This window comes from Helianthus annuus, chromosome 1 (assembly GCF_002127325.2).
Source record: "Helianthus annuus cultivar XRQ/B chromosome 1, HanXRQr2.0-SUNRISE, whole genome shotgun sequence".
Lineage (NCBI taxonomy): Eukaryota > Viridiplantae > Streptophyta > Magnoliopsida > Asterales > Asteraceae > Helianthus > Helianthus annuus.
Window position 1 is genome coordinate 99525044 of NC_035433.2, and position 72089 is coordinate 99597132.

At 35.7% G+C, this 72089-nt stretch overlaps 2 protein-coding genes across 9 annotated transcripts; one reads left to right on the forward strand and one right to left on the reverse strand.

Annotated features, from left to right (window-relative positions):
• The first annotated feature begins 23996 nt into the window (after positions 1-23996).
• Positions 23997-35800, forward strand: LOC110866140 (serine carboxypeptidase-like 40). Its single transcript, XM_022115447.2, has 8 exons — positions 23997-24456; positions 27650-27757; positions 27847-28121; positions 34089-34349; positions 34487-34605; positions 35099-35191; positions 35316-35421; positions 35509-35800. Exons 1-8 carry the CDS (start codon positions 24084-24086, stop codon positions 35662-35664), a joined length of 1491 nt encoding a protein of 496 aa, XP_021971139.1. The 5' UTR covers positions 23997-24083; the 3' UTR covers positions 35665-35800.
• Positions 35801-39732: 3932 nt separating this feature from the next.
• LOC110866116 lies at positions 39733-44305 on the reverse strand. Of its 8 annotated transcripts, none has more exons than XR_004892516.1 (9): positions 44034-44305; positions 43472-43862; positions 43240-43367; positions 42172-43055; positions 41109-41240; positions 40763-40995; positions 40578-40640; positions 40396-40481; positions 39733-40162 (listed from the first exon to the last, which is right to left on the reverse strand). XR_004892516.1 is itself a non-coding variant. In XM_035989873.1 (7 exons), exons 2-6 carry the CDS (start codon positions 41652-41654, stop codon positions 40476-40478), a joined length of 408 nt encoding a protein of 135 aa, XP_035845766.1. In that variant the 5' UTR covers positions 41655-41687; positions 41773-42159; the 3' UTR covers positions 39733-40162; positions 40396-40475. The 8 variants fall into 8 exon arrangements, 1 of the variants encoding a protein (XP_035845766.1); XR_002551173.2 differs by having other exon boundaries at positions 42172-42258; positions 42974-43367; XR_004892519.1 differs by having other exon boundaries at positions 42172-42258; positions 42324-43367.
• Between the last annotated feature and the right edge of the window lie 27784 nt (positions 44306-72089).

Consider the following 72089-nt stretch of genomic DNA (forward strand, 5'->3'; position numbering starts at 1 on the left):
AAGTCTCCAGGGAAGCACCAAGCTGACCTCCGGTAAGAACCCCTGCAAAACAAACGAACAAGAAACAGGCGACAAAGCAAAAAAGCAGTACACAACCATGATCCATACGATTAAAGGTTGAGGTGGTCCCCGACACAAAGGACCCCTCCCAGATAGTCAAGCAAAACACATAAGTATCCTAAGGTAAGTAAAAGTTATTACAACCATATCGAAATGTATTAAGTTTTTGGAATTCATTGGGGTTCACCCCCGGAAAGAGACGGTGGAGATGAAGGACCGGTAGAGGAGAACAGGGCTTTAAGTTCATCAATTGAGATCAGGGGATGCTCCAGGATTTTCCCAAGGATGGCCGGGGTTTTACGCCCAAACTCCTCATTTAGCTTGGACAGCCTCTTTTTCGCCTTAGAGTTATAAAGAGGACTCTCCTTTCTGCCCAGGCCTTGAGCAGAATAGGCATAACTATCCTTTAGTCCCGCCTGGTAGCCAACATCCCTATATGCCCTATACACCTCCTCCAAGCCACTTTTGAAGTCCTCCGATTGAGCGACAGCAGCGAGAAAAGCCCCAAAACCCTCGGTAATCAGCCAATGCTTCTCCCCCGCCAATCGTTGGTTGTCATCGGAAGTGATCCCATAATCTGCGTACATGGTATTGAGTTGCTCCTGGGAAACGGAGCCAACTTCCTTCAGATGCTTCAGCTCAGCAGCAAGCCCCTCCTTGTCCTCAACCAAAGATGCTATCTCCCGCTCCCAAGCCCGTTCCTTCCTCTGAAGCATGGCTCCAGCCCCCTAGACAAAGGATCAGTAAGTATATATACAAAAAAAAGGAGGGGGGAGAAGACTATGTACCTTCTCCTCCTGCAATCTCCTCTCGGCATCAACCACCTGACACCTAAGCCCAGCAGCAACTGACTGGGAAGCTTTAAGCTCAGCCTTAAGCCCTTCGTTTGCCCTCCTCAAATCGTCGATCCTCTGCAACATCCCAGCACCCCTAAAAAAGCTTTCACACAGGGACATGCTGTACTGATCTTCAAAGAGGTCATCCCTCAGAGCAAAGTTTACAAATTTGTGTGAGGGAGGAACAGCATGGTTTAGAAAGTCCCTAGCAGCTTCAGGAGTCCCTATCACGGAAGAACTAGTCACCTTCCATTTAGGGACATAAGTAGGGGGATGGCATCGGCAAACAAAGGGGCAAGAGGGGATCGATGTGCAAGACCTTCAAGGAGAGTGGGTTTGCTAGTCCCAGTAGCATGAAAAGGAGAAAGCTCGAAAGCTGAGGAAAAGCGAGCCACCCCCACCTCAGAGGCCTTGTCCCGGACACGGGAAGGAGAGGGACCAGTGGGAATTTCTATAGGCTCCCTGGAACTCCCCTGAGAAGTAAGAAAAAGAACAATCAGAAACGAGGCAGAAAGACAAAGAAAAAATGAGATCAAGGGAAGGGAAAGCTTACCAGCAAAGGAGCACTCACCAAGCTTGAGGACCTCAAATGTTTAGACAGGGAACCCTTGACCCCAGCAGGAGGAAGATCAGAAGCAGCTTTAGATGAAGGGGGAAGTTTCTGACCACTGGCACTCCGAAGCCTCTGACGGATGTTACGGGGTGCAGGAGCTGGCTGAGGACTGGCAGATCTCCTCTTACGAACTAACTGGATTTCCACGTCTTCATCGTCACTTTGACCGGAAGGATGAACAGGAGGAAAGTCAGGAGAACTCTCCTCCTCATCAGAAGGATTCTCCTCGCCACCGCCCAAGGCAGTAGAGCCTCCCGCCTGGACGGATCCCCCCATAACCTGCACCTCTGCATTCAACCTAGGATCAACCTCATTGTCAACCACATACTTCACATCTTTGGAATCACCCTGAAGAAGCCTCCACAAAGGTATCTCTGCACAAAAAAGAAGACACTAATGATGACTACATAATCTTCAAAGACACAAAAAAGAGGATGACCATAAGCAACAAATCAAGAACAAAGAAGTACCCTTCTTGCCGAAAAAAGCCCTCGGACGGACTGGATAAAAGGGGCTCAATCCCCCCATAGCAAGCATCCATTCAGAAAAAGTAAACGCCCTTGTCGGATGCTCACACATCTGTTTCCACTGAACGGTTTCGGCTGCAGACAGGGTAGGAACTACGTCTTCAATTGCAGCATCAAGATCCTTCGGCAGAGGGGACTCCGGAAACATGGCGGCAGAAACAAAGATAAATCTGCTCTTCTAGTCCTTTGGATAAGTGGAAGTGGGCATAAAACTGTAACAGGGCTTCGAGATGTTGTTCTGCCGTTTTGCAAAGGTAAACCAATCTCTATCCGAGATAAGCCTGTAAAACATACAAAACAGAAGAACAGAGGGCTCCCCCGAGATGGCTGCACAGGATAACTCAAAATGGACCACCCTCATAAACCCTAGAGGATGAATCTGAGAAAAATGGACACCGAAATGACGAAGCAAAGAGATTTTGAAAGCAGAAAGCGGATACCGGCACCCACAGGAAGAGAAAGCCAGCGTATAGATGGGTATCCGGTCTACCGTGCACTCAGCCGGCTCACTAGGGCCGGGCAAGGAAGGAGAGAATCGATCTGGGATGTTGTATGCTTCAACGAAGGACTTCAAGTCCTTCGCCGTCAGTATAGACCTTATCGAGGACCGGCCACTGCGACTCATGATCGGAGAAAAAACTGTAACTCAGGGAAATGACCATAAAGAGGAAAAAAGAAGTTGAAGTGTTTGAGTGAGAAATCGGAAGGGACAAACAGGGTATTTAAAGAGATACCACTGACATTCAAGTAACTGTCACATCAATGGTCTCTTCAAAATTCAAAAAAGGGGCACGTGTTACTAGGGGATTAACTCCCGCTATAGGCATCCGGCGATGATATGATTAGTGGGAACGATAGACCGTAACTGACTTAGGGTGGGCCCACCAAAGAAAAAACCACCCCTTTCAAGCGGTTGTGACTCAGCCCCGGATCATGAGCCTCGGGTCTCAGAACCGGGGACTAAAGATGACTTGACGACGGGCCAGTGGGAAAGCCCACTTTACCCGCTTTGGACCATTTCTTTGGAAGCCCAATTACATGAAGGCCCACAAGATAGAGTTATCTTGCCCACTAAGGTTTCTCCTCCTTCGGTAACGGGCGGGAAACAGCTAAGAGGGGCAGAGCTCATTAAATGCTCGATAAGAAAAGGATCCCGTCTGAATCATCGTACTTATCCGGCTGGGCATTAATGAAGGACAATATCCCACCGTTGGGGATCAGACACGTGTCTGATCCTCCCGAGAACCCCCAAAATCCGTCGGATCACATGTGGAAAATCCTCAGAGAAATAAGAGCTAGCTGTTATATAAGGAAAGGCATCAAGAAGCCAAGGCAGGTATCATCTCCGGCATTCTCTCATTTACTACACTCTCATTTACTCACTTCTCCTAAAACTCCGACCAACATTCCCTACATTTAATACATACACGTATTAATTAGATTCACACCAAAGAAGGAACCTTCCGGTGAATATACTCATCGGAAGAAACTCCTCTCATTTCCCGGCAAGTTTACTTACTCTCACGCCGGAGCTTGGTCATGGATCCCCCTCCCGGGGTCCCCCGTGGCGAGGCTAACGGTTTGTTCTTTTGTAGCAAGCGAGGATAGAGGCTCTTGACGTCAACGAAGATCCAACCAATGACAGCCGGAAGTTGGGTATTCGACACTAGGTCTTTATGCTTAGTGATATCTGGGGTATTATCCCGAGATTTCTGCTGTATGGAAGTACTGACCTAGTCCCCGGATAAGACTTTCTGCAAATGCTTGAAAAAGCGCCGCCCTCAGCAAATCGATGAAACAATAAAATTGATAGTCATTGTTGTTGTAAAAAAGATCCTCTAAAGGGGACCCACCAAAAGTCGAGCCGTCATCTCTCTGCTGAACGGAAGTTCTGACCTGAGCTCTCACGGTTTCGCACCTAACCCCTTATAGATATCATCTAGGTATACTCACCTGTAAGACTGAATATTGGGATCTGGATACGGGAGTATATTCTGAGGTGGGAACACGCGAATAAGTTTTAGTCTCTAAGACAATAATCTCGTATCTCGAAATAGTTGAACCTTGTGTGAAAATTTAATTGGACCAGTATACTGACAATCTAAGTGAATCGTTTAAAACTTAAAATGTTTAAAGCATAACGGTGTTGTTGAGTTGTCTCATAAACTGATATGATCCTCTTACACAAATTCGAAAAAATATTGTATGTAAATATTTCTTTACTGCATTTCATTTCGATTATTTCACAAAATTTCAAAAAGATTTTCAGTGTGTTTTAGCATAAAATTTTGAAAAATCCAAAAAGATTTTCGACAACTGATATTGAACAACTGATTTTCAAAATTCCGAGTGCTAAACATGATGAACAGGTTTGGGAGAATTTGATTGAAAAAGTGTTTCAGTAAAAAGAAATTTGTTAAATGATCACTGTTAATATCTTATTGTATATTGATTGTAGAGGAGTCAGTGTTGGTGCATGCAATTTGATAATTTGTTAAATATCTTATTTTTGTGAATCTTATGTTTTGGGTAGAGAATGTGCAGGATTTATTGAGCTGGATAAGAGTCAGGTTTCAATAACTGAGGTCTATGTAAAGCCAGGTTGCCATTCTGATGCTGTAAAAGTCAGACTTTGATCCCAGAATGTTTTGAGGGGAAGTCTGTTAGAGAAAGAATTTGAAGATGCAAGAGATAAGTAGAGATTCTGGATGCCCGAAGACTGATCAAGACTAAAGATGCAAAGACTCGACACTTAAGACTCGTCAACATCTGAGGGGGAGTCTGTTGATGCATACATCTGTCAACTTCGTCTTGTATCGAGTCTTAGTCTTAGAATGTTAGATCAGGGCACGTTGTACGATAAAATAGGGTGGTTTAGTGTTTGCTTGTCCTGATTTCGCTCTTGTGAACTGATTTCGCTCATAATGACAATATGTCATTTGGAGCGAAATCATAAGGTTGTGATTTCGCCCGAAAGGACATAAGGTCATTATGAGCGAAACCCTCTCACCTATATATACCCCATGGACGAAATCAGTTGTAGAGATCTGGTTTCCGGTAACGAACTGCTGCCGAAGTGCTGTTTGACCTGTAATCAGTGTGAAATCAATATACAAGGCAAGATTTAGTAGAACAAGCTGTTTATCGTGTCCGTTTCTTGTTATTCCGCACCTGAAACGGATTAGAACACCTCCGATTGACTCGTTCGGGTCAGCACGCGATCCTACAATAATTCAGCTGGAAACATTGAAGAGGATGAATGTATCTCCGATGGACATTACTTCGAAGTCCACTGTGCTCGTTGGTTTCAGTGGAGAAGCTAGGAATACTGTGGGAGAGATAAAGTTACCAGTATATGTTGAAGGGGTCAACTCGATACAACGTTTCTGTGTGATGGACTCCCTATCCTGCTATAACATCATATTGGGCAGGTCATGGATCTATGACATGGAGGCCGTCCCATCAACTTATCATCAATGCATCAAGATCCCTACCCCTTGGGGGGTCGTCAAGGTTGATAGTGATCAGCAGGAGGCAAAAGAATGTTACTCATCCTCGATGAAATCCTCAACCAAACCTAATGCAGCATAGCAATTAAAGATACAGGCCCAGGATATTGCGGAGGCTTCAGAGCAGGATGTAAAGAAAATTATCCTGGATCGGGATAATCCAGATATCTTGGTGCTCGTATGAACCAATATCCCTCAGGATATTGAGGACCAATTGACTAACTTTTTGAAATGCAGGATGTCAACATTCGCATGGAAGCACGAGGATATGAGAGGTATATCCAAAGACATTATCACTCACAAGCTTGGAATTAACAGGTCGTTCAAGCCTGTACAGCAAAAGAGAAGGAAGTTCGCTCCTGAACGAAATACAATTATCCAAGAGGAAGTTGAGAGATTATTGAAGTCCAAGATGATCAGAGAAGTCAAATTTCCCAAATGGCTAGCAAATGTGGTAGTGGTTCAAAAGAAGAATGGGAAATGGAGAGTTTGTGTAGATTACACAGACTTGAATAAGGCTTGTCCCAAAGACCCATTTCCTCTTCCTCATATTGATGCAATGGTGGATGCTACCGCCGGGTACGAGATGTTAACCTTCATGGATGCATCCTCAGGATTTCAGCAGATTCAAATGGAGCCTTCGGACCAAGAGGATACTGCCTTCATGACTCCAACAGGTATTTATTGTTATACTGCTATGCCTTTCGGTTTGAAAAATGCAGGTGCAACATACCAGAGATTGGTGAACATGATGTTCAAAGATAAGCTGGGGGACACAATGGAGGTATACATCGACGATATGGTGGTAAAATCTAAAAAGGCTGAGGATCACCTCCAGGATATTAAGGGAGCATTTGATATCCTGGATCAATATAACATGAAGCTAAATCCTGCCAAGTGCCATTTCGGAGTGGGGGCAGGAAAGTTTTTAGGATATATGGTGACCAAAAGAGGGATAGAGGCAAGCCCGGAGCAGATTAAAGCCATCTTGGATATCAAAGCACCTTCAAATATGAAGGATGTTCAACGGTTAATAGGGCGAGTTGCAGCATTGAACAGATTTATCTCAAGATCCTCGGAGAAATGCAAAGAATTTTATGATATCCTGAATAAAAACAAGAAATTCGAATGGGGAGAGAAGCATGAAGCAGCCTTGCAGGATTTGAAGCAGTATCTTTCAACCGCACCTCTATTGATGAAGCCTGAGGATGGTGAACCATTATCCCTGTATCTTGCAGTATCAGGGAATGCAGTAAGTGTTGTCCTTGTAAAGGATCACGAAGGTCAGCAGTATCATGTTTATTATGTTAGTAAAAGTTTATTAGATGCTGAAACTAGATATTCTCATTTAGAAAAGTTGATACTAGCATTAGTTATGGCATCAACGAAGCTTATACATTACTTTGAGACACATAGGATTCATGTTAAAACTAATTATGCTGTTAAAAATGTGCTTAGGAAACCAGAGATGTCCGGTAGGATGGCTAAGTGGTCAGTGAAGTTGAGTGCTTATGACTTAGTATATGAACCTAGGAATGCCATAAAATCGCAGGCTCTAGCCGACTTTGTGGCTGATTTCAGTAGTGACATTCAGGATGAGGTAGACCTAGAAGTCCAACAATTAGGAGAATCCTCAGGATCCTGGACATTGTACACTGATGGAGCATCTAATGTTAGAGGAGTAGGACTGGGAATACTACTAAAATCGCCACAGGGGGACATATTACCCAGGTTATTAGTGTGAATTTCCTGCTACCAATAACGAAGCAGAATATGAGGCTTTAATTGCAGGATTAGAACTAGCTAAAAATATGAATATCAAGAATTTGCAAGTATATGTTGACTCCTTGTTAATTACTAATCATTTTAATGGATCCTATGCAGTTAAGGGTGAGAAATTAATCGAATACCTCAATATTCTCAAAAAATTAGCAGGATATTTCGATGTTTTTACACTTGAACAGGTACCAAGGGAAGATAATGCTAAAGCATATGCCTTAGCAAACCTGGGATCATCGGTCAGGATACCAGAAGGAACCCAAATACCAATACTACATATCTTGTATCCTGCACATAATCCTCAGGATAAAGAAGTAATAAGTATCCAGGATCCTATTGCTGAATATCCTGAGGAGGATCCTAAATCCTGGACGGCTCCAATCATAAGATATCTCAAGGAAGGACACATCCGTAAAGATGAAAATTATAAGGCATTTAGGATGAAGGTATCACGATTCACCATTATAAATAATGTCTTGTATAAGAAATCTCTTGCAGGACCGTATCTAAGGTGCTTGGAGGATCCCGAATCTAAAGAAGTACTTGAGGATATACATGATGGGGAATGGACATAGTAGGGAAATTGCCAAAAGATCCAGAAGGAAAAGTCTTTATGCTGGCAATGACTGATTATTTCTCTAAGTGGGTGGAGGCTGAAGCATTTGTTCAAGTCAGAGATCAAGAAGTAGTATCCTTCATAAAGAGGAATATCCTGACCAGGTTTGGAGTACCAGCTGAAATCATTTGTGACAATGGATCTCAGTTTATAAGCAAGAGAACTACTGACTTTTGCAAGAGTTGGGGAATCAAGAAGATCACATCCACCCCGGTATATCCTCAAGCAAATGGACAAGCTGAATCCTCAAACAAGATAATTGTTAACAACTTGAAGAAGAGATTAGGAACCAAGAATGGAAGATGGGCAGAAGAACTACCCTTTGTTTTGTGGGCCGATAGAACAACGGTAAAGAATGCAACTGGCCAGACACCATTTTCCTTCGTATTCGGAGCAGAAGCAGTGATCCCAACAGAGATGGTGATACCTACTGCGAGATCTATCCTCCAGGATCCTGAGCAGAATCCTGAAGCTTTGTGCCAGGATTTGGACACCATAGACGAGACAAGAGATGCAGCAAGACTAAGGATGGCAGCATATCAACAAAGGATATCCAGAGCATACAACAAGAATATAAGGACTAGAAGATTCAAAGTTGGGGATTGGGTGTTAAGAAAGGCTTTTCAAAATACCACTAATCCTGCTGATGGAAAACTGGCTCCAAAATGGGAAGGACCATATGAGGTTGAATCAGAATCAGGAAAAGGAGCATACCGGCTCAGGAGCATGGAAGGGGAAATGCTACCAAGATCCTAGAATGCTATACACTTAAAAATCTATTTCAAGTAAGAATAAAATTTAATTTCTATCTCAGAATGGTATGTGTTCTAGCTCTCTTAAATATATTTGAATTCGTTTATTATCTTGAACCCAATACTGACTTAGGCATCGGAGGGGTGTTAGCCAAGCTAACACCCACCTTAGTTTAAGGTTGTTTTGCAGAATATGTGTCAGGATATAGCTCCAGGATATACGCTCAGGATATTTCGAAAGATTAGAGGATTGGCCCCCTCTCTCACGTTTAAGGGATCCTGATTCCTTCACAGGTTTAAAGGTATTCACCTTTCTAACGAATTGGGTTTAAACACCCCGCCTAGAGCGCAAGTTATCCGGGGATAGTTCAAGGTGGCGGGACCAGTTCATGTAAAAGTGGCTGACAATTTCGTTATTGTTGGCTATACCCTGGATCCTTAAGGTATATGAGGATTGATCACCCTCTCTCGCGAAAGGGTATTTTCATACTCTCTAAGGTTTAAAGGTTTTCACCTTTCTAAGACTTAGAGTTTATACACTCTCGCCTGTAGCGCATGAAAATCAGGGTTTATCCCCAGGATATCAGGGTTTATCCCCAAGATGTAAGGGTTTATCCTCAGGATATCAGGGTTTATCCCCAGGATATAAGGGTTTATCTCCAGGATATAAGGGTTTATCCCCAGGATATAAGGGTTTAACCCTAGGATATTAAGGGTTTATCCTAGGATATCAAGGATTGATTCCTGGATATTCATGGTTTATCAAGTAGAGCTAAAGTATGACTACATTTACATTCCTATGTTGAACGCAGGGGACATGTACCACACAATTTAAAGATGGGCTCGAATTCATAAGTCTGCACTGGGGACATTCCTATGGTGGAAAGTTGGAATTGACTCTTTGGGAATCTCTGGTATGATCTTTCCTTTTTATTTGGATAACTAGAATTTTACAGATTGAATGTCAGTATCCTGAGCATGATATCTTTCAGGATAGATTTACAATGTGTTCCCAAGAACGCTCGAACAAAATTGTTTTCATAAGTAAAGTTCATGTAATGAAAATATAACAACAGAAATAAAGCCAAAAAAGGGTCATATTATTAACATACCAATAAGTTGTGCTCTTGGTTTCACCTCAAACCAAGGACCATCCACCAAGAGCACAAATAGTTCCTAGCCATATTTACTTAACAGTTGAAGGTTTTGTCTCAAACTGAGACCCATCCGCCTCCAACTGTTATATTGTTCAAAAAGCAAAACATACTAACATTGATGACCAAGGGCTTCGACCTGAAACTCAGGATCCCCCCACCTTTGGCCATCATATTGTTTAGATGCAGGAAAATAAAGTGCAGAAAAAGTAAATTGTTTTAGGGTTACAGACCAATGATCAAATTTAAAAAAGTGGGCTCCGACCTTGGCACGTATATCCATCATCGCCCACCTGAATGCCCTCACACAGCGGCATCTTCTCCAACCTTTTCCGACTTCTCAGCACCAGCATCCTGAGCAGCATCCTCACCAGCATCCGTCCCAACATCCGCTCCATCATCCTTCTTGTCTCCAGCCTGGTCCACCACCTCTGCTGACTTAGAGGATTCACCAGCTTCAGCAGGAAGTGGCACAGCCTTGCCTCCAAGCTCCTTCAGCTTTGCCACCCAAGAGTCAACTGGCCAAGATGGGTACACAAGGCTTGTCTCCTTGGCCTCATAAGCCATCTTGATACGAGCTTGTAACAGAGAGACAATGGCAGAAGCCTTGATTCCCTCCCGGAAAGAAACCATGGCCTGTTCATGTTCCATTTGCACGGTAGCCAGCTTGATTTCAGCATCCTGGGTTACCTTTTTCAGCTTGTCCTCATAGTGCCGAGTCTTCACTTCAGCAAGGGCACCTTGGTCGGCAACAGTAGTTTCAAGTTGTTTAATCCTAGCTTCGTAGAGCGCAGCAGTACCACAGGCATCGTTGTAAAGGTGGAGCAGATGCTGGAGGCCCTGCACATCAAATTTCAGGTATGAGTCAATATATGTTAATCAGGACATCCTGTCAGGATGTCCTATCAGGATATATATGCAGGATATATATGTAGGATATAGTCACGGGGTATTACCTTGTTGAGGAAGGATGTCATCGGCTCCAAGGAATCAGAAAAGCTGAGATCCTCATACGAGAACCCCTCAGGACCTGGGGCACTGACTTCAGAGCCCTTCTTCTTTTTTGCGGTAGAAGCACGAGTCCTCGGATTAGCCTTGGGAGCCGGGAGCGGCTTAGAGCTAGTGGCAGCAGGGGTTTCTTTCTTGACCATGACTGGAGTAGGGTAACTATCAAGCTCATCAAGATCAAGGAAGACTGGAACTTTGCTAGAATCTGCATACAGGGAGTAAAAATTTCTCCTAAGTGAATCTAACGAAAATATGTATGCAGGATATCATGCAGGATCCTTACCAGACATGTTTGCACTGGAAAGAGGGCTTGGAGATGATGGAGACGGGTTAAAACTTCTTTCAGCCTCGGGAAGGAGTCTGATAGCGTCAATCCTTTTCTGTGAATCTGCAAGGGGAGGTGCAAGCTTCCTAAAATCAGCTGCATACAAAACAGTAAAAAGAAAGTTGATCAGTTCAGGATATAGAACAGGATAAGAGGCAGGATCATCCTTAAACCCTAAACCTACCCCTTTTCAACCACTTCACCGGATATTCCGTTCCACCAGGGATTAAGTCTCTTTTTACAAAGAAGAACTTGGATTGCCATTTCTCCTCGTTCCTGGTGGCACGAAGTATCAACGGCTCGCTGGAGGTGGATTAAAACAAAAATCTACATGATCCGTGGCATCTAAGCCGGTAAGCTAGGGGGAGGTCATGGACAGAAAGATCAGGAATGTGATTCTTATTGATCTGGTCAAGAACGGACAAGACACGCCAAAGCATCGGCATTGTTTGGCTAAAAGAGATTTTTGTAATGTTGAAAAACTCGGTGATAAAGTCTGGGAAGGGGAACCATAACCCTAAGGTGAAAGGAAAGGCACTAAAGCACAACCATTCGTCGGAGATCATATCCGACCAGATTTCCTGGTCAAACGGCCGGAATACCGTCCCTTCCGGGAAGATACCGGAGGATTTGAGGGCCGACAAATGGGCGCAATCAAAGGTACATATTTCTTTCTCCAGATCCTGGAGAAGATTCTGTTGTATGAATGTGGGGGCGGAGTCGCCGAAACTCGATCTTGTTTGCCTTGTCATATTCTCGCCGGAATGCTGAACAGAAAGAGAGAAGAAAATGGAAAAGGGAGAGAGGTTTTTACCTTTTTTCACTTCGGTAAAGAATAAATGGGATAAGGACGAGAAGTTATAGGGTGGTGATGAGTAAATATAGGTTGAGCAGTTGTAAACGGTCATATCATGGGTCTAATCTCTTAAATTGCCTCGTTCTTCGTAAAAAATATAACCGTTAGTGCCAGGGTACTAAACGGTAACATTTTTTGGGGACAATTATTATGGGTAAAATTCTGAGCCCATATCCTGGGAAATATCTTGAGTTATATCTTGATTGTATGATATCTGCTCATATCCGGGATGCTCATTCAGGATATTGGTAACATCCTGAATGGTATCGTCAGGATTACTAACGGGTTGTGTGCAGGAGTATGCGTCCAGGTGCCCAACGTTCATGAAGACCCTTTCTCCGGGAGACTCGGTCCAAGTCGTTCAAATGAAGACGTTGAAGCCGCATTACTCAGTCTACAACGTTAACAATGGAATATTCGGAAACATCCTATATTTATAGGAATTTTAGTTTGTATTTCGTTACTATAAATAGGTGGGTATATCAGATCGAATAGGACATCACAGCTACACTCACTACACTCTCACACTTGTTCTCTCGCAATTTTTTACTTTCACACAAAGCATTGTAACACTTAGCGATCTGGTCAATATCCTGCACTGTATCCTGAAGTTTGAAGCAATAAGAAGAACTAGGCAGCTGCGATTGTCAGCTCCCGAGGTTACATGCCGGCGATCTAGATTGATCAAGGGCTTTCCTCGTACATCTCGTATCATTTCCTTCACTTTTCGCTCATAGTTTGATCGTAGATACAGCTCAATATCCTGAGCCGTATCCTGAAAACTGTTTGTACAAACAACATAACAAGCATATTTCCAATACACTTTTTAGCACACTACCTCACTCAACTAATTTGATCACTTAATTGCTTCGGTAATTTTTGACCAAAACAGCCCCAAGATCCTCAGTTCTTGTGGGATTCAGTGGAGAAACCAAGAACACATTGGGGGACATTAAACTTCCCATCTACATAGAAGGACTTCATTCTTATCAGAAATTTTGTGTTATAGATTGCTTATCCTGTTGCAATGTTATCCTTGGCAGGCCATGGATACATGACATGAAGGCAGTCCCATCTACATATCATCAATGTGTAAAGCTTCCTAGTCCATGGGGTGTGGTGAAGATTGAGAGTGATCAACAAGAAGCCAAGAATTGTTACACATCATCAATGAAACCAGCCTCAAGACCCAGGGAGCAATAGCAATTAAAGCATCCTCCAAGAGATGTCCTGGAGGTAAGAGAACAAGATGTGAAAGATATCCTTATGGATCCTGAGGATCCTGAATCCAAGATCTTCATAGGATCAGGGATCCTCAACAACATTGAACAGGATCTAGTATCCTTCCTAAGGAAGAGAAAAACTACCTTTGCCTGGAAGCATGAAGACATGACAGGTATCTCTAAAGATATAATTACTCATAAACTTGGTATTGACAGGTTATTCAAACCCATACATCAAAAGAGGAGGAAATTTGCACCTGAGAGGAATGGTATTATCCAGGAGGAGGTAGATAAGCTGCTCAGAGCAGGTATGATAAGAGAGGTCAAGTATCCAAGGTGGTTAGCCAATGTGGTTGTTGTTCAAAAGAAAAATGGAAAGTGGAGGCTATGTGTCGATTTTACCGATTTAAACAAGGCATGTCCCAAGGATCCTTTCCCATTACCCCACATTGACTCAATGGTGGATGCTACCATGGGTCATGAGTTGTTGACTTTTATGGATGCTTCATCTGGATTTCAGCAAATTCAGATGGGACCATCTGATCAAGAGGATACAGCCTTTATGATCCCAACTGGTATATATTGTTATATTGCTATGCCATTTGGACTAAGAAATGCAGGTGCTACTTATCAAAGGCTAGTCAATATGATGTTCAAGGAAGAAATTGGACACACTATGGAAGTCTATATAGATGACATGGTGGTTAAGTCCAAGAAAGCTGAGGATCATCTTAGAGATTTGGAGGAAGCATTCGATATCCTTGATAAATTCAACATGAAATTGAATCCTTCAAAGTGTCACTTTGGTGTTAAAACAGGCAAGTTCCTAGGCTACATGGTAACAAAAAGAGGCATTGAGGCAAGTCCAGAGCAAATCAAGGAAATTGTGAATATAAAATCTCCTGCCAATGCAAAGGATGTGCAAAGATTGACAGGGAGGATCGCAGCCTTGAACAGGTTCATATCTAAGTCATCAGAAAAGTGCAAGGAATTCGATGACATTCTGATAAAGAACAAAAAATTTGAGTGGACTGAAAAGCACGAAAATGCTCTCAAAGCCCTTAAGGATTACCTATCCTCAGCTCCTGCCTTGATGAAACCAGAAAAAGGGGATATGTTATCCTTGTATTTGGCAGTCTCTTCCAAAGCAGTAAGTGCGGTCCTTGTTAAGGATCATGAAGGTACACAACATCCTGTCTATTATGTAAGTAAGAGTTTGCTTAATGCTGAATCCAGGTATTCACATTTAGAAAAACTTATCCACGCTCTGATTATGGCATCTACTAAATTAAGACATTATTTTGAAACTCATGCCATTATTGTTAGAACTAACTTTCCAATTAAGAATGTTCTCAGGAAACCTGAAATGTCAGGAAGGATGGCCAAATGGGCAGTGAAGCTCAGTGCTTATGATATAAGATATGAGCCAAGAACTGCCATTAAATCCCAAGCCTTAGCCGACTTTGTGGCAGATTTCAGTAGTGACTTGCAAAGGGAAGCTGAGTTAGAAGTCCAACTGCTTAAAGAGACTAAGGATCCTTGGATACTCTTCACAGATGGAGCCTCTAACGTCAAGGGAACTGGACTTGGAATACTACTAAAATCGCCACAGGGGGACGTAATACCCCACTCAATAGCTTGTGAGTTTCAAACTACTAACAATGAAGCTGAATATGAGGCCTTGATAGCTGGTTTGCAAATTGCCAAGCACATGAGGATCAGGTATCTTGAGGTACATGTAGATTCATTTTTAATCACTAATCACTTTAAAGGATCCTATGCTGTTAAAGGTGAAAAGCTAATCAAATATTTAGAGATAGTCAAAGAATTGGCACTCTCTTTTGTTTCCTTTAGTTTGGCACAGGTACCCAGAGAAGAAAATGCAGAAGCTGATGCATTGGCCAACCTTGGATCATCCTTAAAGATTCCAGAGGATATTAAGATTCCCATTATTCATATCCTAACTCCTGCTATTGAGGATCATGTAGCTATGGAGATAGGAGAGGATTCCGCAATCATGCCTAGTGATGATTCACAATCTCATTCAGGATCATGGATCCTTCCAGTAATGAGATATATACAACATGGAGAGATCCCTACAGGAGAAAATCCTAGAGCTTTCAAAGTCAAGGTATCTCAATTTACAATGTTAAATAACATGTTATATAAACGCTCTCTTGCAGGACCATATCTAAGATGCATTGAGGATCCTAAGTTCAAGAAGTCCTAAAAGATTTTCATGAAGAAGATTGTGGAAACCATACCAGGGGCAGAGCACTGTTCTCAATGATCCTTAGGACAGGATACTATTGGCCTACAATGAAGAAGGTTGCTGTGAATTATGCCAAGAGATGTGATGCTTGTCAGAGACATAGCAATATCCTTCATCAACCAGCAGAGCTCCTACATCCTATATCCTCTTCTTGGCCCTTTATGAGGTGGGGAATGGATACAGTTGGTAAACTTCCCAAGGCACCTGGTGGAAAAGTGTTCATGCTTGCTATGACTGATTACTTTTCCCAGTGGATAGTAGCTGAAGCTTTTGCTCAAGTCAGAGAAAAAGAAGTGATATCCTTTATTAAAAGAAACATTATTACTAGATTTGGTATTCCTTCTGAAATTGTTTGTGATAATGGATCCCAATTTATTGGGAGTAGAACTACTAAATTTTGTGACAGCTGGGGGATTAAGATGAAAACATCAACACCAGTCCACCCACAAGCTAATGGTCAAGTAGAATCATCCAACAAGATCATCATCAACAATTTGAAGAAGAAACTTGGGTCCAAGAAAGGAAAATGGGCAGAAGAGCTACCTTATGTGCTATGGGCTGATAGGACAACTCCCAAGAATGCTACTGGACAAACCCCATTCTCTTTAGTGTTTGGGGCAGAATCAGTGATCCCTACAGAGATGGTGGTTCCTACTGCAAGAACAAGCATCCGTGATCCTGAAGGAAATGCTGAAAACTTGGTTCAAGACTTGGATACCATAGAAGAACTCAGGGATTTGGCAAGGATAAGAATGGCTAGTTATAAACAAAGGATGGCTGGAGCTTATAACAAAAATGTCAGGATCAGGAAGTTTCAAGTTGGTGATATGGTGTTGAGGAAAGCATTCCAAAATACCACCAATCCTGCTGATGGCAAGTTAGCACCAAAGTGGGAAGGTCCCTATCTTGTTGAAGCTGAGGCAGGAAAGGGGGCATATCGATTATTAACAATGGAAGGTGATTTGCTACCAAGAGCTTGGAATGCTGTCCACTTAAACAGATACTTCATGTAATAAGGATCCAGGATCCTCAACTATTTCTGTGTCCGATGTCCATGAAGGATCCTCAGAGGATAGATGATCCTCACTCTGGTAATGATCTAACCTCAATTTATCCACTTCTTTAATTAACTTATTTACAAGGAGAAGGATCCTGGATCCTTTATCCTTCTTTCACTTAATTCTGAGTTTTGCAGAAGATTGAAATATCCTTAGCAAAGGATCAAGTATCCACAGAAGTCTCCTAAGTTTTATTGGGCTTATCCCCAGAATTGTTGGGCTTGTCCCCAGTCTTTTGGGCTTGTCCCCAGTTTTTTGGGCTTGTCATCAGTTTTTTCGGCTTATCCCCAGCTTTTGGGCTTGTCCCCAGTTTCGCCCGTAGCGCACAATGATCCTGGTGCAGTTCAAGGCAATGGGACCAGTACCCGCTTTAGGGGCTGACAATTTCATTGTACTTGTTGTATTTAGGATCCTATGTATAATGGTAGACGTACCATACATCCGTTCCTATGGTTTCTAACGTTTTCACGTTAGCTAAGGTTTTGGCATTTTCATGTCACTAAGTTTGGATAGTCGCCAGTGAGGGCCATACTCCAGTTTACATAAGATCCTTTGGGCTTGTCCCCAGTTTTTATTGGGCTTGTCCCCAGAATCGTTGGGCTTGTCCCCAATCACTAACTTTTCTCTTATAATGGCTTAGTCCCAAGTTATGTTCCATTTCAAGTTTCTGAAGCTAAACAACTAAGGATCCTTGATCCTAACCTTTTACTAAAGGTTTGTCTTTTGGTTATCCTGATTGTAGTATTAAAGGTTTAGGATCCTAACTTGGATTCTCAGGTATGATCCTTATTTACCTTCGCTTTATTCTTAATTTATTTGAGTTACCCTTATTCTTTGACAACAGGATATATGATCCTTAATATACATCACTTTTTGAATTTTTCGATTAAAGGATATTTGATCCTTGATCATATCCTAAGCTTTTTTAACAAAATCTAATATACCTTTGTCATAAACTTGCAAATTCAAAAGAAATAAACAATAACAACTAAAAAGACATAACATATACAACATGAGATAGCCAAAAGATTAAGGTTTTATTTATTTATCAAAAGTTAAACCCTTTAAAGATTGTCAAAATTACCTACCCCAAGCATCTACCAGCAATCCGTGGCCCGTCCACTGGGGTAGGTAAAGGGTATCCATGATGATAAGTTCTAAATAAGCGCAGGTAAGGAAAGACGGCAGGATCACAATGGCTTCATCCCCCAAACAGAGGATCCCTCCACCATTTGTAATCCGACCTATTGTTCGAAGGATTCGTGATCCTTAATCCTAAAGCTACTGTTTAAGTACAGACCAACCATTGTTCAAAAAACATCAACACCAAAAAACATTAAACCATAAAAAAGGGCTCCGGCCGCGTCTAGATAAATCCATCATCGCCCATTGTTCCAGCCTACACCTTCGCTGCATCATCATCACCACCAGCTGCTCCTTCCGCTTGATCCTTCAGCCCACTGCCACCAGCCTCTATTGCCAGAACCTCTTCAATCTCCTCTTCATCATCCAACTCAGCTAGCTTGGCCTTCCAACCTTCCTGGTCCCAGGAGGTCCTGTCGAAGTTAGGATCCACAGCTTCCTTAGCCATTTGGAGTTTGATCTTGAGCATAGCAATGGTAGCAGAGAGCTTGGCACCCTCCATCACTTCAGCCTTCTCCTGATCAGATGTAATGTGGGCCAGGACCAGCTCCCTCTTCACCAAGTTAACTTCATTCTCCAGGGAGGCAATCTTCTGATCCTTCGCCAGGTACATCTTCTGGAAGTCCAGCTGCTTCTGCTCGGCCTCATCAGCATAAGAATCCAAGAGCATCTGGATCTCAGCGAATTTCTACAAAAAGAATGACACAACTTAGGATTCGTTATCCTCAATATGGGCAGAACAGACTTAAGGATCCGGGATCCTTACCTCAGAAACATACTCATCAAATTGGTGTCAGATGAGAGGCAGGCCTTCAAGAGTGTCGACAGTCTTTCTCTTCTTTCCACCCTTGCCCTTGGTGCTGACGGCCTTAGGAGCTGGGATGCTAGGGCTAGTAGCAAGTTGTTTCGTGCCGGACCGGGAGGAAGCAAAAGCATCAAGATCACTGACACTGAAGCGAGAGGCTGATTTCGAGGACTTTCCAGCACCTGCAAATGGCAAACAACAGATAAGTATCCTTAATCTATATCTATTTAATCATACATAAATGTAAATACTTACTTGACATGGTGACCGAACCAGAGGATACTTCTTGTGAATCCTTTGTTTTGGCCTGGAACGTTCTAACTGCAGGATCAAGGCTCCAAAAGGCAGCGATTCTTTCTTTTGTTGCAGGGGACTCAATGAGATGAGAAACTGAGATAGCTGCATAATAAAGACAGATAAGGATCAGTTATCCTCAACAGAGACAGAGTTACTCCTCGCAGAAGAATCAAAAGGTTTGAAAACAGCATCCGCCGGGAAACAATGGTGGATCCAATCAATTTCAGGATCGGTAAAGCGACAGAGTTCTGATGAAGGATTCTTGATAATGCCTTGGCTTTTTAAGGGGATGTCCTTCTTTGGATCCTTGGTCGGTGAGGATCGAAGAACCATCTTTGCCATGGATGTTCAGAGAATGAAAATCAGAACAAGTATATGAAGAGAAAAGGAGGAAGAGAGATACCTGATCAGTCTCCGAATGAGGATTTAAAGGGAAGTAACACACGAATTTAAATGCCTCTTGATCCTTATCTCTAAGTTCGAATTTATAATGATGATTTTTGCAGTTTGTCACTTCACTGACGTATGATGTGCAACGGCTAGTCCCGTTCTAACGGCTATATTTACGTTATTCAGTTCGTTGCAGATAAGGCACAAAAATATGACTCATTAAGTTGTATTTTATTCCTCATATTTTGGGGGCAATTGTTAGGGATGGATTTTCTAAACCTAAGGATCACGGATCCTCAAGTGCAGGCAGGATCACTGATCCTCAGTTCTTTTTGAATCAAGGATCCTCTGAAGACGTTGCAGGTTTAAGGATCCAGGATCCTCAATGTTATCCTAACACCAATGGTTGTTTCCATTATATTTGAACTTGATTTGCAGGAGTACACGAGTAGAACTTGGTCTTGCCGATATTCTTAGGGAATATGCTCTCAATATTCTGCACGTGCATAGCTTAATGACCGTTATGGAAGTCGTGGGTAGCTAGCACAATTTGCGGGGTGTTTGTTATTTAGTTTATTTCTATTTTTAAAGGGGATAACAAGTCTTGACAGTAAGAACAATTAGCAACACACACACTCGAAAGCTCTCTGCAACATTTTGGCGATTATACACATATTACACACTAGTGATCCTTGTAAGAAGCTTGTTATCATCCCGATTTGTAACCTTTATTTGTTTAATTGAGTTGGTGATCGGTAGTTTCCATCACCCGAGGTTTTTTATGCCGGAGATCATCTCTTGATCAAGGGCTTTTTCCACGTATAAATCCTTGTGTCTCTTGTTCATTTCATTTACAAGTTGTTCATACAATCACAATATAATTCAAGCATCACACCTCACAAAATAAGATTTGGTTGCATTATCCTAGTCTGATTTTTGACCAAAACAAACCTTTTGATCCATTTGTCTTAATCTTGACGAAGACGCCCTCAATGCATGTTTTATACACTACAAGAAAATAAAGCTAATGCAACCCGGGTAAAATGTCACACAGGGCTTTAAAAAGGTTGCGTTAGGCCTAATGTAATCTTTTATTGGGGGCTGCATTAGAAGCAGTTGCATTAGACCTAATGCAACCTTTTTAAGGTCTAATGCGACATTTTTTTAAAGTGTTGTATTTATTATTTAAATGCAACCTTTTTAGTATGTAACTTTTTTACATTCTGATGCAACTTTTTTTACTTTAAAATGTAACTTTTTTATACTCAAATGCAACTTTTATTATAGCTTAGTTCCAAAAATACAACCTTTGCCATACTAAAATACAACTTTTTATATACTCAAATGCAACTTTTATTATAGTTTAGCTAAAAAAAACAACCTTTTCCCAAACCTAATGCAACCATTATTATCTTTTTTAATAGAAAATGCAACATTTTTTATATAGCAAATGCAACATTTTTATGAATTTTAGTTACAACAAATGCAAGCCTATTTACACCCAAATGCAACTTTGTAACATTAATTCAATTACTATTTATTAATATGCATTTAATCGCAATTTTGTCAGAATAATAACATAGATATCATTGATAGTCAAATGGTGTACTTTAACATGCTTGTTCAAACTCGAATAACAACATACTCAATATAAAGTTTCAATTAAAATAATAAAAAGAAATCAAAACATTCTATCAGCTCAGTTCAATCTCCAACTAGTACAAAGACTCAAGAATTCTAACTTTTGAAAAAAATGTCTATGATAAGAAATCAAGAGAAGAATTTTTAAAACAATCATATTGATTTGTAGCAAATATGACATTATATAATAAAAACTAAATTTAGTTTTGCAATGAATGGTAAATATTAATTGATACCACTCACATACATAATGGACATGTCTTTCTTAACCAAAAATTTCACTCCTTTGATGAGGAACTTTCCTGAGTTGATTATGCTAAGCCTGTGAGGAACTTTCCCAAGTTGATACCTGTTCAGCACGGCTGTGCCAATATCAAAAGGTATCCGCATTGATCAAATGAAAGAAATTTTGATCTTCTAACTACAAAACATTTAAGTAAAATAACTTGAGTTGATGTAATAGAGTAGGGTAATGCAATAGTTGCTTCACATTAAGGTGTTGGAGGATCATGCAACATAACGTCATGGCAGAAAGTACTCTTTACTAAAAGATGTAACTAAAATATAAAAATGACAAAGGAAAACATTTATCTGTATGGTGTTATCTATGTTCTTCATAAGTGCAATTTCAATCAATATAAGTGGTTCACCTGAGACAAAAATGTGCTGCTAATCATGTTATTATTCAAAGACGCATAGAACTTTCAGGTTTCAGAGCATTACTCCTAGAAAACATATTGTGTGCTAAAGAGGGTTTGATGTAACAAATTCAATACAAATATGCCCTCTTAAAAAGGACACGCTTCTTTTTTATATAATTGGTCACTCATTTGCTTCTTGAATCTCAGTATGAACATTGGAAGTCAAGTGCATGAAGACTGACCAGGTATAGATGGATGAATGTATCCAAAACAACGGCAACCTAGTCCAACTCGTGCCCATGCTCATCAGTTTCATCACCTGATAGTTAATCATTTTACATCCAAACAATATGAACCAAAATTCATAATTGTAATAAAAGAAGACTCACCGATAGGAATCTCAAGACCAACATACTACTTCAACACATCCCAAATTTTGGTCCTCTTAAGATTATACGTTTGAGTAAGAATTAGTGATAAATTATGACATTTTCTTGAGAAAGACATAAATAGCCCTGCATCACCAAACCCATCAGTACCATCATCAAACATGAATAGTAAGGAAAAAAAACCAGAGTGTATCTTTTCACCCATGATAAAATCATTTAATGTAGTATCCAATGCTTCCTTTTTGTTCATTGGTATAACTGAAAATGCATTGATTCTCGTATTTGTTCAATAAATATCTCTGGAAGTATTTTAAAAAAGATTATAATTGCACAAAAAAGCAAAAAGAAACTCCATTTTCTTGATAAACTTGTATGTAATGATCAACCATATAAGATCTTTTAGTCTTGATCAAGGCTTTTCCGTTAGTTAACTTTTGTCTACCAAAAAGCAAAAATATACAGATTAATGTCAAATACTAGAAGAATAAAGACGTTTTCAGTTTATTTTTATGAAATGACAACAAGTCTTTTATCCTAAAACAGTAGGGATATGATACTTGTTATTATCCGTAAAAAAAAGGCTTTAGTGTTTACCGTATTCGTCTTTAAACAAAAACTAACATCACTAAACCATAGTCAATTTGCTAGAAAATAAAGATATTAAGTAGCAAAAACATCGCAATAATCTCACTATCCCAAATGTCTAATTACACTTTATTTTTTTAATAAGAGAAGACATGAATCAAAACTAGGAAAAGACCTGGATGAAGACATAGCATTTGTGAGCCGCGGTTGCAGGCAGGCTGGTGGTGACGAACTTCGGGACAACATGGCTCCCCCTCCCGTGGGTCACCGTAACCAGTGATATGTGTAAGAACAATTTATTAGCAACAACTAGAAAGGTGTATATAAGAACAATTTATTAGCAAAAACTAAAAGAAAATGCCAATTTTTATCATCTATAGCAAAGGTGTATCTTCCTTTATATTGATGCAAACAAACCTAATGGAGCAATCATGTTACCCTAATCATTTATATTGATGCAAACAAACCTAATAGCGCAATCATGTTACCCTAATCATAGTTCAAATGAAAATAAGATAATACCTTGAGTGTGACCATCATGAAATTTAATAGTACAATTTCACATCAAAATAGTTCAAACGAAAATAAATAAGATAATACCTTGAGTGTGACCATCATGAAATTTAATAGTACAATTTCACATGAAAATAATTTCCCTTGAGTAATACCATTACCTACTAACTCGATCGAGTAATTAACATCACATTTCAACAGTTTAATATCACCCTTCCTAAGTCATTTATCTCAAATATTGGGTATACCCATGGGTTTTGGATAAATCCACTAAGTTAAAAAATTACCCGTAAAGTATAACCGACCCAAAATCCGTCGGATATCTACCGGATAACTACTAATCAATTATATTTATCATTATCACAATAAAATATACTAAGTAACTACAATCCATATAAGTAAAATGCCAAAATGTATATAAAAAACCCTCAAATGCATAGATGACAAACATAGTGTATGCCAATAGTTGATATATCATGTATATACATATTAAAAAAATAAAAGAAATTATATCAAGTAATAGTATACACTCTAGTAAAGGGATACACTTTATCGGGTAATCGGGTTAGGTAAACAGGTATATCATCACATACCAAACCCCACAAAAATTGAAAACTAATCCCAAAACTGGTCTCTTACCTGACCCTAAACCCGTCCCAAATGTGTCAAGTTTCAGGTTTACTCATATGATTCAGGTTAGATTGTCATCCCTTTTCAAGTTGGAGTATTGGTTTAATCGTTACGGGTCTTCGGGTTAGCATTAATTCAAGTTGTGGTGGCTACAATTTCGAGTCGGGTTTCAGATAAAGATAAAAAAGAGAGCCCTAACATTTGACGCTTTTAATTTTTATATTTGTAATAAAAAAACAACCGTTATTTTTCACAAGTTTTAAGTTAACATTCCATGAAAATAGATATAATTGAATAAATTTGTAGGTTTGTTAAGCAACGGACCCATCTCAATTATTTAAAAACAATCATAGTTCACAACTAAACGTCAACCACACCCTTACCATATAAACTCTACACAATCAAGATCCACACCCTTAAACACCGTTACTCACTTCCTCTCTCGTTCTAGAGAGACAAAAATGAAAAATAAAACTATGTTAGCTATTTTCATCTCACTCTTCCTTTCAACCTTTGTTTATCAAACCCACGCCAACAAACAAGTCCATGCATTGGTTCGACTCTACAACGCGAAACTATCAAAAGCCTCTGTCGTAGATATAAGCCATTTCGAGACACCTAAAGGTTTACACAAAGCAAAAGTCATTCTTCCTCAAACAGGACGAAAAGAGAATGACAAAATTGACAAACTTCCCGGCCAACCATATGTCAAGTTTGACCAGTATGGTGGCTATGTCACCGTAAATGAATCCGCAGGGCGGGCTTTTTATTATTACTTTGTTGAAGCTGAGAAATCTAAGGAGTCGTTGCCACTTCTTCTTTGGCTAAATGGAGGTAATATATTTTTTTTATTTTCTCTACCTTTTTAACGACTCATTGAGGCTTTTCAAAAACTTGGTTGATTTTAACATGAAATTGAATAATATATAGTGGCTAGAAATCATACATACTTTTATTATATAATTTTTAGTAATTTTCTATCAGTATAGCTGTAATAAATAGATATTATATCTTTTCATTATGAAATAGATAAAAAAGGTAAAACATATATACTACTCATGTGCACGTATTACTCGTTGAGTTCTTAGCATATGTATGTAAATAAACAATGATGGGAATTTCATATTTCATATATGGATTAGCTGGTTAATTTTATTATATTAAAGAAAATTATAAAAAGAAACTGTTAAATAAAATCTACTAGTTAGCTGGTTAATTTTATTATACTAAAATGATAATTATATATAAGAGATGCCCTAATATGATGACAAGTGTCCCTAAAGTGGTTTGTTTTATTATATAGTAAAGATTTGAAGCTTTCCAAGAAGTGTTGTAAAATTAAAATCGTTTTCGAAATCAAATATTTTTATTTACAAAGTATATTTACAAGAAATTTTTATCACGTTGAGTAAAAAGCTTACAATAACAAAAACATTAATATTACTTTAAAGTTTTTAATGTCTTATAATACACTTTGAGGATTTTTTTTTTCTTTTTCTTTTTTCAAAAATTGAGTAATTCTTGTGATTGTGCTTGCGTTTAGATTTTTCTTTATACACATCTCACGTCATCATGCATTTCCCATCAATTAGCATGCACAGAAAAAATAAAGGTTTCTATCATTTAAACATCTACATTTGATTTTCTATTTTACTCTTTATCACAAATTTTATATATATATATATATATATATATAATTGGAAAATGAGATTAAAATTTTTTTTTTTTTTAACTTCGAAGTGCTTTTCTTGCGTCTTCTTGAGTTTCTCTTTTTTCGTATTTTTATTATTTCAATATTACAAATAAATTATTATTAAAGTAAATTATTTTTGAATTTCTATGTTTTAGTGGTGTTAACCACTTATGTCCAAACCAAAAAGTTTAACGCCCTAAGTTGTTAACTGCTCATTTTATAACGTTTCGAGTCCAACTTTTTAACAATTGTACTTTTACTTTTGGACTAAAGTGATTAAAACCAGTAAAACACATGGACTCAAAACGTTATAAAATGAGTGGTTAGGGTTCAAAACGTTAAACATTTTTATTTTGGACTCAAGTGGTTAAAACCACTAAAACATAAGGATTTAAAAAGTAATTTACTCAATTATTATATTTACTTTTAACCTTAAACATATTTTTTTTAGTTTTAACTTTTTTTTATTTCCTATTTTTAATATTACTGATGCTATTTGAACAACATTGATACAAGTACCGTATAACATCGGTATAGTTTTTTTAGTATTAACGTTATCATGTGCCTATTATTATGTACGATTCGATAAAAGTTCTACTCGAACATGTCATATATGGTTAATTATTTTATCATCACGGACCGAACATGTGCCAACCAACGGTATTCAAACGGGCCATATATAGTTGATTTTATTTATCATTAAAAACCGAACATATATCGACTAAACAACATCGGTATTCGAACAGGTCATATATAGTTGATTTTTTTATCATCACAAGCCTAACATTTACCGACAAAACAACATCAGTAACGGTACTATATTCATTTTTATAGACTTCTTGACGCGACGGTATAAAATTCATTGAACACAGAGTAATATTCACGATAAAGTATTTTTTGGTATCGTGAGCTATATCGAGTGTTTGTACGATGCCGGTATCGTAACGGACCGATACCAACAACACTGGTACCGGTGCAGGTATTCGTTTTTATGGGTCTTCAATCGATGTCAAAAACGTGTCGATTGGCAATGGTTGCTATGTCGAGTGCCGGTCAGACCGATAATGATCAAAGGCCCGTAGCCAAGCGCGCAGGAATCCCACTAGTATATATAATAAAGAATATATTTGATATGTTACTATTCATCTCTAAAGTAGATGTTGTGAGTGTATAAAAAAAAAAAATAAGTGTTTATGAATAAGATGAAGATAAAAATGAAGAATGAGATGTAAAAACTTTTTAGAAGATGAATAAAATTTTGATAAAAATATGCTTTTTAGTTTATTTATAGAGAAAAATATAAAAGTGCTCATGCAAATGCTCTTACTATATTATTTTCTACTATGTTATAAACCCGTGTATCAGATGAGGTTTGGTATTAAAAATAATATAATAAAAAATATTTATAATAAATAATTACATATTATATTAATAACTAAAAATTACAAAGTAATGTTACATTTCTAATTTACGCACCTCTCTGAAAACAACATTGGATGTGAAATGAAAATGGTCTTATTTGTTCTCATCCATTACAATGAGGCTGAATAACGATACAATATGAAAGGAAAAGTATATGTTTTAAATTGAATTATTCTTTAAGATGATGTAAACGTATTATTAAATTAACAGGAAACTTATTAAAGGATAATTATATATAAGGTTTTTAAATCATAAATTTAAAATTATAGATAACAACGAAAATTTGTTTAAAGATAATTTAGGTATGAGTTAGAATTTTAAATTATATTAATTTTCATAAAATACGATTTTCAATATTTGACTTAACAAAATTTCGGTATTCGTTAACATAAATCATGAAAGAATTATTTCTACAATATGTATGTATTAGGTATTAAAAAATATATATGAAAATAGTATAAAATAAAAGTTATGATGTTGATAAGAAAATGACACGTAATGTTAATTGGAAGTATAAGAGAAGATTTAGTTATTTATAAGGGTTTAAGTTTTTTTTTTTCTTTTTTCTAAATTAATACTCTTGGCCTAGAATAATGTTACATAAAAAAACATATTGTTTAGATTTTTTTTATAACGGGTAAGATATAATAATTCGTTACTAAAGGTGAATAAAAATACTTATTAATATTTATTTTATCTTTTATTTTTGTGATTAATATTTTTGGAACTTAGTTAGTTAAAAGGCCTTTGATTCATACATGAAAATGAGAATGGGTAAACACATGATTAAAGAAAACAAACATATTTAGAATTTTTGATGTTCAAAAAAATATGTATATAATATACAAAATTAAATATATATGGTTATGTTTTTCACCATTCAGTACATAATCATTCATGATGTGTAATTAGGGCCAGGTTGCTCATCGCTTGGTTATGGAGCAATGCAGGAGCTCGGACCATTTCGAATCAACAGTGATGGGAAAACTCTTTATGTAAACAAATTTTCTTGGAATCGCGGTAATAAGGCTATCTTAATTATTATTTTTTTTTTTTTGTAAGCTTTTCCTTGTAAATTCTTACATTGAGTTGCTTTTGGGAAATTTCAGCTGCAAATGTATTATTTGTTGAGTCGCCTGCTGGAGTAGGGTTTTCATACTCTAACAAATCCTCAGACTATCAAAATATGGGTGACAAATCAACAGCAACAGATAATTATATGTTCTTGTTAAATTGGCTTGAACGATTTCCAGAATATAAAGAGAGGGATTTTTATATAGCTGGAGAGAGCTATGCAGGACATTATGTGCCACAGCTTGCGCAAACCATTATTTACTACAACTTGAAACATAATAAAACGCTTATCAATCTCAAAGGGATCCTTGTAAGTGTTCTTCCACATCACCCTCATGTTTTATAACATTATGAGATTTTTATGTAAAATCGGTGGTAGACAAGAGTGTTGAAATCGTGACATTTCACTTGCTATATGGTGCCAAACAACAAATGTGGCAGGGTAGGACCACCAACCATGTTATGTGGTCATATGTTTTTATAATTAAACTGTTAAAAGAGTATTTTGAAAGGCAGAAAAAAACACTTCCATATGGAAGAGAGCTAAATGGCATCATTTCATATTTATTCGACCCCATTTTTTGGGATAGTATTTTTTTGTCAATCCTTTAAAACCTATTCAAAAAGAATTTTAAGGTCCAATAAATAATCTTATCCCTTTTGTCAAGTTAGTTCACTTTTTTTATATAAAATATTACCATACCGGTAGCAAGTTGTTGTCAATGGTCTTGAATTGTAGGAAATAAAAGTTGGTACCTGCCATAAAATACTTCAATATTAGTATATGAACATGTTCTCTTGGATAAAGAAACTCTTGCGTATTAGTATTAACATGTTACTAAAATCTAGTTTTTGATAATAAGTAAATACAAGTCCTACTAATATCATAAGTAAAAAATAAGTTTATGGTAATGCCCCTGGCCTTAGATTACAGGAATCATACAAAGTTAATCTTTCCTATAAATGAAACCATGAAGTTCAACTTAGGAGGATCAAAGGTTTTGTGAAAAGGTATGCTAACTAGTGAATGTATTGGTATTCTATCCTACCTTGTTTAGGAACACACTAAGAAGGTGATACATGATGGCTATGTGCTTGGTCTTAGAGTGATGAATTAGGTTCTTGATGTTTTTTTTGGGTAAAAGGGTATACCACTACTCTAGTTCATTGGAGTGACATGCCACTACCAATGTAAACAAGCACAAAGCAAAACCACAAATCATAGCCGAAAAAACAACTAATCAGCTAACATCTAAATATAAACATGAAACAAAACAGCTAATTAGTCATCCATCATCACATCTGCTGATGCAATCTTCCAAGATTCTTCTAACCCGATCATTCTTCTTGAACTTGAACGAGTGTAGCTTCAATCTTATCGTTTCCACAATAAATGTAATAAGCAAGTATCCCTTCTTGAACTTGGAGATGGCACTTGTGTTTTCCCCTATGATGCGAGTCTTCTAACACTCTACTCCATAGTCTTTTAACTGGTTGTGAATCCAGAGAACTTTTGCACAATAAATGTAATAAGCAAGTATCCCTTCAAGAACATAACACCTTCTTTTAATTCAGCTTCAAAGTTAAGAGACATTTGTTTGCCTTTTAATATCTCATGAGACAAGTATCTCTTCAAGAAAATAACACCTTATTGTGTATACTTTATGTTGAGTTCACATCCGCTATAACACTATCTTAAAAGTAATTTAATCAAAAGAGGGGTTCTTGGAAACAATGGCCTAAATTAACTATTCTATTTCGATGTCTAAGGACACTCTTGACAACAAATGATTGTAACATTTTGGGGTTTGCTTGAAAAATAACACACTAGTAAGTTATAAAATATTATATTAGATGTGCTAGCAGAGAAGTAAATTAAAGAACCTACCATACCCCTATAAAGCTGCTAGTCCAATATTTATAGAAAAACGCTCTTAGGTGTATTTGTAGATTCACATCAATTAAATCCATAGGTTCACATCAATTAAATCCAATCTTTCTAAGAAGACCATTGATATGTTTAGCTTGGGTAATATAAATACCTTCTTTAGTATGTTTAATGTAAAGACCTAAGAAAACGCTCAACTCACCCATTAGTTTATCGCAAAATTTTAATGCATCAGATCTTGAAATTCATGAAAAAGTTTATGTTAGTAAACCCAAAACTAATATCAACAAGATAGATTTAAATTAGCGGGATATCTCCCCTTTATAGGCTTTAGAAAAAGCGTCTTATATATAGTTCCCCTAGAAACTTAGATAATGTGTCTTACAAGGATATATGATCTTACTTAACTCCATAACGGACTTTTTCAAGCTTGTACATATAATCAAGATGTGAGTGCTCAAAGCCTAGTAGTCGAAAAACATACACCTCTTCCTACAACTTACCATTAAGGAATGTAACTTATGTTTGAATGACTCTAAAGCCTTTGCATGCTACAAATCATAGGAAAATATAATGGCATCTAATAGGCATGACGTGTAAAGCTCTCATTAGAATCTATCCCTTTTTCTTGGCAACACCTTTAAGCAACAAGTATTGCCTTATTTCTAACTACAAGCCTGTTCTTGGCAATACAAGGAGGCAAGCCACACAAGTTCCTTTCTATTATGAACTATTCTTTCATGGTAATGATCCAATTGTTTTCTTTCATTACTTCAGGTACCTTCTTAGGCTCCACGTGATAATTAAAACAATAACGCAAACAAAAGTTAGCATCACCTTTAATTTTTTGAACTCTAACACTACAATCAACAATTACATTTCTTTGTTCATGATTTTTTATATATAAAGTGTTGAGTAGTGGTAGTAGATGAAATTGAAGAATAAGGATGACGGGTTTGAGGGTGTTATAGGCTCTTCAACATATGCATTAAACATGTTAGATGTGTCTTTGTTGTTGATGTATTAGTATGAACCTTTTTTTATGTTGATGGTCTTTCACCTGAGGATTGAAGATGTGAACTTGAGTTAAAGCCTCTTCAATGTGCGCATCAAACATGTTAGGAAGTGTATCTACTGCTAATGTACTAGTAAGAACCTCTAGCAATGTTTAGTTAAGCCTTCAACAATAACTTCTCTTTCTACACATCATTCAATGTTAGAAACATATTCTGCCATTTTAATGGCATATATGAAGTGTCATTGTTTATAGTAGGATACTCAACATCATGTTACTTGTGGCTTTTAGTACATGCAACACCATTATATCAAATCTATTAGTTGGAATGAGTATAATATCAAGATTAAAAAGAGAGTTTGGAATTAAGATAGGTGTTATCCCTAGGCATATTGATGCTCTAGACATATGTCAAGTTTTAAATCAATTTGTTTCTCTTGCTAAATACCCTATAATCTTAATATGGAGGTGGGGGTATAGCAAAATCCACTCAATAGTTTTTTCAGAAAACTTAGAGAGGTACCTCTTGGTATTAAGAATGAAGCAAGGATATTTAAAAGGCTCAAGGAATCCAATTTAGGGATTCTAACCATGCAATACCTAATAAGGTCTTATGTTATTTCCTTGGAAAATAAGTGCTATGATATGGATAAAGCATGATATGATAATAACCACTACCTAGAAGGTCATAAGGATCTTAGCATCAACAAACATGGTTCTTGCAACATAGATGGAAGTTATATTACCTTTCTATGCAACTCCATGATGTTGATGAGTTTTAGGGGGACTATGTTTCCTAAAGGTTCCTTTAACCACATAAGAAAAGAATCTGATTTTGATATATGTGTCTTAATCACTGCTAATAACCTTTAGCTTGTGGTCATTTTGCCTCTTTATGCTGTTAATAAATATCATCAAGGTCTATGCATTATCATCATATAGAGCTAGAAAGAAGGCCCATGAAAACCTAAAAATCATCAACAACAAAGACAATACTTTTTCCTAAGTAAACTCACTTCACTAATGTGTCCAAATAGGTCAATGTGTAAAATTTGTAAAAGATGAGTACTGGATTTCCCCTCCTTAGCCTTTCATGACTCATGTTGTTTTTTACTCAACTTGCAAGGAGTACATAAATTCATTCCATCTTTTCCAATATATAAATTGTCTTGTGGTTAACAGGAGTTAATCTCTTTTGCCATAAATATGCCTCATTAATGGGTTCCTAGTAATAGAAATAACTGACTTCGCTATGAATTTTAATCTCTCATGTCCTATACATACATGTTGCCCTTTCTATTAACTAGAGCAAGCTCTCATCACTATAACATATCACTGTGTTTCTTTGTGAAAAGAACTTGAAGTAGTTATTACATATCTAAGAGATACTTAAAAATATATTTAAACTTTGGAAGAAAACTTAAAAATATATTTAAATTTTGGAGAAAACTTAGAAATATATATAAGCTTTAGAACAAAGCGTAGGTCATGAAAACAAATGTCAACACCAGATAAGTTCCATGTACCAATTATTTGCCCTTGTGTGCTATCTATAAAGAATACATGAGCCCCTCTACAAGGCTAACGCCCTTGAGAAGTGTTTTTTGTTATGTCATGTGCCTAAAGCATCCATTGTCTAAGTGCCAGAGGTTGTCATGATTGGGCACCTCCTTACATGTACAAGTAACACACTAGTTAGTTGGAAACACCCAAGTCTGACATGTCTAGTTTATCAGTATGAAAAAAGATTTGTTGATGGTTTGTTAGTTGGAATGAGTTTTCCAGCTAATAGCATATCTTCAATCATGTTTTTCTTTCTTTGCCTTTTTTAGGCCATATAGCGCCATTTTGTGTCTTTTGAGTGTTGACATGTACCTTTGGTTTCTATTGTTTCTATTGATTGTGTATCATTAGGAACTTTTATTCCAACTAACCCATTAAGCCTGATAAGAGTAACATTTGCCTTTGGTGGATTACTACATTGAACCTTTGTTGTTTCAATATTAGTTTGGTTGGTTTAGGTAAAAACAAGCAACCGACATACCGTTTGTTCTCCCACATACATAACACTTCTAGGCTCTCTTGTGCCCTACAAATGTTAGGTTTTCCTAACATATATCGACTAAATCTCTATTGGATTATTAGATTCAATTACGTTGAACACCCTTTTTCTACGTTGATGATATTATCATAGTAGGAATTCCATAGAAATTGTTTTAGATTTGATTACATTGTTGCATTGCTAATTTGCATTGAAAGACGTGGTTTCTCTGAGTTATATATTGGACATTCAAACAATGCTTACTAGTTATATCTTGCAACACATTAGCCTTAGCGAGTGTAAGCATTAGCATTCTGTGTTATCTCTTGGACATCAACTGTCACCATATCCTTATGTACAATTGATGATCCTTTAACATATCTCAATAGTGTCAGTTCTCTTCGCTATCTTGTCATCTATGTTGTCATAAGATTTATTACTTTCTAATGCAATATCTGACACTTGGTTGTAGTCAAGCATATTCTGTAATATCTTCTGGAAACTATTGCTCATATCTTGACTATGCTATGATCTTCTAGTCTTTTTCCACAAGCTTCTGTCAATGCTTATAGGGTAGAATTCGGATGATCGACGATATACACACGATACTATCTGTTACTTGGACCCAACTTATTTGTTGTAGTTTTGAGAAACAACAAACGTTTGTTGGGCCAGTTATCGAGGTTGGGTATCATGCCTTAGCGTATAAGGCTGCAAAATATCTTTTGGTATTGTTTGTGTTTCACGAGTTGCGCTCATCTCTGTCTAGTCCACCTACTTTATAGTGTAATACTATTGGCATCTTGTATTTACTAGCTCGTCAGGTTATTCATTAGCATATTAAACACCTTTCAAATTGATTTGCACTTAGTTCGAGATATGGTTTGCATTGTCATGTACTCATAAGAGTTCGATGTGTGGCAACAGTTGTATAGTTGTTTAAATATATATATTCTGAAGAAGTATCTTACACTTGTTGTGACACACTTCAGGCTAAGTTTTATGTTTTTTCCCAACGTTTGATTTGCAAGAAAATGTTAAAATACATATGTTAGGATTAGTCGATGGAGTTAGTTATTCAAAGTAGTTACCCAAAATTTGTTTTCAATTAAGTATATTAATACATTAGTTTAATAAACTAGCTATTTCATCTGTATTTAGCTTATGATGTACCTTGTTTGTCTATGAAAAGATAGAAATGCAAAAATACATATTATATCTATATCTCACATTATAATAATATAACCTCTACATATATATTATAAGACACTACCAAAGGCACCTATGAGTTACACAATTTATGTTGCTTGTATTATTATGTGTATATTTGCAGATTGGGAACGCAGTAATCAATGATGAGACAGATTTGATAGGAATGTTCGATTACCTTGGTTCGCACGCTATAATATCAGATGAAACTGCTTTTGCAATCCAGAAATATTGTAACTTTTCACCAAACGCAGTCACGCAATCGGATATGTGCATTGATGCTGCAAAAGATGTTGGATACAACACTGAAGCTGTCGACATCTACAACATCTATGCCCCTTTATGCTTTGATGGCAATCTTACTACAAATCCTAAGAAGACATCGGTACGGACACTAGTTATCTATTATTGCAAACAAGTGGTACCATTGTTTTTTATTACATTTTTATTAGCCAAGGAGACATCAATATGGATTTTAGTATTTATTAATGCAATATTTCTTATTATGGTCGGTGGATATAGTGGCAGAATTTTGATCCTTGTAGCGATTATTACACGTCTGCGTATATGAATCGTCAAGATGTTCAAGAGGCCCTCCATGCCAATGTAACAAAGCTCGATCATGATTGGGAAGCATGCAGGTTTGTGTATAAACTAGAGTCATGACCAGTGTATCTAGATCCAACTAGATAGCGAACCAGCCATCTCACCTGTCCACTAGTCAGAATGGTCTGTTCATTCGAACCGGATAAAAAATCACATCCCGTCACATATAATAGTAAAATTATATATAAATTAAATCAAATTAAGATACTTTATATGTTTGTGTAAATTTGTAATTCAAATAAAGTACGAAGACTGGAATAACTAAAAATATGGAGGTTAAAGTATTAAATAAATCAGAAAACGTAAAAATAGAAAATCAAAATTCGGTCCAACAACTTGGTTTGGTTCACTGGTCTAACTAGTAACTAGTTGGTTCAAATGGGGACAGTTCCAACAGGATAACTGGACTGGCAAGGTGTCTGGATCCTAGTCTGGTACAGTCATGACAACACTAAGAGTCACTTAAAGTGAAAAAAGTTCACTAAATGATTGATCTTAACTATAAAGATTGTTGTCCAAATCATGTAGTGGAATCCTTACAGCTTGGACAGATAGCCCTTTAACAGTTATTCCACTCCTTGAGGAATTCATGAAGCTTAAGCTGCGCATTTGGGTATTTAGGTAAACATAATTTGACAATAACTTCTCTCTTTCGTCTTCATTTTCATGAGCAAATGTGTTAGGAGTCTTGCACCCAAAATTCTCTTAGCGACTAATTGTAATTCTTTCATTTCTTGTGTTGTAGTGGAGATACTGATGCAAGAGTACCAATCACGTCAACCAAGTTATCCATTAGTTCCATGAAGCTTCCTATAAAAACTAAATGGCATCCATGGTTTCATGAAAAAGAGGTAACATACTAATATTAATGTTGTAAACTATAATTACCACAAATTGATGAATTACAAATGTATTTAAAATTGAATAAACAATCACAGGCGGCTGGATTTGCACAAGTTTATACGGGAGATATAACATTAGTGACTGTTCGAGAGGCAGGTCACCAGGTTCCAAGTTACCAACCAAAGAGGGCTCTGGCACTGGTCAGGCATTTTATATCAGGGAAGCCGCTAGTGGATCCTTCAAGACGTTGATATGATAGTCTATTGATATAATTCATTTTGTTGAAATTTCCACACACCACAAACATATAATATGTTCATAATTGTGATGATGTCTACGTATTGAGATTACCCTTTCTTATTGTTGGTTAATGTTTATCAATTTAGCCAAATTCCACATCTGTTAAAGACAATAAAAATATTTGTTTAAAAAAATACCATACCCAAAATATCACTAACTTATTTTGAATACAATGATTATTGATAAGAAAAGAATTACACAGTTAAGTAGAGTTGTACTAGAATAGGTGACTTCCTATAGTCTCCACTCAGGCAAACAAAACAATATGTGAGCTCCTTGTGAACAAAGCAAACATTATTGATCATACGAGAAACTAGATGTTACAAACATCTAATGTATTAGTAGGGTCAGCCCCGGGGAGGTGCAAGGTGGGTGGTGGCCTGGAGCCAAGTTCCACAATTTTTAATTTTTTATATGATATATATATAAGGCCGCTAAAATGAAAACCACCTACGGTTAACATAACCACGAGAACCACTCTCCACCAATCAGATAATGACAACCAAAAGTGTAATATAGTCATTTAATCAAAATCATCAAATCATCTCTCTCTTCTCTTTAAATTCTTTTTTTAAAGTATTTTCAATTTCTCCTTTTTCAATTTCTCTCTCTTCACATTTCTCTCTACTCTTTTTGTTATTTTGTAAAAAAAAATTGTAAAAAAGTTTTTGTAAAAAAGAAGTTTAAAACCATAAAAAAAGTTATCGTAAAAAATGTAAAAAAGTTTAAGAAAAGTGTGTAAAAAAAGTTTTTGTAAAAAAAAGGTAAAAACCTTAAAAAAGTTTTCGTTTAAATTTTTATCTTTAATAAAAAAAATTGTAAAAAAATTTTGGTAAAAAAGTTTTTGTAAAAAAAAGTTTAAAACCGTAAAAAAAAGTTTTCGTAAAAAAAAGTAAAAAGTTTAAAAAACGTGTGTGTAAAAAAAAGTTTTTGTAAAAAAAAGTTTAAAACTGTAAAAAAAAATTCGTATAAATTTTTGTTATGAGTTAAAAAGTTTTTGTAAAAAAAATTGTAAAAAAGTTTTTTTTTTAAAAAAAATTTAAAACCGTAAAAAAAGTTTAAAAAACGCGCGTGTAAAAAAAGTTTTCGTAAAAAAAACTTTAAAACCGTAAAAAAAGTTTTAAAACGTGTGTGTAAAAAAACGACGCATAAATACGGGGCGAAAAAAACAGCGCGTAAAAAAACAGCACGTAAAAAACGGGGTGTAAAAAACGGCGCGTAAAAACGTGGCGTAGAAAACGCCTCGTAAAAAAACCGGGTGATAAAACGACGCGTAAATACGTGGCGTGAATATGGGGGTGTAAAACGGCGTGTAAAAACAGGCGTAAAAACGGCGCGTTAAAAAGGCACGTAAAACCGGGCGTAAAAACGGCGAGTAAAATCCGGCGCGTAAAAACGGCGCGTAAAAACGGGGTGTAAAAAATGGCACGTAAAAAACGGGGCATAAAAAACAGCTCGTAAGAAAAACGGCTCGTAAAAATGTTTTTTGTAAAAAATCCTGACAAAAATTGTTTTTTGTAAAAAAAAATCAGATTTTAAAATGTTTTTAATTAAAAAATCTGATTTTAATAAAAAGCAATAAGATAAAAAAAGTAATAAAAAAATATATATAATAAGACAAAACAAGCAAATTTACTGAACTGTCCTTTTGACATTAAAATATTAAAAACATTAGAAATTAGAAAGAATTTAATATTGTTTTTATAACTTTTAATCTCATCCATCCAACTCCAAAGATCAATGGTTGGAAAGTGGTTCTCGTGGTTCTCTTAAGTGGGGGTGGTTTTCATTCTAGCGGCCCCGTATATATATATATATATATATATATATATATATATATATATATATATATATATATATATATATATATATATAGAGAGAGAGAGAGAGAGAGAGAGAGAGAGAGAGAGAGCCGCTAGAATGGAAACCACCTCGAGTTGTAAGAACCGCGAGAACTACACCCCACGGAGCGCCGTTCGCCATGATTTTTTTTTTACAAGTAGATGTGTATATTATAAACACAGCCGTAAAAAATCATGGCGAACGGCGCTCCGTGGGGTGTAGTTTTTTACACCACAAGTTTGGTGAAAAAAAAAGAAAAAAGAAAAAAAAATTAAAAAACACCAAACTTGTGGTGTAAAAAACTACACCTCACGGAGCGCCGTTCGCCATGATTTTTTACGGCTGTGTTTATAATACACACATCTACTTGTAAAAAAAAATCATGGCGAACGGCGCTCCGTGGGGTGTAGTTCTCGCGGTTCTTACAACTCGGGGTGGTTCTCATTCTAGCAGCCCCCCCTATATATATATATATAGGGGATGGTTCAAATGAAAACCACTTTTATTGTGAAAACTCGAAAACTAACTAAAAAAAGCCTAAAAAACACACAAAATTTTTTTTTTTTTTTAATTTTTTTTTATAAAAATCACTAGTTTTTATATATAAAAAAAAACTTTTTTTCAAAAAAAAAAAAAAAAAATTTGTGTAGTGCACATGTGTAATAATACACATGTGTAGTACACATACATATGTGCAGTATTACACATGTGCACTACATAAAAATTTTTTTTTTTTGAAATTTTTTTTTATATTAAAAAACCTGCGAAATTTTGATTGCAAAAAAAAAAAATTAAAAAAAAGAAAATTTTGTATGTTTTTTTGGCTTTTTTTAATTAGTTTTCGAGTTTTCACAATAACTAATGGTTTTCATTTGAACCTTCCCCTATATATATATATATATATACTAGTCGTTTACCCGCGCGATGCGGCGGGAAACATATCACTTAGGTTGGTGAGTTTAGGGCTATATACGAGGCGGTTCGGTTTTGAGCCATAACCAAAACCAAATTCGCGATGCAACGGAAAACACAACACTTGTTAGTAATTCTAAGGGTGTGAATGAGCAGGTTATGTTCAGTTATGTCATAACTAAAATCTAAATTTTCGGTTAAGATACTTCAAAACCGGTCATGGGGATTTAATGACGTTTGTGCACCCACTTATTAATCACATTCACATTTACACATCATCAATAACTATATATAAATGCAAACATTTGACTCAAATATGCATGGAGGTGATTGTCAATCGAAAAATGACATTGAAACCATTCATTCATAACTATAAATAAATGCAAAAGGTCTTCATCTTCTTGACCACAAAAACTGCACCTTAAGGACTCCATATTCACATTTCTTCTATGCATTCCGAAATAGCTTTTGGGCTACATTCGACTCATAAATGAAAGGCCTTATTTCCGATCTAGCTTAAAAAGTCACATACAATTAAAATATTATAGTGGGATTCCTCTGTTCTACACGGCGGGAATTAGATCAATATTAGTTTGGCTCGTTACAGTACTGACACTTTTATTATAGCAAAAGACCAAACCCCAAAAAATAAAGTTATTATCTGCCCAAATACTATACTTTGATTACAAATTTTTTTAACAGACATTATATCGGAATGTGAAGGAAAAATATTAACACAATTGTATTTTGCCTTTAAAAAAAAAAGCTAACAAACAAGTAGTAGAGAATGTGAAATATTGATCGTCACTTATTTTAAATATTGAAACTTCTGGTTAACACCTATTATCAAAAAATTGCTTTGTCAAATGGGTTTATGGGAAGTGCTTCGATTATAATGTATCAAAGTGTGGCTATGTAGGGAAGCTAACAGAAAGAATTCAAGTGGATTATCATATACTAAACAACTTTCATGAATCAAGAGTACACCAAAGTGATACCAAGTCAAGAATATATTTTCAATTTGCAATATAACGCATCTATTTGACTTGAACTTAAGAATCACCTATACCCGAAATCAAAATCATTAAGCTAGATGTTCATTAAGTCGATGGATATCAATATAGATGTGTCCATGCGATTCAACCAGCAAGTTCCCAAAACAGTTGTCCTCTATGCCAGCGTTTTTATAACTGGCCATTTCGTTGAACATACCACCCTAACGGTCCATTAGGCAAACCAACTTCAAAAACTGCTGAACGTCAAAATAATTTAAAAATTATAAATTTTATATACAACTAACAAAAAAAACTACGAAAGTGATTTATCCTTTCCTATTTGCAATGCTAACAAAAATGAGCTTAGAATAAGCAAAACATAGAGGCCATAAATGAATTAGTAGATGAGATTTTACTATTTTAGAAAAGAAAATACATTAAAATAAATTAAAAAGGCTTTGAAAATCTAGTCCAACCATCAATCCGGTTCGCCAGTTCAACTACCAGCACAGAACCCGCCGGCCCAAATGAAGGCGGTTCAAGATAGCTTGACTGGGCCGCTTGTGTAGCTAGTTTCCGCTCCGACTGGCCAATATGGTTTGGTACTGTGAACACTTGCAGAAAATGGATGTCATATGCGCATGTATCAAGAAAGCCATTTCTATAACTAAAATGTTGATGAGCCTCCATTAATGCCAAACTGCGAAAAGGTTTTGAAGACAAAATAAGTCAAAGTCAAGCATAGTACTTTCTATACGGAGTTTTTTTTTACAGCTCCTATAAAAATATTTCGCATTTGTTTTTTATTTATAAATGGTATCTATTATACAACTTGATGCCAATATAAACTCCTTTAAAAGTGAAATACAGTTTATTTGAAAGTACATTGTTTGACTTTCAGAAGTCAACTTATGTTTTTGGAACTGAACGAACCGTGTTACTTGTATGTTGCCTTGTACGTGGGGCCTACTGGCGACAATCCACTGATAATATAGCATGAAATTGAGTTTCTCCTATACCTTCTCAATAAAGAAAGTAAAATTAGAAATAAGAAAACAATAAAGATATGATAAAAACATAAAATACAGATCCACGAGTGTAGATTTTGATATTACCAAGAGGTTTATTACTGTCCACCGCAAAGACCAAGGCAACAGCAGCAAAAATACCACCTTCAGCTTCATTGGTACATCGGAACCGAGATAAAGTATCACCAACAATGGAGGAAAATACATAATATTAATTATATAAGTCAGCATAATGAAGTAACAAACTGAAGTGTTTCTGAAGCAACACTAACCTATTTTTTTCCATAACAGCTATCATGCATGCATAGATGTCCTGTAAACAAACTTAATGTGCATTACAAATGCAACAAAAATATGATATTGTTGGTAATATATGCACAAAAGAACATGAGAAAAGACTTGCAGCAAACATTATTATGGCAGCAGGGGAGTTACGCCCTGAAACAGAAGTTGAGAACTCCCTGATGTCTGTTACAAATTCGTCAATCATGACAGTTTCTTGCTCCTGATGCATGAATACACAAAGTTATAAAGAATAAAGCTTAAAAAACAACTAAAGCAATGCAAAGGGATCTTCTAAGATATAAAACAACTTGAATGTGAATATTAACAACTTACTGCTGTTGATGCATCTCGACCTAGCAGTGCAAGTTGCAAACCCATGGCTGGTTGATTGGCCATAAAACGGGCTGCTGAAGGGTTCCTGTTGGCTGCAATTGCTCGTCGGCTGCGCTCGCTGCGCCGCTGCGGCTGCACTCACATGATAGAAAAATACCACTATTAGAAGTCAAACCTAGTACCTTCAAATTCAAATTCAAATTCAAATTCAAAACAATTTATGTTGCATTTTCAACGCGGTTTCTATTGTCAAAGAACTTCTTGTATGTTATTAATAGGGTTATTAATCTCTATCCTGATTCTAACAAGCCAGCGTCAAATTTTAGATCTTGTGGGTCAACTAAAGGAGCTCCATCAGCATGACCGAACACTTTGTGAGGCGACCTGTTAATGCCAATATGTGTCGCCCACCAGCCGCAACTGTGGTTATCCTAACCCATGGATTCATGAAAGCTACCAAACATGGCAAAGTTGTGAGAGATTCATCACCTGACGATGAGCTTTCACCTGCATGTCTAGACACACGTCGCCTTTTCGTACTTTCATGCGTAGCGACTACATCCGTAGATCTTGATCCCTCTGAGTAAGGGCTCACTTAATATCATAGTTAGTGAACTCAACAGTTACCATATTCCTATGCCAATGCTGCAATGATTAATATTACCTTGATCAAGTAAGTCTGTTTCTAGATCTTGATCTGTGTATGGGTCTCCAACAACTGTTCCAAACGGCACACACTCTTTCCATCCCCATGTTCCAAACGGCACACACTCTTGAATAAATCCCTTTGGGAAATTTGTACGCGTAACTAATAGACTTTGAAAGGCTTTGAAAACTCATTCTCCATTTAAATTAATTGTGTTTAACCTATTTAAATGGTTTGAGATAAAAAGACGACCCACAGTGACCCATTCATAGATAAAATGGTTGAACTTAAGACCCCCACAAGAGGTAAAAAATGAAATTTGCAGTTTAAAAAAATGTTATGGCCGACTTTTATATCGTCATTTAATGACCAGGTAGCGATAACTAAGACCCACATGGACCATTTTCACATATATACCTGTATTAGAGCAATGTCTAAGAGCACGGCTAACTTTCACAAAATTTCTCCAAGGATACCTTTGAAAGCCGCCCGGGTACATAAGCACTGTCGGAAAGAACAAAACACAATATCATTAATTTGAAATGAATACATAATTGACGAAAAGTTACCTGGTGTTCATCACCAACTTCCTGTTTTATGACCAGTTTTCTATCGGATGAAATTAACATTCCAACAAAGGAACATACAGTCTGTAAACATGGCTCAGTGCCGCTAAGGCTACAAACAGAGTTGCCACGCCAAGTAGCAAGCCACCATCATCGCCGGATAACGCTTCAAATCCCAAATAAATCAACAAACATACAGTCTATACTTTTCACCACGAACATAAAAAAGCCTATCTTTTCATTACTACTGGCAACAACACAACCACCAACATCACAGCCAAAACAACAGCAAGAAAGATGGGTCGGAACACAGATTTGTAAGAAGTGGGTACGAAAAATACATAAAACTTCATTAACACAAATGATAATGTTTGAGGGTACATTTATCCATCTATGAAACGGTGGGTACCAAAGACTAAAAGCCAAGTTGACCCGTTTCTTTTCAAGCTATTTCTATAACATACTTTTATGGTCCCGGGATTGCTCAAAATGTAAGTATTAGTGCAGTGATGAGTTAGCAAAAATAATAATAAATGGATAAATGTACCCTGTATAAGGTCAAACCAACTTACACTACCAATCATTAACCAAATCTTACCACCGATAACACAACTATAACACAACAGATTTCTAACTAATCGGTTACTGGTTACCTGATGAAGTTGTCATGAAAGATACGGAGGGGCGGCTTCTTGTCCGTCATCAGCGGCAATGGCTGGTTCCTCCATACTTCAACTAACAAAAAAACGTTAATTAACTCAACCTAATTCATAACAATCAAACTATACAAAAAAAAATAACAAATAACCCTTTTAATGGGAGTTTAATTATGGGTATTATCATGACAGAACCGGTTTCAGAATGAAAAGTATGGAACCAAACAACTTGAGATTACACAGAGCAAAATCTAAAATTAGACCAGCTATAGAGGTCTTAGGGTGGCCGATCTACACAAAGATGTCACAAGCAAGATGAGAACAGGTCACCGGAGCTAGCCAGAACTTTGCCAAAACCCTGTATGAACTCAGGTTTCTATGTGATGTCGTTCTACAATATCCACAAACATATTGAATAAGATGGTTAATTCATGAATACAAACTAAAAAGTAAAACAAAAAACCAAGCAACTGAAACAAAGATGAAGTTATTTACCATTTGGAGTGACGCAACATTACCAATTAACACAGCCTTCCTCTTGTAAAAGCTCAAAGGCACCTCATTTCCACGAATATCCTGTAAACTTAATTCCAAATAGAGTCAACATTTGACTTTCTAGAATCCACATACAGTAATTTCAAATTCTCAGATTCAACACCAGTTTTGTAACGTAAACAAAATCCAATCCCATTATTACATGAAGTTTGTTATAGTAAAAACTAATAATCAACAAGAATTTATAAAAAAAAAAAAATACTAAGAACTCATAAAGGCTAGCCAGATGGTTCACAGATTAAGCTCGTTTCATGTTGGAGCTCCAGCAAACCGCGTATCGCCACCATGTCTGCAGCCATCAACAACCACTATCTGGTAGCCAAACATCCATCTGTCATCAAAATATAGCCTAATAAATAACCCAAAACCCTAATTTTTCGAATCAAAGAGCAGCAGGATACCCACACACAGAGCACAGGCTCTTCTCCAAATGTCATGTAGCAGGATACAACACATAAGTAAGAAATTTTTTGAATCAGTGTGAGAAATCGAGAGGACTTACGGTGGTGGTTGTTGCGAGCGGTGGTGGTGGTTGTGAACGACGGTAGTGGCTGCAATTGGGGTCTCCGACTCTCCGGTGAAAGGCTAGATCTGAATGGATAATGCATTGACATTTCTTTATCGATCTGGTGTTAATGAGAAAGGCTAGATCTTCTTGGAGAAAAACCCTAAATCCAGATCTGGATTCGCCCAGAGAGCAGATCTGGATTCGCCAGAGAGGAGCAGGGAAGCGGGTGAATTTGAAATGTTTTGAAATGAACAACTCTAATGTATCCCCTTTTTTTTTTTTAGTAGAAGGGTATAAGTGGAAAGTGAAGTTTTCTAGTGCTTAAAACATTTGTACATCATGTTTTAGGGATGTTTTAAGGAAATTTCAATGACCTTAAGAAGTCCTTTGGATATGTATATTATATATATATATATATATATATATATATATATATATATATATATATAGGGTAGGTAGGGTTCTAGAGTGAACAACCTCCTAAGAGTGAACTGTGTGAACTTATATGGACCGTTGATCTTCATCATCTTAAGATTTTAATAGAATGGCAAGATCGTAATTATTGGTTTAATTTTATATATTTAATTAAATGTAAAAGGGTATTATTGTACATTTAAAATTAACAAATATGGAAGGTTGTAACCGAATAGCTTAATTATCTACCATTATCTCCTCCATTTATTATGGGTTTTTGTTTTGTTTTGAAATAATGGAACTCAAATTTAATTTCTATTCGTATGTTTTTTTTTGTTTTTAGACTTTTATACACCTCAGTTTACTTAATATAGTTTATTAATAATAAATTTTATACAATAGGTACACAATACACAGGTGCACAGTTATGATAACCAATATGATACACACATTATGCAACTCAGTACACATGAGTACTAGTGTATAAATATTCAAGTACACATGTGTACAGATATAGTAAACAGGTAAGTATACAAGTGTTCATGTAATATACAGTATATAAAACACATATTAATAAACTAAGTAAACTTCTGTAGGGATTTATGTAATATACAGTACACATGTTCGCAGGAATAAAACTACAATAACCAAATCAACTACCAGCGAGGATATAGTTGCGATCGATCTTCAGACGAAAAATTGACATCATGTACAATGAAATTGGAACTTGATTTCCTGGGTTTAAGGAACTGATGTACGATGAAAGAAATGAGAGAAAAAAATTATACACGTTCGTATAAAAGAAATAAGGAAAAAAAATTAAAACTTTGATTGATACCTGCAATATCCCACAAATCAAATCGCCTTTTAAAGGAACTTGAATTGTTGAAGAAGGAGGAAATATTAGAATAAAAAAGGGAGGTCTGATCTTCTCGATTTAGAGAGAGAATGTTGTAATTTCGTTTATGAATCATTAATTTGAATTCCTAAAATGCAGGAATTAGGTAGAATATTATGGTAACTGAGTAGGATAAATCTTAATTATAATTGATTTAAAATTAAATAAGAATTAAATCTAATTAGTTAATGACAATCCTATCCTTTTAAAATCAAGGGCCAAGATGAGTTCACACAGTTCTCAAATGAGGGAGGTGTTCACTCTTGATCCTAACCCTATATATATATATATATATATATATATATATATATATATATATATATATATATATATATATAGGATGGTTCAAATGAAAACCACTTTTATTGTGAAAACTCGAAAACTAACTAAATAAAGCCTAAAAAACACACCAAAAAGTTTTTTTTTTCAATTTTTTTATAAAAAATCGCAGGTTTTTGTATATAAAAAAAACTTTTTTTTAAAAAAAAATTGTATTACACATGTGTAATGCTACACATGTATATGTGTACTACACGTGTAGTATTACACATGTGCACTACAAAAAAGATTTTTTTTTTTGATTTTTTTTATATACTAAAAGTAGCGAAAATTATTATGCAAAAAAAAAAAAATTTTTTGTATGTTTTTTTGGCTTTTTTAATTAGTTTTCGAGTTTTCACAATAACTAGTGGTTTTCATTTGAACCTTCTCTCTCTCTCTCTCTCTCTATATATATATATATATATATATATATATAGGGAGCTGCTAGAATGAAAACCACCCCGAGTTGTAAGAACCGCGAGAACCACACCATCCGGGTCGCCGTTTACCATGATTTTTTTTACAACTAGATGTGTATATTATAAACACATCCGTAAAAAAAATTTAAACGCCCCCCCCCCCCCCGAGGGGGTAGTTTTTTACACCACAAGTTTGGTGAAAAAAAAAAAGAAAACAAAAAAAATAAAAACACCAAACTTGTGGTGTAAAAAACTACCCCCTCAGGGGGGGGGGCGTTTAAATTTTTTTTTTATGGATGTGTTTATAATATACACATCTAGTTGTAAAAAAAAATCATGGTAAACGGCGACCCGGATGGTGTGGTTCTCGCGGTTCTTACAACTTGGGGTGGTTTTCATTCTAGCAGCCCCCTATATATATATTGTGACAACCCGTGATTTACGGCTCCTAATTACGTGATTAATAGGCGATTTACGCGACATTAAATAGTGTTTACGACGCTAATTAACTAAATTAAGCCTTTGGAGTGCCTGGGAACGCCTCATCGACTTTATAGTGCTCGTGTGACGATCTGCGAAGAAACTACTGGAAATCTAACGGTAATAAACTGAAACCGTGCGAATTACTAACGACACCGACAAATATGGATGTTACACGAAAATTTTTAAGCGTATGAAGTTTGGGTTGCAATATCAGGTCTCGCAGGAATTACGGGCCACCTACACATGAGATGGGCTTGTGGGCCCTGGACCAAAGCCTAAAACCCGCAAGCCTAAACCTACACATAATATACTAGATCTATTGCTTAAAGATCAATACAAAATCTTGCTAAATCTCTAAAAATCTATGCAAAATCTTAACCAAATCTTAACAAAATATTTACAAGATTTTTTTTTTGATCTAAAGTTGGATCACAAGATCCACACAAGATCTTACAAAAGATCTCAAACATCCTCTATAAAACTCCCTTATGCTTCATTTTTGAAAACATCAGACTAACTACACACACAATCACTCTATGCTCTCTTCTCCTCCATTTCTTGTCTAAACACTTAGACATCCCCAACCGATTACCCATTTCTCTTCACTAAAACCCTAACTAATCACACACAAACAGACAACCGTATGCTCTATTCCCTCCCAACACTTCCCTGCATCTTATCATGTATACACACACCTGCAATCTCTCGGTTCCCCTGTCATACAACAACCGGAGTCACTTCGGTGACACCTTCAGTCGCTACATCTCCGACAACACCCCCCCCCCTCGGTTCAGTAAGCAAAAGGAGAGAGCTGTCGTGTGTGGTGGAGACGAGAGGGAGGAAGGGAGAGAAAGCAGACGGAGAGAGGGAGGCGGCGCTAATCAGGCGGCGGCCGGCGTCAAGCCGGCGACGATAACCGGCGGTGGCGGTCTCGGTTTCATTCTCCGACCAGTCCCGGTAAGAACACCTTCACGTTCTTTTTTTCCGATTTACTGCTTTGGTAAACTTGCTTATTAACAAGATCTCCCTCACGATCCTTACCTCTTGACGGTGATATGCGGCGGCAGTGGCGGGTGTTCACAGTGGTCCGGGGATGGTGGCGACGATTATGCTCTGGTAGAAATGTTGGAGAGGATGATGTTCTGGTTTGGGTTTTTATGGGAGTCTCAGGCTAAATCCAGCAGATTCAGTTCTTAAAAGTTTTTATGGGATTGATTAATTGTTGAATTAATATTTGTTATATTGATTGAATATTGATTGAATTTTGGTAAAAATAACGGCAACTTGGTTGTCCGGGGCATCCAAAAACAGAGGAAACTCTGCCCGTTTTTCGAGAAAACCCGTAAAATAAAACGAGTTTTATTTTAAAAACGTGCTTTTCTTGTAAAACGACAACTATTGTTATAAAGCGACTTTTACAAATATAAAGTTTCCTTCGACAACGACTTACAACTTACGAGAACAACGATATGAAAATTATTTTGACAACAAAAATAAATATAGTTATTATTATATTTATTTCAAACAAACTCGAATCTTTTTATAAATAAATATAGTATATATATTTATTTAAGCATCCCGTAACCCGAAGTCGTTTCATCAAAATAAATATAGTTTATATTTATTCCAAATATCAAACGACACGACAGTTGTTTTGCTAAATAAATATAGTTTATATACTTATTTGAAGTTATATACGACACGAGTCCTTTTATAAACTAAATATAGTTTGTATATTTGTTTCAAACTTGAAACAACGCGATGATACTTTCGCAAAATAAATATAACTTTTTGTATTTATTATATACGCCTAGACGGCACATACATATATTTTTGGCAAATATACACAAGATGTGATATATATAATACAAATCATTATATATTATTTGCATACGACCTCTCAAAAACGAGCTAACGAGTATAACTCCTTCGCTTCTTTTAAGTTGACAAATTACCGTCAAATCGTTCGATCAACGATTCGGTAGAGCTCGGTAACACGTAGATTTGTTACCACATTATTTAGAAACTTATTAGATATTCCGTGTTAGGAATATTGTAGAATGCACGCTAGCAAGTCGAGTCTTGGAAACGACACCATCGAAGTCGTAATTAGCTAACTTGCACAGGAATATTCAGGCGAGTTCATAACCCCCACTTTTTACTACTGTTTTACATTCTTTTTGTAAATGTTTTCGGGGTGGAAAGACATGCACAATTTTCAGAAACATACAAAGTTTTGAACAAACGCAAAACTCGTATTTCTAAATCATATCACGAATGGATTTCGAGGAACTCAAATGATTTACGAAAGGTTTATACTAAACATACCGGTTTTTTTTTACAAAACAAATGCTTATTTTCGAAATATGAATGATTTTTCATAACTAAGGAGTCAGTCAGGGTGGCTGGGAAGGTTCAGTCAGGGTGGCTGGGAAAGTTCAGTCAGGGTGGCTGGGAAAGCTCAGTCAGGGTGGCTGGGGAGGCTCAGCCAGGGTGGCTGAGGTGGAATATATGTTACAGTAATTACGAAAAATTTTTACATGGTATGGTTAACGTAAGGAGGTGTTATACGATCATGTGAGTGGATAGGAACAACATGGGGCCATTAGTCCTCATGGAGGGACCGAGGGACAGGAGCGGTAGATCTATCTGGGTGTAGCGAGCCCAGCCCCCGGCCAAACTAGAAACGGACCGTGGGGTGACTTTGTCCACATACTTTGCCGTGGCGAAATCTGCTAGGTTTGAGTCTCCCTATTTGCACTTCACATATGTCAGTGGCCTTGCAAACCATTGGTGATCACAAGTCCTCTTACACTGCTACATACCAGGGATTTTATACTTACGGAAACTTCTTGTTCATACAAATTAACTACCATGTTTTATACAAATACAAAGAATTATGGGGGTATGGAGTCAAAGTCAGGGTGGGCATTGACGGTTATGCGAACATTACAAAGACAAGGCTTTACAAATACATGGTTTTATGAACATAACGTGTTACAAACACAACGTTTCCATATAACTTGGCAAGAAAATGATTTTTAAATTCATTTTCTCAATACTATTTCAAAAACCGGTTACCAAAGATTTATTTCAAACCTTTCACAACTCAAAAGATTTATTTCAGATCTTTTGCAAACAAACTATGAACTCGCTCAACTTTATGTTGACTTTTTCGCATGTTCTTTCTCAGGTTGCATTTCTAAGACAAAGCACGGTTGGAATAGGAGGACCATGAAGAGTCGAGTACTTAGTGGGCGTTCAGTTTCTAGAAAGACTTAGCTTATTTGCTTCCGCTGTGCAATGAAGATACCAGTCCAGTCACGCCAATGCTCTGATAATTTCGGGGTGTGACATATATATATATATATATATATATATATATATATATATATATATAGGGAGCCGCTAAAATAGAAACCATCCCCAGTTGTAAGAACCGTGAGAACTACTCTCAACCAATCAGAATAAAGGGTATTTTGGTCATTTACTTCAAATGTCCAATCTCTCTCTCTCTCTCTTCGTTAAAAGTCATCTGACTTTCTTGTCATCTTTCATATATCATCACTTTCCTCTCTCTCTCTCTCTCTCTTCATTTCAAATTTTGAAGATATAATAGGATCTCTCTGTTCATCTCTCTCTCATATCTCCAAAAACCAGAGATGAACTCGCCGGAGAAAACCATCACTGCCGCCCTCCTTCAAAACCTAATTGCCAGAGAAAACACCGCCGGCCCCATTCGCTGCCCCCTTTCTTATCCCATATTCAATGAAGAGAAAGATTCGGATCCGTTGATGCTTTGGATACAATAAAGACCCGGATTCGATGAAGACCCATATTCAATGAAGAGAAAGATTGTAGGTTCATCTCTTCTTTTTTCAGATGCCACTAAACCTCATTTCTAAGAATCATTTTGCGGCTAAATGAAATTTATAAATGGGGAATGAGAGCTCCTTCTTTTAAAAATCATTTATTGTAGAACATTACATGTAACTGTTGTTATTTTTCTCATTTTTTTTTCATTTTTTTCTTTCCGACGAATGGTGGTTGTGTGTATGAGAGAGGTGGGTTGGGGGCGTCGGTGGGTTCAAGTGATGGGTGGTTGGTGTGTGTGAGTGGTGCCCTAGGTGGTGGTGGTGGGGCGTCGGTGGGTTCAAGTGAGGGGTGGTTGGTCTGTACAGCATGTTTGTTTGATTTTGTTTGCTGGGTTTTCCTTGGATTTGGGTATTCTATATGAAATGGGTGTTGGATGTTTTATTAGAGATGTTTTTGTGTGTGCTTCTGTTGGCCGGCTTCGATGTCGATTGTTTTTACAGGTGACAGATTTTGCAAGAGGTGCCGATGGTGCCCGGTGCGGCCCCGTGGTGCCCGCTGGTGCCGGTGGTGCCCTGTTGTGCCGACCGAAAAGTTGTCGGATCAGGCAGTGAGTTTTTTTTGTCGAGATAGTGCGAAACTTTTTTTCCGACAATTGATATTGACGATGGCGTTCTTGGCAGTGATGAAAAAAACGTAGATTTTGATGACAATGGCGCCGCAAGGATGGTGGAGGGTAGATTTTTGAACCTGCAACCCACTTTGCAGCCTCTGATTATCGGAAAAATCTGAGCCAAACCCCGTTTTTTTCGAGAATCCATACATTGTTTTTTATTTATGTTGTTGATTTTTTATTTTTTTCCCAGTCGATGATGATAATAATCTATCTGAGACACCTACCGAGTTGCAATTTCTGGGTGCGATCGTTTTTGTGTAAAAAAGTTTTTGAAAAAAAAGCTAAAACTGTAAACTTTTTAACGTAAAACATAAATTTTTAACGTAAAACGTAAAGTTTTTAACGTAAAAGTTAAAACCGTAAACTTTTTAACGTAAAATGTAAACTTTTTAACGTAAAACGTAAAGTTTTTAACGTAAAACGTAAAAACTTTAACGTAAAACATAAAAACATAAAACGTAAAAACATAAAACGTAAAAAGTTTAACGTAAAACGTAAAAAGTAAAAAGTTTAACGTAAAACGTAAAATTTTTAACATAAAACGTAAAAATTTTAACGCAAAACGTAAAGATTTTAACGTAAAACGTAAAAAATTTTACGTAAACCGTAAAACGTAAAAAGCTTAACGTAAAACATAAAACGTAAAAAGTTTAAAAAATCTGTATAAAAACTGAATTTAAAAAGCTTTTAATAAAAAAATTTGTTTAAAAAATAAAAACTAATACAATAATACAAAAAAGTAATAAAAAATAATAAATACAAAAAGACAAAAATAGTAATTTTACTAAACTACCATTTTCCATTAAAATATTAAAGACATAATAAGACAAAAATTATTTAATATTATTTCTAATTACTTTTAATCTTGTTCATCCATCTTGTTGATCTAATGGCTAGAAAGTGGTTCTCTCGGTTCTTACAACTGTAGGTGGTTTTCATTTTAGTAGTCCCCTATATATATATATATAGGAGAAGGATCCGTTAGGAACACCCTTTATTGCGAGAACCGCGAGAAACAATGTGAACACAACCAAAAATACTTAAAAAAATCTAAAAAAACCCAAAAAAAAATTACTATTTATTTTTTGAAAAAATCGCTGTATTTCGTCAATAATAATAAAAATTAAAAATAAAGCTTCAAATAATAATAAAAATTAAAAAAAAACTTCGATTAACAGTTATCCATGCACATGTGCATATGTATCATTTCTTTGACAAATTCCGTAAATTACAAATATCAGACAATTACACTTTCATTTACACTACCATTTACAATACACTACTTTTTACATTAACAATAATTGAAATGCAAATGCGCATCTATATGTATGAACTTGTTATAACATTAACAACACTAGAAATGCACATGTGCATCTATATATATATGAACATGTTATAACTTGTTTTAGTACACCACTTTGAATACACATTCCCTTTCATCTATCACCATCCATAATACGCTACCATTACCTCCTACCATCCGTAATACAATACCATTGCTTTTTACTATCCATAATACAATACTATTACCAATATTTCACTATATTATATGTACATCAACACCCTTTATACCATCCAAACAACATATTACATCATAAAGTGACAAATATAATCAAACCATCAGCCACTAGATATAACTAACCAAAACACATGTATATGGGCCTACTCCATCATTTAAAATCACAAACTTTTTGTACCAAAACACCTTATTTCATGTGGATACATATAGATGCACATGTGCATTTCTAATATTGGTAATGTAAAATGTAGTGTATTACATATGGTAGTGTAAATGAAAGTGTATTTTTCTACTACTAGTAATATATTACAGAATTTGTCCAAGAAATGATACATATGCACATGTGCATCCATAACTATTACTCGAAAAAAAAAAGTTTTTTAGGTAACGATTATCGGAAAAATCTGAGCCAAACCCCTTTTTTTCGAGAATCCACACATTGTTTTTGATTTTTGTTGTTGATTTTATATTTTTTTCCCAGTCGATGATGATAATAATCTATCTGAGACACCTACCGAGTTGCAATTTCTGGGTGCGATCGTTTTTGTGTAAAAAAGTTTTTGAAAAAAAAACTAAAACTGTAAACTTTTTAACGTAAAACATAAATTTTTAACGTAAAACGTAAAGTTTTTAACGTAAAAGTTAAAACCGTAAACTTTTTAACGTAAAATGTAAACTTTTTAACGTAAAACGTAAAGTTTTTAACGTAAAACGTAAAAACTTTAACGTAAAACATAAAAACATAAAACGTAAAAACATAAAACGTAAAAAGTTTAACGTAAAACGTAAAACGTAAAAAGTAAAAAGTTTAACGTAAAACGTAAAATTTTTAACATAAAACGTAAAAATTTTAACGCAAAACGTAAAGATTTTAACGTAAAACGTAAAAAATTTTACGTAAACCGTAAAACGTCAACGTAAAACGTAAAACGTAAAAAGTTTAAAAAATCTGTATAAAAACTGAATTTAAAAAGCTTTTAATAAAAAAAATTGTTTAAAAAATAAAAACTAATACAATAATACAAAAAAAGTAATAAAAAATAATAAATACAAAAAGAGTAATTTTACTAAACTACCATTTTCCATTAAAATATTAAAGACATAATAAGAGAAAAATTTTTTAATATTATTTTTAATTACTTTTAATCTTGTTCATCCATCTTGTTGATCTAATGGCTAGAAAGTGGTTCTCTCGGTTCTTAAAACTGTAGGTCGTTTTCATTTTAGCGGTCCCCTATATATATATATATATATATATATATATATATATATATATATATATATATATATATATATATATATATATATATATATATATATATAGGAGAAGGATCCGTTAGGAACCACCCTTTATTGCGAGAACCGCGAGAACCAATGTGAACACAACCAAAAATACTTAAAAAAAATCTAAAAAAACCCAAAAAAAAAATTTACTATTTTTTTTTGAAAAAATCGCTGTATTTCGTCAATAATAATAAAAATTAAAAATAAAACTTCAAATAATAATAAAAATTAAAAAAAAACTTCGATTAACAGTTATCCATGCACATGTGCATATGTATCATTTCTTTGACAAATTTCGTAAATTACAAATATCAGACAATTACACTTTCATTTACACTACCATTTATAATACACTACTTTTTACATTAACAATAATTGAAATGCAAATGTGCATCTATATGTATGAACTTGTTATAACATTAACAACACTAGAAATGCACATGTGCATCTATATATATGAACATGTTATAACTTGTTTTAGTACACCACTTTGAATACACATTCCCTTTCATCTATCATACCATCCATAATACGCTACCATTACCTCCTACCATCCGTAATACAATACCATTGCTTTTTACCATCCATAATACAATACTATTACCAATATTTCACTATATTATATGTACATCAACACCCTTTATACCATCCAAACAGCATATTACATCATAAAGTGACAAATATAATCAAACCATCAGCCACTAGATATAACTAACCAAAACACATGTATATGGGCCTACTCCATCATTTAAAATCACAAACTTTTTGTACCAAAACACCTTATTTCATGTTGATACATATAGATGCACATGTGCATTTCTAATATTGGTAATGTAAAAAGTAGTGTATTACATATGGTAGTGTAAATGAAAGTGTATTTTTCTACTACTAGTAATATATTACAGAATTTGTCCAAGAAATGATACATATGCACATGTGCATCCATAACTATTACTCGAAAAAAAAAGTTTTTTTAGGTAACGAAATATAGCGATTTTTATTAGAAAAATATTGGAAAAAATTGTGGGTTTTTTTGGCTTGTTTTAGGTATTTCTTTGTGTTCACATTGGTTCTCACGGTTCTCATAATAAGGGTGGTTCTCAAATGAACCTTACCCTATATATATATATAGGGGAGGGTTATCTTGAGAACGCTAAATATTGCGAGAATCGTGAGAACGAATGAGAAAACCAATCAAAACCAGATTTTTTAATACAAAATCCATTGTAATAAAAATAAAACATCAAAAAAGAATTTACAACATCAAGTAATTCATTTCTCCTCTCAAAATCACTCGTACTAGATTTTTTACACATGTGTAAACATAACAAATTTACACATGTGTAAATGGCAAACTTACACATTTGTAAATTTTCTTTATTTACGAATTCACGAAAATTTAAACGTGTAAATTTAATTTCTAACATTGTATTCGAATAATAATGATAAGTGTAAAAAGAAATTTTGAATTTGAATTTTTTTTACCAAGTTCTCGTGATTTTTCCATTCGTTCTCACAAAGCCGGATTTTTTTAATATAAAATCCACTGTAATAAAAATAAAACATCAAAAAAGAATTTACAACATCAAGTAATTCATTTCTCCTCTCAAAAGCACTCGTACTAGACTTTTTACACATGTGTAAACATAACAAATTTACACATGTGTAAATGGCAAACTTACACATATGTAAATTTTCTTTATTTACGAATTCACGAAAATTTAAACGTGTAAATTTAATTTCTAACATTGTATTCGAATAATAATGATAAGTGTAAAAAGAAATTTTGAATTTGAATTTTTTTTTACCAAGTTCTCGTGATTTTTTCATTCGTTCTCACGGTTCTCGCGATATTTAGCGTTCTCATTTAAACCCTCCCCTATATATATATATATATATATATATATATATATGCGAGAACCGTGAGAACGAATGAAAAAACCACGAGAACTTGGTGTATATATATATATATAGAGAGAGAGAGAGAGAGTCTTAGGATCCTATAAAAAGGACATTTTTCGTGATAAGTGTGAGAAGGCATAAGAATTGACATGTAGACATCATGTTTTAGACTTGGGCATGATGTTTTGGTTTGTTTTGGCAATAAAAACCCAAAACATAACAATTTAAAACACAATGTAATGAATTCTAGACTTAAAACACCATGCCAAGAACTTTAAGTAGTGTGTTTTAAGTGTTAAGAAGTATATTTTAGTTGTGTTTTAAATTTCACCCCATAATACGTTGCATTGTGTTTTAAATTGTTATGTTTGGTGTTTTTCTTGCCAAAACCTCATGCCTAAGTCCAAAATATGATGCCTACGTTACAATTCATATACCTTCTGACACTTCTCATGAAAAATGTATTTTTTACAGGAACCTTATCCTATATATACATATAGGAGAGGCTTCAAATGAAAACCACTAGTTAACGCGAAAACTCGAAAACTAACTAAAAAAAGCCTAAAAACCATACCAATTTTTTTTTCATACCAATTTTCGCTATTTTAGGTATATAAAAAAACTTTTTTCAAAAAAAAAATTGTAGTCCACGTGTGTAATAGTACACATGTGTATTACATTTTTTTTATATATACAAAAACTAGTGATTTTTTATAAAAAAAAATTGTAAAAAAATATGGTGTGTTTTTTAGGCTTTTTTAGTTAGTTTTCGAGTTTTCACGTTAAAAGTAGTTTTCATAGAGCCGTGGTGACACTCACTGATCCTAAGATAAGGAACATAGGGGAAAGAGGTATAGACTGCATTTTCATTGGGTATGCGGAGCATTCATTTGCTCACAGGTTCTATGTTATAGAACCAAATGACTACGTGTCAGTGCATACGATAATTGAGGCAAGAACTGCAGAGTATGATGAGAATAGATTCTCTTCAATACCTAGGCCTAGAGACATGCTTCCAAGCTCTAGTAACTCTCACGTGGCTGATCAAGTGATTGATACTCTTCCAGAACCTAGGAGGAGTGGTAGAGCAAGAAAAGCTAAATCATTTGGTGATGATTTTCAGCTATATTTGGTCGAAGGATCTAGAGATGAAATTAAAATTCAATATCAATATTGCTTCAATATTGAGGAAGATCCTAAAACCTATAGTGAAGCTATGGCATCTCGGGACACGTAGCTTTCTGGAAAGAAGTTATAAATGATGAGATGGACTCTATTATGCAGAATAACACTTGGAAACTGTCTGATCTACCCCTTGGGTGTAAACCACTTGGTTGTAAATGGATCTTCAAGAAGAAGATGAAAGTAGATGGTTCAATTGATAAGTTTAAAGCCCGATTGGTTATCCAAGGCTTTAGACAAAAGGAAGGAATTGACTACTTTATACATATGCTCCTGTAGCAAGAATATCCACAATTAGATTGTGGTTGCCTTAGCTGCAATACACAATCTTGTAATTCACCAAATGGATATGAAAACCGCTTTCCTGAATGGTGATTTAGATTAGGAGATATATATGAAACAACCAAAGGGTTTTGTTATGCCTGGCCATAAGCATAAGGTGTGTAAGCTAGTTAAGTCATTATATGGCTTAAAACAAGCACCAAAACAGTGGCATCAAAAGTTCGATGATGTGGTTTTGTCTAATGGTTTTGTATTTGTGACAACTGGCTAAAATAAGGGTAATTCCGTACAACTTAAACACTTGATTTAACGCTTAATTACGTTCATTACGATTTAATTATTGCATGATTAGGTCGTACAAAGTCTAGCAATCATAGGACATGGTTATATATGTCAAACAACAATTATACAATCGCTACGTCGTGAGAAAACTACAAACTATGTCCTAATATGTTGGCAAAATGCTGAAAACACTATTCACCTGAATACATTATTCATGCCAGCAAGTTTCGAAGACTGTCGGAACGAGCGACGAAGGGCATGAACGCACTTGGTAGATGAAATACAAATAAAAATCCCTAATTAGGGACGCCAAATGTAAAAACACTTTAACTTTCCGAAAAATACATGTCGTTAAAAATTCGTCCGAATCGCGCCAAAACTGTAACAAAAATAAATTGTCCGCAACACTAAAATACATCATTTTAGTGTCCGTAGAACTTGCAAATAATATTCTACACCTTAAAGCTTGGAGATATCAATGGGTTATCCGAAACACAAGCTACCGGTACAACGTCGCTACTTGCACAACTTGTCCGTTTATTTTATTCGACGGACTAGTAAATGATATTTTTTTATCCCCCTAACACCTAAACGAATCATCTAGCGAACTAGTTAGCGATATTTTGGCGTTGTAAATGCCTTAAATAAACGCCACAGCATCGATGGTAAAATAAAACCATCGCTCCCGGTATGATATAACACTTTTTATATAACACCCAATATCGAACCGACGAGCAAACTAGTGGCATTTTGTAGGTCCCTTGTGAACAGGATCTGATCGACTGGAACGTAGATGAATCGGATATGATCAATGCGCGGAATTCATTGAATCAAACAACAGATGTACGAAGACAAATTCTACTCTGAAATGTTGTCTGATCTTTCATTAATTGAATATGAAAGTACAAGAGCTCCTTAGAAAGTTCAGACTGACATGAGTTTGCCAGAGAGTCAAAATAGCAAAAGTTACATATGAGCTGCTCGGGCAGCTATTTATAGATAGAGTCAGGATAGAGTGAGTGCTGGCCGATCGGCTGGGCTAGCCGATCGGCTGACATTGCTGACCGATCGAACAGCCTGTCCGATCGGCTGGGCTAGCCGATCGGCTGGCATAGTCAACAAAAGTCAGCACTTAACAAAAACGCGCCATATCCTGACTTGCCATACAAACTATACATACAAACATAAACTACAAACATACAAAAACATGACTACATGCTGACGGAAGCTACAGACGTTATTGTACTAACAGACTCCCCCTCGGATGTAGCTGTAGTTCCTTCCAGCATAGTCTTCAATTCTTCCTGTTCCTCCTTCGCTCTTTCGCCTTTTGCCTCCTCTTTTCTTCTCTTTCTTCTAACATCTTTCGTCTCTTGTGTCTACCTTCAGTCATCCACCATTTCCTGTACTCTGGGTCACCATCACGCTTTCGATCCCATTTTGGAATCTTGTTTTCTTCAGATTCAATTGGCGTCTGATCTGTTGGTGGAACAAACCCCATTTTTCGTCTACCCAACTCAGCAGCTCTCTTTGCTATCTCTTTAGATCTTTGACTGCGCTTGTATCTTTTCAAGAACTCATCAATTTCAATATCTCTCCATTTAGACTTCCAATATCTACCTGAATTGATGTCTTGAGTGAAGCATACATCCACAATCCCTTGATATTGCATTGCTTGAGCCTTGTCTCTCTTCTCATAAACAATCTTGTTTAGGAACAAGCAATCAATGTCTTTCTTTGAGCAGTTAATTAGCCACATCGGATCCAATATACTGATTCTTCTGGATTTTCCGGTGGACTTATCATAAAGAGAGATAACTGCCTCAGCTGTTGTTTCATTGTAAAACCATCCTTGAAATAGATCATGAAAATCTTGCTCAATGGCTCTGAGAGGCATGTTCTTCAGACACTTGGGCAGCTTTACATCCAGAGTTATGTCTTTCTCTCCATTTTCAGAGTATGTGACAATCTGCTTTGGATACTGTGGCTTCCAATCAGGATAGCCATTCTTTGCTTGCAATTTGATGTAGTTCCACAGATCTTGATCATGTTGACGAACTTCAGGACCATAGTAGAACTGCTTGATGTTCTTTGTCTTTACCAACTCATCCACATCCCACCACGGTAGAGAACTAATATCATATAAGAACTCGAAGTATTGAACTCCTTCTTCTCTCCTGATGGCATACACTTTGAGATCTTCAAGGTATCCCCACGATAAAATATCTCCCCATGATAAGTTTTTGTTATGAGTGAAGTATTGGAGAGCTCTGAGAGTTTTTCTTTCTTTGGGCATATTTTTGAACCATTTCTTTCTTTCTTCTGCAAGAATCTCTCTCGGAATAGTTTCAGGAACATCTTCTGTGGAGATCTTTTCAACAATCTTTCTTTTGATTTCATCTTCATTTCTGTCTTTAAACATCTCAGCCAATGAAGGAAATGTTTCATCAACCCCAGCATAATGAAAATCAATTTCATCTTCAGATGAATCTAAAGCGTCTTCAACAATCACATCATCATAATGATCTGCTTCAAATGCATATCTAGGCTCGAAGTCTTTTACTGGTGAGTGAGGAATCTCGTCCTCAATATCAAACTTAAACTTTCCTTCTTCTAACCCCAACTCTTCTAGCATTTCAGCTCTAGTTCTTCTAACTTCAACCTCACCTTCTTGTTGAACATTCAAGTAAATAACAGTTGGGTTTGAGAGGAATACCTGATCAACATGTTGTTTTCCAGATGATGATGCTTCATTTTGTACGTCATCCTCTTGTTCATTGATCTCATCATTCAATAGCTCTTCAATTCTTTCTTGAACAATTGGATCTTTGATTAGCAAACCGGAAGCACCTTGATCATTATCATCATCGCCTTTATCATCTTCAGGCTTGTCATTCATTTGATCATCAACATTATCTTCATCTTCCTCTTCTTCATCTCCAAATATCTCTACATCGGAATCATCATCAACTATTTCTCCACGAGCTATCTTTCCCTTTCTTTTTCTATCATAAAACTTTAGTTGTCGAGCCACTTCTTTTGCACTATATGGCACTTTGTAAGCTTTACCAACAAGAACAAATTGTTGTGTCTTCCATTCCAGCAACAAAACTTCTCTAGCTCTTCTCTTTCTTTGAATAATCTCAACTTTTCGAAGAACATTGTTAATATCAACAGGCTCAGAAGACTCACCAATCATCATGAAGTCTTGATCAATATGTTCTTGAATATTTTCTTGTTCTTGAGCATCTACAGCTTCAACCATTTCAATGTCTTGTTGAGATGATGAACCACCAATATCAGGTTGACTTGACGATCCACCAGCTTCTTGAATATCATCAATTACACCTTTGTTCTTTTGTGTGGCTTCTTCAGCTAAACGTCTTTCACGTTCCAATCTTCTTTCTTCAGCTCTTTTCACTTCTATTTCATTGAATGCAGCATGAACATCCATCTTGAAATGGTTCTCCATGACAGAATATAACATATGAAGTTGTTCATCTTTCATCACTTTGTCTGCCTTCATGGCTTCCATTTCCAACTTCATCGCCTTCATTTCGTTTGATGAAGCTTCACTCATCTCACTGAGAAGCTGATTGAGTGTTTGATTCACATCTTCCAAGTTCTTTATCTTCACATTCAACGAAGCAATCTCTGCCGTCAATAGTTCAAATAACTTTGAATTATCATGAGCTTCATTCTTCATTTTGTTCATTGCCTCTTCTTGTTCTATCAACACCTCTCTAATTTGATCATGAGCTTTCATCAATCGATCAACTTGTTTCTTCAGAATATCACGCTCCAATTCTGTTTTAGCTTTTTCTTTTTCCAGCTTGTTGACCTTTTGTAACAACTCTTTAACTGCTTCATTGTTGAACATGTCATAGTCATCTTCAGGAATGTCATCAGTGAATATCCCTGAATATCCCTGATGCAGTATTAAGCCCTTCAAACATGTAATCAAAAGCTGTTTCTTTCTATTGAGATGATTCTGGTTTGTCTTGTGGAGGAGGACGTGGACTAGCAACTTTAAACCCAGTGACTTCTACGTAATCATCACCACCTGTTTCTTTTTCAGCTTCTGCTACTGGTTCTTTTATTGATTGCACCTCAGGTTCTTTTGGTACCACAACACCTTGTGTCTTCTCAGGTTCAAGAACTTTTTCTTTCTGAATGTGTTTCTCTTTCTTTCCACCTTTATCTTTATGTGGTTCAGCTCTTGATTTCTTTTCTCTAACATTCCTTGGAATGATTCCAGCTTGAACTGCTTTGCGCTTCTTTATTTGTTTCTTTGGCTGATCAGGATCATAAGGTGAATCTTCTTCATCTGATCCTTTCTTTTTCTTTAAAGGCTTCTTCTTCAGCTGAGCTCTCCCTCTACCAAGAGTCGTTGGATCCAATTCAGATTCAGATTGAGTTGCTTCAGAATCATCTTCACTTGAACTACCCTGAGCTTCAATCTCTGGTTCAACTCTTGTAACATTCTCAACATAAGCACTCGATCCTTGAGCTTGTTGTGCTGCTGCTTCCTCATTCTTTTTCAGATAACTTTCAAAAGTTTGGTTTAGAAGATCAGCTCCTTGATCAATGACCACAGATGGCTCTAAGACAGTTTCATCAATCAATCTCTGCTGCGGTTCTCCAGAAGACCCTACAAAACAAATATTAACAGAGATGTTCGAAATATTTACTTAAACATAAATTCTAACTATCTTAAGGCTCCCCCTTTCACTATACCCTTATCTCCATCCTTCGGAATGGTAACCGTAGGGGATGATTTAGGTGTTCTCTTTCGTTTTCCATCTCTCACACACCACCATCTGGTCTTCTTCTCAGTCATTTCACTCATCTTTGTGTCTTCATTGTCGGAATCACTATTGTCATGTCTCCATTTGTCATTCTCACGAGCAACATATTTTGAATCCTTAATCTTGCATATCATTTGTTTTGTTTTTATATCACTTTCTTTAGTGACTCTCATAATTGTTTCATATGTAATGTTTCTTACATCCATAACGTCACTTCTGATCTTTGGAAGATCCTTGATCTTATCATTTATCAACATCATAACGAATCTAGGATACATGATATATTTGTCTCCTTTCGCATGGCAGTTCTCCTTCATATACTCAAAGATCACTTGAGAGATGTTATACTTTCTGTTCAATACCAACCTTGTGACTATGTTCATAATATAATCAGATACTTCATCATAGGCTCCTTTCCTGTGTGACAATGAATGTACCATGCAGTGCAACAAGTATCTATAAGCCTTTGAAAAACTTGTCTTAGTCATCTTTCCATTGAGATGACCAGTAAATCCCATTCTGCACCACAAGATTTTTGCAAGACGTTCAGACATGATTGTTGGATCATTGTCAGAATCTTTTAAGTCTAGAACTCTCCTTAAATCTCCAACATCAAACTTGAATTCTACATCTATGTCTTTTCCTTTTTGGTCCTTCTTTCTTAAAACTGCATGTATCATCTTGTCTGATTCTTCATATCTTGCTGTGTTCCAGAAAGCTCTAACATGAGATTCATAAATAACTGTTTTATCAGATAGAGCCTTGGCTACTCTGCTTTCTCTAAAAAATTTGGCCATCTTTTCAACCACTGTACCATTCGTATTATCAGAATCAATTGCACAATAAACATTGTGGCCTTTATCTGTGTCCTTTCCTCTTCCCTGTAAATATATATATAACATCAATCATATGCACAGGTCTTGATTCATGAGGATGAAAAGAATGAGAATTTTTGAAAATTTTTCTAACACTGGAAGTTCCTATGTGATAGAACTAGAGGATCGAATGGCTTGTCTGATCGGTTAGCATGTCCGATCGGTTAGCAAAGCAGTTCAATCGGTTAGCATGTCCGATCGGCTAGCATAATCAGCAATGAAGTAACAAAAATCATGTCCGATCGGCTAGCAATGCTAACCGATCGGCTAGCAATGGAATTTTCACAAATGATGTCCGATCGGCTGGTAAAAGCTTTCCGATCGGTTGACAATATTGCACAGAAATCTATGTAAAAATGAGGATGCTGTCCGATCGGCTTGCAATGCTGTCCGATCGGCTAGCAATGCTGTTCGATCGGCTAGCAATCTTGACCGATCGGCTAGCACACTACATATCATATCAAACATTTAACACATTAAGGCACATTTTCCAAGACACGAACTACCCTATGCAACAACACAAGTAAACACACTATGATTGCTGTCCGATCGGTTGGGCTAGCCGATCGGCTGGCATCTTCATTCAAGAACAGTTATGAACACAGATGATTCAAAAATTTTATGCAAATTATCATAAATTGAACACATATCCATGTTCCTAATGTTGTCGCGATCAAAACCCTATGTTCATCTTTGTCTAACTCGTCCTAAACAGTGTCTAATTTCTCATTAAACTCTCCGACTGCCGAACACACAAATTCCTAGATCTATCAAGATTAAGCAAGATTTAACACAAATTGATTCGGTAAACTTGTAGATCTAATCATTCCGAACAAAACCCTATGCTTGAAACTCATCAAAACTTGTTAAATCTTCCTAAATCTAAGATTAAAGGACCGACTGTGAAGAACACGAAGAACATATAAAAATTGATCAGATTTGGATGTGAAAAACATACCTTTGCCATTGTGAATGATGAGTGAACCAACAAACCAATGTGCTAAATGCAAAAGGAATCAAGAATTCAAGAAAATCAGTGAAAAGTTTGAGAGAGAATAAGTTAGCCAATCGAATATGTTAACCATTTAGACTGAACTCTTTGACCGGCTATTTATAGGCGTCCTTGACTCAACTAGGCTGTTCGATCGTGTAACAACTCTCACTAAAATCAATAATTAGGATGATAATTATCTATTATGGAAACCCTAATTAAGACACCCAAGTGATTCTACACAATCCCTAAAATTTTCAGAACAATCGGAATCAGGATCAGGGCCCCTAAAACTCAAGGGGGGTAAACCCTAGTGACGATTATCAACAATTCTCGCTGTCTAAAATTCGTTTGAGAAAAGTGTCAACTCAGCAAAGCTAGTCCCGAACCTAGGCAGCCTATAAATTAGATTGCTTCCCTTACGGGCCGTAAGGGATATGGCTTACGGTCCGTAAGCCTGCCAAATTTCGTGTATAAATAGCAGACATTGGCACTTGCTTTCTGTGATCGAAACGACGTCAATTCTCACTGTGTACATCGAATTAGAGCAGTAGTAGTACAATTAAACACACACGGGTCACGAAGTGCTGCTACGATGCCGGGTATTAACTCGATCGCTGTTCAATTCTTTTCTTTCCGTCAGCTTTTAATTTTGTAAATAATAGCTCGGGATTTCACCCTCTAAATCCCTAAACTCTGCCCGTTATTAGGGTAATAACTCTAATCACTGGTACGATACTTTATCCGATCGATTATAACTATCCAACGATTGTTTGAGTGCTGCTCAAATTGAGTTATACTTTGTTATTCATCGTGATTTCGACTTGAATGTTTGAGTGCTGTCCGAACTCGGGCTATACTCTGTCATTCGTTGCAAATCGGCTGGATATTTAAGTATCGCACTTTGTCATTCGTTGTGAGGGTTTTATCTCGTGGTTAGTACACTAATACGCGTTCCATTATGTCTAGAAATTAGAACTCGTAAGCAAGGAACTGCTAGAGTACTTAGTAGCTAAGTAAACTTAATAGTTAAATAAACTTAGCAGCTAGGTTAACTGAGTAGGTTAATTAATCTATTAATTAAGTTTAGTATTAATTAAATGGGATTAATTAAGCTAAACTAGATTAATTAAGCTAAGTACGATTAATTGAGTTAAGCAAGATTAATTAAACTAAGTAAGATCTACTAATCACCTAAATAGAAATATATATAAATATATAATAGATAATACCGAAGGAAGGTGCTAGGAAGGTGTAAGAGGATAGATATCTGTGGATAGGAAGCTTCCTAGAAGATATATAAGTAACTTCCTAGAAAAGCTATAGGAAACTTCCTAGAAATACAAGGGAAACTTCCTAGAAATTTCCTATTTCCTACCTATAAATAGGAAGCTTAGGATTCATTTTTCTTTGCTCATTTCTTTCTTCTTATCTCTATACGTTGGTGTTCTAACCAATAATCACCGATGCGATGTTCTGTCCGATCGATTCATGAACCAACTAACGGTTGCCAAAGTATTGTATTTTGTGAGTTCGTTAAAACGGATGCCAAAATGCTGTCTAAACAAGACTATACTTTGTGAATTTCGTTAAGGTTCGAATCTCGTGACTACCGTTAAGGTTTGATATGGGTTATACACAAATACGTATTCCATTCTGTTAAACTATATGTTTAACTATCAGAATACTCCCAAATTTATAATCAAACAAGCTGTTAAATCATCAGAAGATTCAAAACAATAAAGTATACACTTAATTATCAGAAGGAGTAGAATCAAGAAGCTTGTTAAATCAATCTTGCATGCTTATAATGTGAGTCATTCTCTTTTTATCAAATGTTTTACAATACTCCAAATTATTTTCAGAATTATAATTACAGTGATTAAGTTTATGTAATCACCAAATTACAGCCAGTATGTGGGGTATTGTGCACATTACTATTGTTTTTATCACTTTAGGTGGGCGAACCTAAAATTAAGTGATATACGTCATTCATTGGGGCAGCCAATGGTGATATGACCATAGTCACAGATCCGGTCGAGTGACAAATACTGTGGGTAGTTGGTAGATATCAGAAACATATGTAAAAACTCTTAATACTGTAAATTATAACAAATCTGTTTTGTATAAAACCTGAATGAACTCACTCAGTATTTCCCGCTGACAAAACCTTTTTAAAACGCGTTTCAGGTAATTACAGTAGATTGGAGTAAGGATTGGATCCGGCACTAAAAGACTTCAAGAAGTGGCTTATTTTATTAATTAAATCAAATTAAGAAATATTGTTTTTATTAAAAGCTACCTTTGTAACAATGGAATTTATTCCATCTATTTAAATAAAATCCGGTGTTTCTAAACTCTGATATTTTTCCTAACTCACGGTCCTGATGAAATTTCCGCTGCAATGTTTTTCAAAATAATCACCGGTACCACTAGACTGCTCACGGCACCGATTCCGGCCAGGATGGGGTCGGGGGTCGTGACAGTAAAGGTGGTATCAGAGCCACTACTTTAAGCCTATAAGTGTTGTGATAAAAATACTTAAGCTTAAATAAAAAGAGTTAGGAGATTATTATTAAATGGTAGCACAGCTGATAGCAGTTAAACTTGAACATAAGAAAAGATGCCTTAGTATAAGCTAAGCCACTTGTTTACGCAATTAGGTGTTATAAATAATACCTAAGTTTAAACGGAGAATTAGAAACTTAATATTATCTGATAGCGCTCCGGATGATATTTAGACTTGAACTTAAGAATTTTGCCTTAAAAATAAACTTTAAGGTAAATTACTTATATAAGTACAATGTAATGGATATTGGTATTCCATAAGAATGACGATTAGCAGGCAATAGCACTTAATTGCTTCTTGCTTATTGATATTATTTGGTCTAGAATAAGATATGTTATGGGAATACAAATTTCCTTATTTCTGGATAAAAGCCCTAATAAAAGAGGCACTTTTAAAATTTTGAAAAGATACTATTTATGGGAAATAGAAAAATTTTCTCCGGCAAAACTGGGTATAGAGTAGCAGACTCTCCAGCTTGTCCGGATATACTGAGGTTACCTCTCCGGCGCGAACCGGGTAAGATGGGGTATATAAAATGTCAAACAAGTGACAAGATTTCCCCTAAATAATATCATGATCTGATATCTGACTCGTTTTTGGAAATATAAATCTGTTAAATACATTGGCCTTATAGAGGGTATGTATATTACAGTATATGAAATATATAATTATATAGATATGTATGTCTATAAGAAATTCCAAAAGTCAATTAAGAATAAAGCACAAGCATATGTGTCAATAATAAATATAGATTTCTTTATCAGGAATCTCTCACATATATCTTTAATTTCGATGTCAAACATTCTTTCGTTTGATCATCTACCTCGTAACTCGTGCAACAAAATAATACTGGAAACCCATTAAGTTGGGACACCATAAAAAATATATGAATTTCCAATGCGTTACCATAAACTATTAACGCAAGTAAGAAGCATATAAAGTTGTGCTAGTGCACAAGAAAACACATGAAACTTAAATTATATGTCCACAGACGTCAAAGTTATCACACACGACTTCCAAGGCAAGACCTTTGAAAAATATAAATTTGGGCACGATGATACCAATACTAATTCCATCAGTAAAAGAACTCCTAATCAAAAAGCGGCACTTTGCCACCTGATCTTACAAACGATCAAAATATCGTTGAGGAACGTTGGAATAATATTTCACAACCATCGGTACACAGTCTAATCATTGGCACTACTAAAGAAGTCATATACCTTTGCAAATCCCCTATTTCATTTCATTCGACATTCCTTGGTAATGTCACTTAACAAAGGTTATCACACGAAATTCCAGATAAAGCTCTTATATTTCTTTCGGTAGAATTCTGACTTCTGCCTATAAATAAGTTGACTTTCGTGTTTCTACTTCTTTTAATGGTCATCATACCATAAAGATTTCTTTCATAGTAGCAAATATTGATCTATTTCATTTCTTGGTAAATCCACACTTTACACATGCACTGTTTGTTGCGCATGTAGTTCATTTAATTTATGAAGACCACTGGAGAGCTTCATTCCAATTTGTTATTTTATCAAAAATTCAAATATCGTGTCACTATACTTGATCTTTGCATTTATAAACCACGTTTATTGCAAAACGTTGACTCTTTGATATCAAGTCAATAAGTTTCTTGAAAAACTCAATTCCCTTTAGCATACATGGTTTTTGTTGTAACCATATCCAAAATTTCTTAGTGATACATGAACTCGTTTTGTTTACACCCAGTTCAATTGTTTGAACTTGCTCGCAATACGTATTCAATTCAAAATCTCATATGATGGATTGAAGCCATCATATTCAAAATAGTCCCAACAAGCACTCCAATTCTCTTGAACCATAACATGCTTGTTTAGTCTTCGAAGTCATCAAAATCATTTCTTTGATTACGATCACCTTGTGGTGACATTTTTCACAAAATTTGAAAATTGCGCTAATCTCGTTTAAATTATTTATTTTTGGTAAATATTTATAATAAAATATTAATAATAGTAGGTATTAATATTATTTTTAGGTATTAAGGTTATTATCAAGACAGGTATTGGATAGCGTAGCCTTAGTTAGGCATGGACTGGCCACCTATGCTTAAACAAGGCAGCACTAACCAATATCCAACCATGATAATAACTATTTAATATATATAAATTAAGTCATCATACTTATTTAATAAATTTCAATTATATGTAAAAATATTTTTATATTATATATATAGAAATATATATACTTCGTACTGTAAAGAGAAAACATATTTTCATAAAACAATTAAAGGGACGAATAAAATTATCTAAATAATTGTCTAAGCATTCATGAACAAGACATATTATAAATAAATGTTCATCTTGATTAATATTTCACAACCATTAAATACTTATAGAAATATTCTTTTATACATATATTAAAACATCAAATGTTATTTACGCAAGCCAATATTTAAATATGCTTGATATTAAAATAAACATTTATTATTTTACTTTTATAATTTCAAATACCCTATTATAAAATCTTACAGTTAAACATACTTGATTTTAAAAATGATAATCGTAAGTTTTAGAATATTGGGTAAACCAATTTATAAAACATATATCATTATATTGTCAAAATTACCACGGGTTTTGATATTTTAAACCTATCTATATTTATTTATTATTCTACTTTATGATAACATAAAAGGAAAAGGAATTTAATAAATCAAAATATCACCTATCTTTAATCAAACATTTTGATTAAAATCATCTGAATACAATTATAAGACAAAAAAATACACTAACTTTATTGTCTTTTCATGTATTCTTACAAATCACCCATCTCAGCACATTGATTTTCTCATATCATAATTCAATATTTAACGAATCATTTTCATGTTTTCATTTCATTTTGAACCAGTCAATCTTAAGTCTTCCTTAGGTACCAATCAAGGTAAGTTTTCTTCTGACAAAGAATTTTACTAATTCCAAAAAGTTCTTCACATTCATTTTAAAAATCTATAGATCATATATCTTTTGGCTTGAACATAATCACCTTAGAAACTATATCATTTCATCAGAATGTCTCATCGTTTGAAATATCCAGATTCGCCTCCTTAAAACTCACAAATTCAAAAAAAAAGGTGAATTTATTCGGTCATCATAATTATTGAATTCTTTCAATCATTACAAACACTTTGTAGCGTCCGAATAGATTTGTAGCCTGTGCTAAACCCTATTCATACGCCATTCGTTTAATTTGTCATATTCTTGGTACAATTATGTACTCAGATTACGAGACACTAAATTCTATTGTCCAGTACCATTTAAGTAAACGATATTGATTTTCGGATAATCATTAACAAATCATATTCCATACTTCCAGTCACAACTAGATATTTATTAATTCGGAATCTCCCTCAATTGATCAAAGTAAGTTCATTTCGAATATTGAATCCAATTGTTTCTATAAATCATCTTTATTTTCAAAAAAAAAAAAATTCATACCCCTCGAAATATCTTTTGATTCCATTTCCACGATACATTATTTCTCTTAAATTAAAAGAAGAAACATAATCCCAAGAAAATATCATAGTCCAAATCTCGAGGACGAGATTTTTATTAAGGTGGGGAGGATGTAACAACTCTCATAAAATCAATAATTAGGATGATAATTATCTATTATGGAAACCCTAATTAAGACACCCAAGTGATTCTACACAATCCCTAAAATTTTCAGAACAATCGGAATCAGGATCAGGGCCCCTAAAACTCAAGGGGGGTAAACCCTAGTGACGATTATCAACAATTCTCGCTGTCTAAAATTCGTTTGAGAAAAGTGTCAACTCAGCAAAGCTAGTCCCGAACCTAGGCAGCCTATAAATTAGATTGCTTCCCTTACGGGCCGTAAGGGATATGGCTTACGGTCCGTAAGCCTGCCAAATTTCGTGTATAAATAGCAGACATTGGCACTTGCTTTCTGTGATCGAAACGACGTCAATTCTCACTGTGTACATCGAATTAGAGCAGTAGTAGTACAATTAAACACACACGGGTCACGAAGTGCTGCTACGATGCCGGGTATTAACTCGATCGCTGTTCAATTCTTTTCTTTCCGTCAGCTTTTATTTTTGTAAATAATAGCTCGGGATTTCACCCTCTAAATCCCTAAACTCTGCCTGTTATTAGGGTACTAACTCTAATCACTGGTACGATACTTTATCCGATCGATTATAACTATCCAATGATTGTTTGAGTGCTGCTCAAATTGAGTTAGACTTTGTTATTCATCGTGATTTCGACTTGAATGTTTGAGTGTTGTCCAAACTCGGGCTATACTCTGTCATTCGTTGCAAATCCGCTGGATATTTAAGTATCGCACTTTGTCATTCGTTGTGAGGTTTTTATCTCGTGATTGTCGTTAAAGTTGAATTGAGTTAGTACACTAATACGCGTTCCATTATGTCTAGAAATTAGAACTCGTAAGCAAGGAACTGCTAGAGTACTTAGTAGCTAAGTAAACTTAATAGTTAAATAAACTTAGCAGCTAGGTTAACTGAGTAGGTTAATTAATCTATTAATTAAGTTTAGTATTAATTAAATGGGATTAGTTAAGCTAAACTAGATTAATTAAGCTAAGTACGATTAATTGAGTTAAGCAAGATTAATTAAACTAAGTAAGATCTACTAATCACCTAAATAGAAATATATATAAATATATAATAGATAATACCGAAGGAAGGTGCTAGGAAGGTGTAAGAGGATAGATATCTGTGGATAGGAAGCTTCCTAGAAGATATATAAGTAACTTCCTAGAAAAGCTATAGGAAACTTCCTAGAAATACAAGGGAAACTTCCTAGAAATTTCCTATTTCCTACCTATAAATAGGAAGCTTAGGATTCATTTTTCTTTGCTCATTTCTTTCTTCTTATCTCTATACGTTGGTGTTCTAACCAATAATCACCGATGCGATGTTCTGTCCGATCGATTCATGAACCAACTAACGGATGCCAAAGTATTGTATTTTGTGAGTTCGTTAAAACGGATGCCAAAATGCTGTCTAAACAAGACTATACTTTGTGAATTTCGTTAAGGTTCGAATCTCGTGACTACCGTTAAGGTTTGATATGGGTTATACACAAATACGTATTCTATTCTGTTAAACTATATGTTTAACTATCAGAATACTCCCAAATTTATAATCAAACAAGCTGTTAAATCATCAGAAGATTCAAAACAATAAAGTATACACTTAATTATCAGAAGGAGTAGAATCAAGAAGCTTGTTAAATCAATCTTGCATGCTTATAATGTGAGTCATTCTCTTTTTATCAAATGTTTTACAATACTCCAAATTATTTTCAGA

Excerpts from the sequence above, each read along its gene's own strand:
- LOC110866140 (XM_022115447.2), top strand. The coding sequence starts at position 24,084 with ATGAAAAATAAAACTATGTTAGCTATTTTCATCTCACTCTTCCTTTCA. Across the intron at positions 28,122-34,088 it reads TCAATCTCAAAGGGATCCTT|ATTGGGAACGCAGTAATCAA; the intron begins GTAAGTGTTCTT and ends GTATATTTGCAG. Across the intron at positions 35,192-35,315 it reads CTGCGCATTTGGGTATTTAG|TGGAGATACTGATGCAAGAG; the intron begins GTAAACATAATT and ends CTTGTGTTGTAG.
- LOC110866116 (XM_035989873.1), bottom strand. The coding sequence starts at position 41,654 with ATGAAAGTACGAAAAGGCGACGTGTGTCTAGACATGCAGGTGAAAGCT. Across the intron at positions 41,241-41,597 it reads AGGTGAAAGCTCATCGTCAG|CCGCAGCGGCGCAGCGAGCG; the intron begins GTGATGAATCTC and ends ATGTGAGTGCAG. Across the intron at positions 40,996-41,108 it reads GTCGAGATGCATCAACAGCA|GAGCAAGAAACTGTCATGAT; the intron begins GTAAGTTGTTAA and ends TTCATGCATCAG.